This window comes from Periplaneta americana, chromosome 6 (assembly GCF_040183065.1).
Source record: "Periplaneta americana isolate PAMFEO1 chromosome 6, P.americana_PAMFEO1_priV1, whole genome shotgun sequence".
Lineage (NCBI taxonomy): Eukaryota > Metazoa > Arthropoda > Insecta > Blattodea > Blattidae > Periplaneta > Periplaneta americana.
The window spans coordinates 96,657,984-96,714,181 of NC_091122.1; the positions used below are offsets into that span (position 1 = coordinate 96,657,984).

At 37.1% G+C, this 56,198-nt stretch overlaps 1 protein-coding gene across 4 annotated transcripts; it reads left to right on the forward strand.

Annotated features, from left to right (window-relative positions):
* Nucleotides 1-5,954: 5,954 nt before the first annotated feature.
* LOC138701518 (lysozyme-like) lies at nt 5,955-51,345 on the forward strand. 4 transcript variants are annotated; one of them, XR_011332612.1, is made up of 6 exons: nt 5,955-6,112; nt 19,327-19,503; nt 23,809-23,882; nt 26,381-26,519; nt 50,005-50,177; nt 50,526-51,326. XR_011332612.1 is itself a non-coding variant. In XM_069828492.1 (5 exons), exons 1-5 carry the CDS (start codon nt 6,058-6,060, stop codon nt 50,007-50,009), a joined length of 450 nt encoding a protein of 149 aa, XP_069684593.1. In that variant the 5' UTR covers nt 5,955-6,057; the 3' UTR covers nt 50,010-51,345. The 4 variants fall into 4 exon arrangements, 3 of the variants coding, with proteins under 3 accessions (XP_069684593.1, XP_069684590.1, XP_069684592.1); XM_069828492.1 differs by having other exon boundaries at nt 50,005-51,345; XM_069828489.1 differs by lacking the exons at nt 50,005-50,177; nt 50,526-51,326 and adding an exon at nt 42,179-43,001.
* The last annotated feature ends 4,853 nt before the right edge of the window (nt 51,346-56,198 follow it).

A 56,198-nucleotide genomic window follows, 5' to 3' on the forward strand; every position in this document is an offset into this window, starting at 1 on the left:
CATCTTATACACAGTGGGTCAGTAATAAGTCCCATCCTGTATAAGTTTTTCTTCAGGGCACAGTGTCCTGTAAGAAATCCTGTTGCCCAAGAGAGCTGCTTTTTGCTAAGTCTCAGCAGCTCATTCGATTTTGTCCTTGCAAGACCTTTGATAAGGGCCTTGCTGTGATTACAGCCCTTAATTGAGTTCCAGTAACTAATATGTCGTCTGTGAGCCCAATCCCTGATGACCTGCTTAATTGGTCTTGAAGATAGTCCCAACACAGGTTCTGGTCCTATAAACGGGGTCTCAGCTCCATCTTTAGCAGCCTCATCCGCCCTCTCGTTTCCGTGAATCCCTGCATGTCCTGGTACCCACCTCAGATGAACCGAGTTAGTGTTTGCCAGTGTCATGAGGGTATTCCGGCACTCCAGTACCAGTTTCGACTTAACCAAAGGCGATTCAATCGCCTTTAGTGCCGCCTGGCTATCAGAAAGTATAAGGATGTGTCTACCTGAATAGCCCCTCCTAATACTTTCCCTTACACTGGCTAAGATAGCAAAGACCTCAGCCTGAAAGATAGTGGCGTATTGACCTAGGCTAAAAGAAAGTCTGGTACCATTGCCAAACAATCCAGTCCCGGTTCCTGATTTGGTTTTGGAGCCATCAGAACACCTTTGTCTGACGGCAAATTCTGTGAATTCCTTAAGGCATGGTTATAAATGTTGATTATCATGTACACTTAGCGGAAAAAAGAATAATTAAAAAAAATGAGATCTGTAGTTATACTGTTACTATTATTTATACATTAAAGGTTTAACATCATTATTAATAATGTTTACATACCATTAATTATTTTTTTATATAAGGGCCACAATTTCTAAGTTCCAGAGACATACATTGCGCATGCCGGTCTCGTCAACGCCATAGTTCACTAGGTAACACATAATTAAACCATTTAAATGTGCTGTATTTTGTTTAAGAGGCTAAAATATGTAATAAAATCAAATGGCGGGTTGATTCTAGATACATCAGGGCCCTTGAAGAGTGAAATAATAATAAAATTGATAAATACAAAATCGACCGGAGCGAATATGAACAGGAAAACCGTGTATTATGCCAAATTGATATAAACAGTTGCAGTAGCGTAAGTTGTTACGGCATCGGTATGTTGAATACGTTAGTACTACTAGCTGAAGTTCGAATCTCCCCCAATATTCTTTTTTTTTTATTACAAATTTGCCATCATATGTGTCTCGCAAAGCTATAATTATGTGGCGATATGTCTTAGAATATGCCCAAACTCTAATAAATAATAAACCTCCCTCTCTCTTTCAAGCAATACTGATTTCTGTTAATATAACGTTCTGTCTCGTCATTACGCTTGAAGATGGCACAGAAACAATAACTCATTGCCCTGGTTCCGACAGGACTTCGATTGGAGAAATGTCATTTTCTCCGACGAGGTAATTGTCTCCAATAGCAATGATAGTACTTCCCTAGTTTATTGTATGAATGACCACCGATACGCTTCGCGTGAGGGTCGCGTGTTGGGGTTGGATGTCATACGATGGGGCAGGACTTCTGGAACGCATCCACGGTCTGTTTGCGGCAGAAGTCTACGAACACATTTTGGCAAATTTAATGATCCCTTCGCCCGAAAACGATATCCAGAAGGAACACTTTTCTTCCAGCAAGATAATCATCCGATACACACCGCCAACCAGATTCAAAGATGGTTTACGAGGAGGAGTGATGTCGACCCAGTCGATTGGCCTCCAAATTCACCAGATATGAATCCGTTTCAAAATTTGTGGGCTGCAGTCAAAAGGATCCTACGCTCTTATTGGGCAGAACAACCACCTGTTCGGACACCTGAGGAATTGTGGGACAGAGTTCTAGATGCAAGGGAGAAGATGGCCGAGAATTTAGACCTGTTTCATAATCTTGTGGACTCCATGCCGCGCATAATGAGGGCAGATGTTGACTCAGGTGGTTTGTGGACGAGATATCAGTCCCCACCACAGCCTTGTTTTGTTAATATATTAACAAATTGTTTGTTTTTGTTAATTTAATTATTTATTTGTGTTTCATATGCGTCCGTTTTTTTAGGATGTGAAACAAGTTTTTTTTTGTTTATACAGGCCAGGTCTCACCTATTAATAGCCCACAGATGATGGGCAATAATATTTTTACAAGGCAGGCAAAAAGGAGTTTGTTAACAAATGCCATTTCACATTTAAACTAATAAATTAAGTAAAAGTTAAAAAAAATAAATAAATAATTTTACCGTACTAGGAGGCGAACTCACAACCTTTGGCACGGATATCAGACTTCTTACCACTGGGCCACACACTGCTCGTAAGATTTATTACATTATAGACGGACGACTTTCAATGAAGAGACACCACATCACTGCCTTGCAGTGGGTTACGTTTACACGAGTGAACCGCGCGATAGAACAGCATTTCTATCGACCAAGAGTCGGCCCATTCTTTTTGCCGCTAACAAGTAAACCTTCACCTGAGGTAAATAACAATAAAAATGAAACTTATATTTTTGGAATCAGCATAATAAAAATGAGTAATCCTAAAATTTCGTAACTCGACTGCAATTATCAAGTGCGATACACAGCGCAGAACACGAGATTTCAAGCAGCACGAAAACATACCTTCAACTAGCGATTACTGCATAAAAAGGAATCTGATTTGTTTTTATCCAGAAACATATGTCGCACAACAGTGACAGCTAACAAAAAATGTTGGAAACACAAATTGTCAGTACACCACCCGCACTTTATACAGGCTGATTTTGCACAAATCGTACATATTCCTTGTACATTTCGAATACAGTACTCTGTAGTGTTTTGAAAACATTGTCCACTTCTGGATCCCAATCCAGCTAACACCCAACCATACCCATGCGCCTGTTGGAATCGTGGAGAAAGAAACTGCTGGTAAACAAGCGACTGTAGTTTCAGTATATTGTTGCGTTGTTGTAATGTATCAGATGAATCATCAAAATCTACATTATGAGAAATGTGTCGAATCATATGCTTGTACATTCGAAAAAAGTACCTGTCCAAAGGTTGCAATTCATAAGTCGTATTTGGTGGTATGATTTTCACTACTAATTTTTTAAGATCATAGTCCCCTTCTTCTAACAGTTGCTTAATTGTATTTTCGTTGCAGTGGACACCATATGAGTCTAACAGCAGAAGATTGCGTGTTGCAGAATTAGGGAGGAATACTTCTCGTAAAAATTCTATCCATATTTCTTTGGTCATTTTTCCTGACGACGTCCATTTTATTACAAGGTTGTCACTATGGAAAATACGTTCCGCAACTCTTGCACTTATACCTTTCGGTTCTTGGAGAATCAGTAGTAACTTTGGCATCAGTTTTCCAGCTTTAGAAACCACCGGCATTATAGTGTAGGAATGTGTAGTTGCCCCTTTGGATTGCACGCCATACACTTTACTGGTTTCTTGACGTTCTAATGTTCTGCCGAAAGGCATTTCCTTATGGAACCCACATTCGTCGGCATTAAACACTTGATCATAATCGTACATGTCCATAAGTGGTGCGCACTCACGTCGAAGGTTTGGGTTGATTGTTCAAGGGCTGTCTTGTCGCGTACCTGACGCTTTGTTACATATGATGTTATTTTTCGGCTGACAATCTTATAATGCTTTTTAAAGCGATGCAACCAAGTAGGACTTGCGTTGAAGTATTTCTGATCTATGCCTAATAAATCACGAGCTGTTGTCAGTGCAATTCTTTTTATGTCACTTTCTTTTACAATTTTCATTCCACGACCGCCGCAGACAGAATTCCTCAAATGTTCTTCGGTGCACTTCTTTCATTTTATCCATGACTTCGTTTTGTTGTTCGACAGCTTGCTTCATTTTGTAGAGTTGACTTTCGTGTGTTAACCACTTGAATTTATGCTTCATACTGCTCCTTGACCTATGGTTAAACTTTTTCTTTTTGTTTGTCGGTACACCTGGCAGAATCCAATACTCTATTACCTTACATTTTTCTTCAAAGTCATTGACTCGGGATGTTTTGGGAGGGGACGGAGCGTATTGAGAACCGGAACTTTGTGAAGTACTTAATTCCTCTTCTGACGTAGTATTTGTTTTTTTCAGTCTCCCATTCTCGTACATGAGGCAGTCATTATCATCATTTCGTGGTTCATTTTCATCAATGTCCAGAGTATGACTTTCTTCAACTGCTTCCGATTCATAACTCTTTAATAAGTCATATATCATCAACAACTTCAAGTTCCTTCCGCGACATTTCACAGTCTGTCTCTTTATAACCCTCTTCTTTTAGTTTATCCAGAATTTTAATCACTATATTCACTGGGTTCATCTTCTTCAGCTCACCGCACATAACATTACATAATAAACTGCAAGGTACAAACTAGCTGACAGAGCGTCTATAGCAGTACTGTCTTCGCTCTCGCGTCTAGCATTGCTGCGTGGTATAGTTGTTTGCAATCTAAGTAGTCCATGTCAACTTGATCTTGATTGGTCGCGATCTCTGGTGTTCATTGCGTTCGAGTTGTAAAATTTACGTATTTTGCATTGGTTTTAATGCTTAATCGAATGGTAATAAAGTTAAAGTTAAACCTGAAGGTTTACTTGTAAGTGTACAATGTGCAGTATGAATCTTAGTCAAAACTTCTTAAACTTCAGAGTAGTCAGTGATACTAATAGCTACGTATGTTTTTGGGAGAAATTTGTAGAATAGTGTTTTTATATATTGGAGTCTGTTTGTTGATTTTGATACAAATTCAGCCATTTTGTCTGTAATATCTAGTTCTTTCTTTAATTGTCTGGTCTTCCATTTGTTGCTGGACTTCTAATTTGTATGTAAGTGTCAATTTGAATTCGTTTACAACGTCTATTAATTGAAAGCTGTTAGGCTGAGCGGTGTAGAATAACCCATTTAACGTTGCATGGAAAGATTCACAACTGTTTGTCGTTCTTTCTGTCGTAGCTACGAATTCGACCCATAATTCTGGCAGGAAAGCAGCTTCTATACCTGCATAGTTCGGACCGAATTAGTACTGTACTTTCCTGAACCCCGGACCGAATTAGTACTGTATATTTCAGGTATGTATGTGATGGGACCGAAGTAGTATGTACCCTTAGAAAGCGCCTCAGCCGATTGAGCTACGCCGGTGGCACTTCTCTTGCACGGCTTTACTGAAGTTCCCTGTAGTGGGTGATATACCGTTTTGAAAACATTCTTAAATTGTTAAGCGCAATAGGTCACAAGAAAAGCCGTCGATTCGGTCAAAAGAGAATTTATGTTTCTTCTTGTGTTGTTTAGTAGGGGTCTGATAGTTATCGAGACTGATGGATGAAATTTTCTTTATCGTGGTAATTTCTACACATGTTGTTGCATCCATAGTTAATTTATTTAAATTCTTATTTATTAAGATGCCCGCATTATACACTACGAAACCCAGAATATTTTTATATTTTTCACCATCTTCACAGCCTGTGTCCGCAATTTCGCTCCTTTTCCAATAACAAAGTCTTTTTTTCTTTCTGAGTGTTTTCTGAGACGAAGGACCGGGGTTTGAATCATTCGTTGTAAAATTTCTTTTCCTCTTCGTTGCTTGCCTCTCAAACTTCTGCACTACTTAACCACGGTCGAAAAATGAAAGACATTGTTTCAGTAGATCATTGCACTGCGCATATGAACAATGCCAGACTATAGAAACTGAGAAATTCGTCTTTTGGTTAGATACTTTTCAACATTGCATTTTTTTTTTTCCTTCACGAGGGTTTGGTCGGTACTGTTCCTTTGTCAGTCTGTGAGTGCCTTTAAGTAAATGATTGTAAGAGGGAGGCTTGTCCCGAACTATAATGAAACGGTGAATGGTGATAATGTAGTCCTCTCATGCTTTTCATGGAACCGATTATTATATACACGAACTGCGTCAGTATCGAGATTGGCCACGATTCACTTCCGCCAAGTTGCGGGTTCCAAGAACCCGCCGTGCGCTTGCGTGCACCGAGGCCAGCTGTAAGCTAGCCATCAGAGTAGCTTTGCCGCAGAGATGGTCGGCCGCGTCCTCTTCGCGCTGCTGCTGCTGACCAGTTCCGGTTTCTCTGGTAAGTTGTGGCAATGTGACGAGGTCAAGAACAAGCCGGGCAGAGTTCTGTCTTATCTCGATCGGTTGGTGATAAGACATTGAAATTCCTTTTGAGAGCGGTGTGTGAAGAACAAGAAATAATTGCTAGTATACTAAAGGCGTGTGAAAAATGGAGATTGAGTGTTTGCAATTTCAATGACACACTGAACAATGCAATTAAATAATAAAACTAAGCGTTGATAATTGTGACATAAGTGCTATTCCTAGTTGTTACTTTGTCTCTGTTCCACGTGATGCGACTGTTTGTTTCTTGTTTTATGGAAGCTGTGTCATCCGCATCTGCAATGTTTAGCAATGACAACCACATGGCCAAAAGGTTTCTGTTATTAATTCAGAGCGATGATTCAGAATAACCAGTGAGGGATGTGGGAAAAAACCAGAGGCGGTATGCTACCCCAAGATTTTTCCCTAGCATACCTCGATTTAAAAAAGGCATACCCCCTTCCTTATAACATACACATACATGATGTATACAATAAATTATTATTTCGTGCAGTCAGTAACGCGAATCTTTGAAGCTTACGCAGCACATTAAATTTCTAAATAAAATAATTTCAAGTTACTTCAGTTATTTACTAGATTATATTTTGCAATGTCCATTGAGACTTATCATTTAAAATAATGTTAAAGGTTCAAAGTGCATTACTTAATTATAAATAAAAAGTGCAACAAAAATGACACAGTCACTAAATTGGCAACAATGGCCACCACAAGCTACAGACCACAGTCTTCTATACTTGTAAGCATTCCAGGGATTGACTTATCAAATAAACGTGTCTAAATACACGTTGAATACAGTTCCTGAAGGCTGTGGTTTAGATTTACGAAGAACATGTATAAACAAATTTTTACGGATCACATTTTTTCATGACGGTATGTCATTTTTCACTAATGGTTTGTCTTCTAGCCATAGAAACCAGTGGCGGTATTCCATACCGGCACATACCGTCTCATTTCCCTCACTGAGAATAACCATATGAGACAAAACAGACACTGTGAACCAATTCTTACGTTAATATTCTTCGTATTATTGTTATTATCTGCTCTTTATTGAATTTTCTTACTTCCCATTTCTTCAATGATAATATTAAATCTCTACTCTTAATCTCGAGTCTTCGCTTCTCATTCCCTACTCTTCTACCATTTTATTTACTTGGTTATTTAACGACGCTGTATCAACTACTGGGTTATTTAGCATCGATGGAATTGGTGATAGCGATATGGTATTTGGTGAGATGAGACGAGGATTTGCTACCGATTACCTGCCATTCGCCTTATGCTACCTCCACACTCTCGCCGAGTCGACCCGATTGCCACTCGGCGAGTCACTCGGCGAGCGCAAACCGTGTTGTTGCGAGCGATGTACCCGTCCACACTCTCGCCGAGCCGAGGCGAGGCGAGACGTTCAGTTGTGACGTGTACACGATGGAAGCTACCGAATTGCCGCTGCATCAGCTCTGTATGCGCTTAGTTATTACAACTATTGGTAACATATCACATCAAAAAAGTCGGAAGCCTCGGATAAAAAAGATGGTGGATGAAGCTATACACAAAAATCAGACGAGATGAATTTGCCGATATTACATTATTTCTCATTTAGTATAATGTAACTTGTCTATGAACATTTCCAACGTGGCAACGATTTTATTATTACACAATATATCGACTCTAATGTTATCACTATATCTTAATAGGAATTTATAAATGATTAATAAAAAATGACTATTCAATTGTTTGCCAAGATAATTAAAGCCATTTAAAACTACATATTAATTTATATTGCAGGGACATGATAGAAAATATCTTTAACGAGCAATTTTTGTGAACCATCAGGAGAATTTGATAACTTCTGTATCACCAATTATTTCGAAGAAAGACACAACTGAGAAAAGCGATACCAGACAAATTGCGGCTCGCCATATTGGCAGCTAGAATAACTGAAATATATTGAACAGACAGTCGCGGAAATTTGATAAGTGGTGGTCCTCCAGCTTCGGGTTTGGGCGAAGGACTAACAACCCATCACCGTAAAAAAAAAAAAAAAAAAGAGCTTGTTGCGAAACCTCAATATAAAATTTATCTTTTGAAAAAGTGGAAAAATTCAAGTACGTTGGAGCAACAGATAAATGACACTCGAGGGGAAATTAAACGCAGAATAAATATGAGAAATGCCTGTTATTATTCAGTTGAGAAACTTCTGTCATCCAGTCTGCTCCCGAAAATGCTGAAAGTTAGAATTTAAAAAAAAAAACAGTTACTATATTACCGGTTGTTCTGTATGGTTGTGAAACTTGGACTCTCACTTTGAGAGAGGAACAGAGGTTAAGGGTCTTCGAGAATAAGGTGCTTAGTAAAATATTTGGGGCTAAGAGGGATGAAGTCACAGGAGAATGGAAAAAAGTTAAACAACGCAGAATTGCACGCATTGTATTCTTCATCTAACATAATTAGGAATACTAAATCCAGACGTTTGAGATGGGCAGGACATGTAGCACGTATGGATGAATCCAGAAAAGCATATAGAGTGTTAGTTGGAAGACCTGAGGGGAAAAGATCTTTGGGGAGGTCAAGGTGTAGATGGAGGATAATATTAAAATGGATTTGTGGCAGGTAGAATATTATGCTAGGGACTGGATTAATTATTTTCAGAATAGGGACCGATGGCGGGCTTATGTGAGGGCGGCAATGAACTTCCGGATTCCCTAAAAGTCATTTGTAAGTAAGTAATTGAGTACAAGAGTCTACACCAATGGTATTCACTAGAAATTAAAGGAGAGCCGAAAGTGGAAAATAGGAACTTGCCGAGAGCCACAATGCATTTTACAGTATTGAAGCTTAAAAAATGCGCAGATTTTTAATTATTATATAATTTGGTGTATTATTATTATTATTATTATTATTATTATTATTATTATTATTATTATTATTGCTATTATTATCATCAGCATCATCGTGATCATTATCAAATATGTATAATATATTACTGATATTTTGAAGTTAAAGAGCGGACTCTGCTATCCTTATGCAAATCATACGATACGAGCAGGTTGATTTGATGTTTTATTTCACCTGTAATCTGTTTTGAATGAGTTTGGAAATTTAGAAAATAAAGTGTCACATACAGCTACAAGACACTCCTTAACAATCACCGAATCTATAAAGAGCTTAATGTCTGCTACGTGGCACAATGCTTTTGTTGTCAATTGATTTTTATGTACAGGGAATACATTACTTTCTTTACAGATATTACGGAATTTTTAACATTTTCAGGTTCTCTATCTTTGATTGAGAATCTTTTGAGTACCTGTTACAAAAATTTGAATGCACGCTATGTCTATTAAGATAAAAACATTTATAACGCAGTATTATATCAAGACATAGTAAGACATGAGACATGACACTGCAGTACCTTCTTTAAAATGAAAACAAATGCGCGTCGTTGTTGAACACCTTCACTGGCAGTAAGGATGCAGAGTAACCAAAGATTTCCCCAGTTGCACATTATTACAGAAATTAAAAAGAAAAGGTAAAAAAATAGTAATAGCAGGCTTAATATTAATTCAATAGCCGCAATAAATCACTTTAAGAGCCGCATGCGGTCCGCGGGCCGCGTAGTGAGAACCATTGATCTGCACTTTTTGTTATTGTATCTGGGGTGACGCTCGGGTTCACCATTCGCTTCCTTTGACTCGGACACCAAAGACCGACACGGAGCGGAGCGCAGGCGAGCGCGAGTCTAGGCGAGACACGGCGAGGCGAGACAAGCGCACCGTCCACACTCTCGCGCTCGCCTTGGCTCGGCTTGACTCGGCGAGAGTGTGGAGCTAGCATTACGGTTAGGGAAAGACTCGGAAAAAACCCAACCAGGTAATCAGTCCAAGCGGGAATCGAACCCACGCCCGAGGGCAACTCAATATCAATAAGCAAACGCGCTACCGCCTGAGCTACGCCGGTGGCTTTCTTCTATCATTGCAGTATTCTTGTCCAATCTTTATTTCATTTAGAATCTCTACACTTTCGTAGCGTTCTCGAATGTTTATTTCGTTTAAATGTTTGCGTTGTATCTCTGACTGTCGCAATGGTTTATCGAATCTTTAAACTTTAAATTTGTGTCGATTTCTTACACTGTTCAGTGTTTTTGCAAATGAAAATAAAAGCTTAGTAATAATAAACTTCTCACTATATACTTACATAATTACTGCTTTAATTAATAAGACTACAGGGAAAATCCTAACAATAATCTATTTCATGTATTACATTATTATCCCAGTGTCAATTAAATGACAGCAATCGACACGTTTGCCTAGTGATCAGGAGTTGCTCTCGGTCGTGGTTCGTTTCTCGCTTCGACTGATCACATGCTTAGGTTTTATCCGAGGTGTTCCGCAACTGTAAGGCAAATGTCAGATAATTACATGGGAATACTCGACTTCATTTCGCCAAGTACTATCTCTTTATCACAAATTCCATCGACTTCAAATAACTTACCTAGTAGTTGATACAGCGCCGTTAAATAACACTAGCCTGCGAATTTCAACTTTGTGTTTGTTGCCTAAACTAAGTAATGTGAGTTTATATAATGTCGATGTGCTGAATCCGAATTTTCAATCCGTTTGCTTCTATCACGTCAGGTTTGTTTGCAAAATCACTTTAAATGTATTTTATAATTACGTGAATTTCATCACCAACTTTTTCATTTCACTTTTTTATTTCAAATTCAAAAACTATATTTAAAAGACACAACTTGCTGAAATTATGTGTAGGGTTGTTCATACATGTCACTAGAGTATTTTTGCTTTGTTTTGTCTTGTTTACGTAACTATTGGATGTATAAATGAGCACAATGTATCACACAAAAAATTACACCACTTGCTTCTTAGTTGAGAAAGTTCTCCTGTTCCTCTTTCTTTTATGTTTTTCTTCAGGTATTTCACGCTTTAACATCCAACAATAATCACCAAGCATACTGATGCTCCCGCGTCCCTGGTATCTTCTTTCGAACTCCTGCAGATCCTTGTCAAATCGTTCATCTTACCCTTAGTTGAAAAAGCCTAGATTTTCGGCGAAATAAACTAGCTGAGAAAACTGAAAATTTTGATACTCATGTTACAACCAAATTCCTTGTATGCTGCAAGCATGTTAGCCACAATGTTTCGGTAATTAGGATCCTTGTTGCCAAGAAATTTTAAAACAACTTCACACAAAAAAATCCATGCTGATTTCTCCTTTTCGTCCATACTGTTTTTAAATGCTGCACCAGACATGTACTTAAAACAGCCTCCTTCCTTATTTAAAGCTTTTACAAGCTGTTTCATTAAGCCAAGCTTGATGTGGAGAGATGGCAGCACAACTTTAGAAGAACTCACAAGGCTTTGGCGCACAACATTCTTACAACAGATTTCCAAATTTTGTCGAGGTGACCTGTCTTTCATAGTCCAGTGATCAACTCGTGCCCTACTATCCACAGGCAAAGAATGCATGGAAATTTGATAAAACCAGATTGTTGACCCAGGAACATAGTAAGAACTTTGTAATCATCACAAACTTGCCACTAGTGTTCTTATAGTCTAGTCGCAACAACAGCAGTTGCAAATTTGTGTATGATTTTTTTTAGGATCACTGAATAGGCAACGGGCACTAAACCAAAAATGTTTCCATTATGAAGGAGGAATCCTTTAAACTTCGCTTGGAAGCATCAATGAACAGTCTCCATTCACTTAGGTCATAGTTTGGAAGTCCAAGTTTTAGCATAAATTCTTTCACATTACTGCAATATACAAGAGTATCATCTTCGAGAAAAAGTATTTAAAGCCTATTTCACGTTGTCAGTACCAATAGAATGATGTTTGTTTAAGATTTTCTGGTCGCACAGGGATTGCTACATTAGGCACAAGTAAAATGGCTGACCGAACAACTGAATACACGATTTGATTTTTATGTTTAGAATCGTACCCCTTCACATCACACGAACAGAAGTAGCAGTCTTTACTATGGTTCGACTGCTCTCTCCAAACCATAGGTACTCCAAAAGATAGCAACGGTCTTTTCCAATTGATCAAATGACGAAATTCTTCAGTGAATACTCTACATACTTTGTGTGGTGCCCAAGCTTTACTTTGGTCTCCAAGTTTGATTCCAAAATAGGCATGGTATGACTTTTTGACAAAATCTGTAATATTACACCTCTGCTTAGGCAATGTGTATATCCTACATAAGTTATATAACAAAAGTGGTATGGATTATTTAGACATCCTCGATGCAACATGGTAAATACTTTCTTACTGGACTAAAAATTTTCAACATTCTACTCCACAATAAAGCTTCAAACTGATTTCGCTTCGTTTCCAGATGAAACGCAGACTAATGAAATGTGAGAGAAACTAGACGAGTTGAGTTCAGTCTCTCACCAAGGAGTGGCTGACATTTCTGTCTTTCACAAATAAAAATAATGACAAGGCTGCACGTTATTTCGCCCTAACTTCCTTATGTGCTTGCACCCCCTATCTGCTAAGAAACATCCAATGTCCTTGGTTTTCAATATAAACACCTTAAAAATATGTTAAATGCATTTGGTTTTCATATCCTAACATACTAAACCTATATATGTTAAAGTATTACAGTTTAAATAATTACGCTATAAATTGTCGTAATATATTATAAGAAAATTAAAATAACAAAAAAATGGTACGTGATAGGAACTTTTTGGCTTTGAATTTGATTTCAGCATGCTAAAAATACCCTAAAAACATTAAAACTTTGGAGGCAGGAATTTCATCGCAGACTAGTGTAATCGACCAAAAAGATAAAATTAAACTAATTTAAATAAATGAAATAAAAAATAACAAATCTTTACTCTTTTCCTTAAATGTTCGCGTCCAATTTTACTTACTGATTGTGGCGTTTCTACTCATAAATGTTCATGTCGTTTATTTACTCTATGCAGTGTTCTTGTCCAATTTATGTTCTTTTTTAATGTCAATCTCGAACTTATGTTCTTCCGTAGTATTCTTGTCAAATCTCTATTCAGTGGTAGGCTTAGTGTTCTTGTCGAATCCTTACTCTATCGTACTGTTCTTTTCGAACCCCTATTTAAATGTAGTGTTCTTATTGAATCTCTACTTAGCCGTAATGTATACTCTTAGACAAAAAAAAAATGACCGGACTCTTGAAGCGTAAATTTTTCTAAGTTCCATTGGGCTGTGCGCCTGATACACAAGACTAAAATCAGAGTAGCAAGGACGAAACCAGCGAGATCCAAGAACATACTCTTATATCGGCAAACAACGGTTTGAACTCGTGTGTGTGTGTGTGTGTGTGTGTGTGTGTGCGTGCGTGCGTGCGTGCGTGCGTGCGTGCGTGCGTGCGTGTCATAGCTCCGTGGTAAAACTCTGACTTCACACGCAGAAAACCCGGGCTCGTATCCGCCTTCGTATAAGTAGGCCTATATATATTTGTTTCGTTTTATTTTTTTCTCTAGCTGGAAACGAATGATACATTTATTAACGTGCACAGGAGTTGGGATTAGTTGCCAAATTAAACAAAAACGTTCATTAATATCGGAAGCTTCTTCCTAATTACCCTTGAATTAAAACAGATGCTCAGTTCTTGGATCTTCTCCCTTCTCCATAAGGAGTATTGTTCAATTACTGAAATTAGTATTAAGTAGTAGTAGTAGTAGTAGTAGTAGTAGTAGTAGTAGTAGTAGTAGTAGTAGTAGTAATAATAATAATAATAATAATAATAATAATAATAATAATAATAAGAGTCTAATAATAGTATTGCAACAACGAGAATAATAACCATAATGCTATTCATCATTATCATCATCATCATCATCATCATCATCATCATCATCATCATTAGCCTTCAAGTGTTAGACCCCAGTGGATATCTGTTACGGTCTCTTGCCAGCGTTTCCTAGGTCGTCCTAAATTTCTTCGACCTCTTGGGGCATACGACAAAATCTGCCTGGGCCATCTAGAGCGATTCATCCTCTTGACATGCGTCTGCCACTGAAGCCTGTATTGCTGCAGATAATGGACAATAGAGTCAATCTTTAATTTCTTCAGAATATCTACGTGCCGATGATGTTCGAGAAGGGAGTATCCAGCTGTTTTTCTCATGAATCTCATTTCGGCAGTTGTTCGCCATTTATACTATTCACAGTAATACAAACACGAGAATAATAATAATAATAATAATCATCATCATCATCATCATGTTAATAGTATTGCAAAAACGAGATAAATAATGTTAAAGACAAAACCAATGCGTTCCAGATATAGGCTACACTCGTAAATAGTGCCGTTACATATTGCTTTGTAATAGCCCGGATCATAAGATTGTTCATTCCTATGTTAAAATCGGTTGCACTTTGAAGAGAACAACCGCCAGGATCGCGACACATCCGCCGTAAACGAACATGAGATGGCAGTACAGTCGCTAATGCAATTAAACTGGGAGTGCATTACTGATGACCACAGATTATTCCGCCTTGCATTTGCAGAGGAAAATGTTAATTTCGATTCAAATAAGGTAGTATTTTCAGACGAAGTTACATTTTCCTCTGACAATTACGGACGGCAAATAGTTCACCGTTCACGGGGATCCCGATATGATCCTACGCATGTGACAACTCGCTTTCGCAGTGGCCATGTATCTGTTCCATGTTGGAGCTGGATGTCCAGTGACGGTCTAGGTGTTCTATGGCGGCTCGACGGAAATCTTAATGCCCAACAATACAAGGTCTTATTGGAAAATGTTATGCTTCCCTCTGATGATATATCCTGATGATGATGATGATGATGATATCATATTTCAACAGGATAATCATCGTGTTCACACGTGTCGAGGTCATGAGATGATTTTCAGAGAGGCCATCTATCAGACAGATAGCATAACCTCCCTGTTCACTAGAGTTGAAGAAAACTGTGAACGCGATGATAAATATAATGCCATGCAATGAGTTAGATACTATAGAGAGGCTGAAGACCTCTGATAAGCGCTCCCTGCGGAGGCCAACAGTACTATGGATCGTTCCCTAAAAAACATGCGGTCTATAGTACCGCCAGCCTCCGTAAGGAGTGCTTATCAAAGGTACACTGCAACGAGTTGGTACATGTGTTATATTTTTCAGATACATCAATATTTAATTTAAACATTTCGCTATAGGTTTTGTAAAAAGCTGATTTATAAATGAAAAAGTAATAATTAAGACTTTAAAATTTCCAAAAATGTCTCATTCCCTCGGATTTAAATGAAATGTACCGTAAATCATAATATTCGTTGCTGGATAATTAAACCCTCTCAATACAGGTACCATTGCCGCAGAGAATTATAAGATAAGAAGGACTGAGCATAAGCGAAATATCTGTATTAATAAGTTTGTACCATCAAGAGTTTAGTATTTATTGTGTTTATTAGGGCCTACTCCAATTTTCTTTTTATTAATGCGTAGGGCTCTTTTTTTTAACAAAGAGGAATGTTAGCACTTGCATCACACACAATTTGTCATTATTGCTCAAAATAATGTAAGAACAGTTTTATTCTGCAAAAGCCTCTGCCTAGTTGCGAGACACGTGTGAGATCAATGTTTGTTTCAAATTATATTAGACTACACGATGTCTCCATCACGCGACAATGTTTGTTTCAAATTATATTAGACTACACGATGTCTCCATCACGCGACAATATTTGTTTCAAATTATATTAGACTACACGATGTCTCCATCACGCGAAAAGAAGTGTACCTAGCTGTGGCTCCTGTTGTTTCTGAGAACAATGTTAATCGTAAGTATCTTATCGTTTCAATAAATGTGGTGAGTTATGATCATGAGTAACTTTCTATTAGTGTCATTCTTTAATTATTATGTTGCATGCTAAGAGGTTATTTGTAGTTTTAATAATTGCAGTTTTCAAAAGTTCTCTGTGTTAATGCCAATTTCAAATGAATTTTTCTCAATAACTTAATTACTGGATATTTTTTTTTAATTTTCGCCACTACCTTTCCTATATTTTACTCCTATTAGTTACATACGTCGTCTCTCTTGAAATCACCTGGTGAGCACTGAATTACATAATTTCATATTAGGTTAGATTAGCTGTAAGGTAATTAAATTTGTGACGAAGTCAAAAAAATTATTTATTTTTCTTCTGCCGATTAAATTCATCCGTCTTTAGGTGCTTTGCTTTGGTTGCATCGAGTATAGCTTATCATTTGATATCTGGGCTATATTTAGTGAAACTAATAAAACATAGGCCTACAGCTGTTATAAAACGTAAAGTTTTGTGTGTATTTTACTTTTTACTTATTAACATAGTCTTAATATGTAACTCAATTCACAATAATACTAACTTCATTTCATCACAGTCATTTCCTACAACATCCGAGCCACGCCCTTTGTTTTGACTAACCGAACATGGCGGACCAATGTTCAATTGTCTTCAACTTTCTGAGGTCTTTGTCTCTCTATAGTATCTAACTCGTTGATGCCATATCGGCCGACCACAAAAGATGCACTCTGGAATATTATCGAGGACGCTTGGGATCGTGTATCTTCATGTCGACAGTACCTGAGACGCCTGATCGCATCCATACCCCGTAGGATGCAGGCGGTTATAGATGCGGAGGGATTACATACCCGGTGTTGAATTTTTTGTCTATTTTGATTTTTGTTTATTGGTCTCCGAGATGTATTTCTTTATTTGTTTAATACACAGAAAAGGATTATGTTTGTTTATTTCCTATCCAAGAAGGATTTCTTTTACTTAAGGTTTATTTTTGTTTACTTCTATCCGAGAAGATTTCGTTTAGTCTCTTTAAATACAAGATACAAGGGAAGGGATTCTATTATGTATCTAATTTGCCCTTTGTAAATATTTAACTTTCTGTTAAATATTTCACAATACTGGTTATTATCAGTATACAAGAAGTAAAAAATGCGAATGGAAAAAACTAAGTATAGACTGAGATTCGAACTCGAAACCTTTCGAATACAAAACCACAATGCTACCGACTGCGCTATGCGAGAGAGAGAGAGAGAGAGAGAGAAGAGAGAGAGAGAGAGAGAGAGAGAGAGAGAGAGAGAGAGGAGAGAGAGAGAGAGAGAGAGAGAGAGAGGAGAGAGAGAGAGAGAGAGAGAGAGAGAGAGAGAGAGAGAGAGAGAGAGAGAGAGAGAGAGAGAGGAGAGAGAGAGAGAGAGAGAGAGAGAGAGAGAGAGAGAGAGAGAGAGAGAGAGAGAGAGGAGAGAGAGAGAGAGAGAGAGAGAGAGAGAGAGACGATGAATCTTCCCTTTAAGAAGCATGTTACATAATCATCGTATAGTAGTGACAGTGGAGTGTTGGAAACATTTATTTTACGACAGAAGAAATTCGTCCGCGTGTATAACATGCTCTGGCGAATCCACCCGAAGTCTTCCGAATCGGACATAGAATCTGGAGCCCGGTCATTTTTTTTGTCTAAGAGTGTACTTGTCGAATCTCTAGTTATCCGTAGTGTTCAAATCGAATTTCTACTCAGCCGTAGTGTTCTTGACGAATTTTTATTCATCCGCAATGTTTTCGTCGAATCTCTATTCAGCCTCAATGTTCTTGACGCATCTCTACTTAGTAGTAATGTTTTTACGAATCTCTACTTTTTTTTGTTGAATTTCTACTCAGACGTAATATTCTTGTCGAATCTACTTAGCTATAGTATTCTTGTCGAATTTCCACTCAGCCGTAGTGTTTTTTTTCGAAATCTACTCAGTCGTAATGTTTCTGTCGAATGTCTTTTCGACTGTAGTGTTCTTGTCGAATCTGTACTCAATTGTAGTGTTCTTGTCGGACCTTTTTTCAGCTGTAATTTTCTCGTCGAATCTACTCAGTCATAGTGTTCTCGTCTAATCTCTATTCAGCCATAGTGTTCTCGTCGAATCTCTATTCGACCGTAGTGTTCTTGCCGAATCTGTACCCAGTCTTAGTGTTCTTGCCGACTTCCTACTCTGTGGTAGTGTTCTTGTAGAATCTCTACTCCGTCGTATTATTATTTTCTAATCTGTATACCAGTCATAGTGTTCTTGTCGAATCTATTCAGTCGTAGTATTCTTGTCGAATCTCTGCTCAGTCATAGCGTTCTTGTCGAATCTATTCATACGTAGTGTTGTCGAATCTCTACTTAGCCCTAGTGTTCGTGACGAATCTCTACTGTTGTTATTTTTTCCTCTCTCTATCATAGACCCATCTACTGTGGATGTAGATTGTGCTCCTGCTTAGCTTCAGCTAGAAATGACAGACTGATAGTGTGATAATGACCTGAATGTGATATACGTACTGTATAAAAGCAGGAAAAAGTCTGTGTGATTTTTATTCACATTTTCCATTAGTCAAATTTCTCAGGCTTCATCAGCAGCTTTCGACAGACTGTGCCTGTTCGGAATCACATACATATACGAACATTGTTTTCTTTTTAATGAAAATAAGTAAATCCCACCACAGAACTAGCTAATTCATCTGACTACAATCTACAAAATGTTCTCAGTTCATGCACTACCCAGGTCATAGTGCATAATATTGAGCAATAAAGAGGCTAAAAAACCTCGTAAAATTAGCATTACAGAATATCAGGACATATTTTTACTAATGGTCATGCATTAACAAAATAAAATGTAGAAATTTAAAATACAGTATAGTATTTAGTTTTATTCAGCTTTCATTTCATCCCTAACTTATCAACCAATTGCTTTCATACATGTAAATACCAGTATTCGGCATTCACATTACTTTAAGTTTAATTTGATCAATATGAGAAACATTTATTATCACGAAAAAGCAGCCACCATCGCAAGCCTCCGCTGTGCCCGCGGCAGCGAAACACGAGCGCAGCGGGCTTCAGAGCTGCCTGAGATGACGTCACAGGGCATCGAGTTGATGATCACTGCTCTATTCTGTCGTATGTTATTATCGAGCCTGAAGTTTAGTACAGTGTTCTTGTCGAATCTTTACAGTTTCCCTTAAGAGCTTCTTACGAATTTATACCCTGTCGCAGTGTTCGCTGTCAAATTTTCACTTACTCGTTGTTACTATGTTCATATATCTCAGCTCAATGGTTTATTGTATTTGTTATGAATCTTCACATTTTACGTCGCATTACATAGAAAAATCCACTCTTTTTTGCGTTTCCATCGAATGTTACAGTGTTTGTGTCGAATCTCCACTCGGCCTGCTTCCGCTGTCTCTGCCAGGCCGCGAACGAGTGTGCCACTAACAGACCTTGCTCCAAGGGATACTGTGGTCCCTTCTCCATCTCCCGAGTATACTGGGCTGACGCCGGTAAGCACGTTCTGCCGGAGGATGACCCCAACAGGCACGGAGGTAAGTAAATGCCGGACTATTATATACGTAGTAATTTTAGTATTACTCATCATCAGCTTCCATACCTATTCTGGCCCCAGAACATTGTTAATGTAATTACAGTGAAATCGATGGAAGAAGACTGACAGTTTTCCGTGAATATGTTAAGGAAAGTTAAGCATTAAACAACACAACGTGAAACTGTCGGAAACTTCATAGCATCTAGCATTATGCTTAAGTGTCCTCTACGAATTAGCCAACGGTTCTAAAAATTGTCTTCTCAAGGACTTACGGACCTGAAAGTTATGTGGAAACATAAATTAGAAGAAAGTATAGAGCTTGTCCATCGTCAGTGGTGGAACACTTTTCGTAATGTTGGATAAAGTAATTGTCCAAATGAAGCTTTGTTCCTTATTATAATTATTCTGTAGTAATCATTATGCTGTATTGTGCATGACATTCATGTTATATATAACGCATTAAGTATGAGTTCGAATACATATCAGTGGTGTGACAAAATCTGGAACATTTAAATGGGTTTAGGATAATTTGTCACAATTTTTTCGTCATCTTACAATTAGACACTTAATTCGTAACATTCATATTAGCCACAGATTCCTATTCATTTGTCACAAGTGATTTATTGGTAACAATTTGAATTGGTCACAGGTGATTCATTGGTCACAATTTAGTTGGTGAATTCCTATTGAATTAATTAACAATACTTTAGTTAGTCACATAGTAAATTTCCTTTTGTTTTACTGTAAATTTCCCGCTATATTATGACCCGAAGTCTGGAGATATTCCAGAATCCTCTTACAAATAACTTTCCTGTACCGTCCTGCGTTTCTACATAAATTTTAAACTGTTTATTGAGATAAATGAGTCCATTATCGTACCTATCTTTAAGAAGGGGGACAAGACTAACTGTAATAACTTTCGAGGAATATCACTTTTGTTGACGTCGTACAAAATTTTGTCCAATACTCTTTTGAGAAGATTAACTCCATATGTAGATGAAATTATTGGGGATCATCAATGTGGTTTTAGGCGTAATAGATCAACTATTGACCAGATACTTTGTATTCGACAGATAATGGAGAAAAATGGGAGTATAAGGGTACAGTGCATCAGTTATTCATAGATTTCAAAAAGGCATATGACTCGGTTAAGAGAGAAATTTTATATGATATTCTTATTGAATTTGGTATTCCCAAGAAACTAGTTCGATTAATTAAAATGGGTCTCAGTGAAACGTACAGCAGAGTTCGTATAGGTCAGTTTCTGTCAGATGCGTTTCCAATTCACTGTGGGCTATCACCTTTACTTTTTAACTTTGCTCTAGAGTATGCCATTAGGAAAGTCCAGGATAACAGAGAGGATTTGGAATTGAACAAGTTACATCAGCTGCTTGTCTATGCGGATGACGTGAATATGTTAGGAGAAAATCCACAAACGATTAGGGAAAACACGGGAATTTTACTGGAAGCAAGTAAAGAGATAGGTTTGGAAGTAAATCCCGAAAAGACAAAGTATATGATTATGTCTCGTGACCAGAATATTGTACGAAATGGAAATATAAAAATTGGAAATTTATCTTTTGAAGAGGTGGAGAAGTTCAAATATCTGGAAGCAACAGTAACAAATATAAATGATACCCGGGAGGAAATTAAACACAGAATAAATATGGGAAATGTCTGTTATTATTCGGTTGAGAAACTTTTATCATCCAGTCTGCTGTCGAAAAATCTGAAAGTTAGAATTTGTAAAACAGTTATATTACCGGTTGTTTTGTATGGTTGTGAAACCTGGACTCTCACTTTGAGAGAGGAACAGAGACTACGGGTGTTTGAGAATAAGATTCTTAGGAAAATATTTGGGGCTAAGAGGGATGAAGTTACAGGAGAATGGAGAAAGTTACACAACACAGAATTGCACGCATTGTATTCTTCACCTGACATAATTAGGAACATTAAATCCAGACGTTTGAGATGGGCAGGGCATGTAGCACGTATGGGCGAATCCAGAAATGCATATAGAGTGTTAGTTGGGAGGCCGGAGGGAAAAAGACCTTTAGGGAGGCCGAGACGTAGATGGGAAGATAATATTAAAATGGATTTGAGGGAGTTGGGATATGATGATAGAGAATGGATTAATTTTGCCCAGGATAGGGACCAATGGCGGGCTTATGTGAGGGCGGCAATGAACCTCCGGGTTCCTTAAAAGCCAGTAAGTAAGTAAGTAAATGATTCCTGAGATTACATTTGCGACTTTTGCAGAAAAGTAATTTTTAGATAAACATATAAAAAGTATTTTAGGTCTATATTCATAATAGCTAAGTAAAATAGATGAATGAACTGAAGAAGGCAAAAGTGTGAAGTAGTTGAATGAAGTGAAGCAGATTTAAGTTTTGGAGTAGCTGAATGAAATAAAGAAGTTACAGGTGTTATAGCAGCTCTTAAAGAGGTTTAGATTTTAAGCTTAATTCTCTAAAAAATAATTTGTTATATAAATATTAAGTTTATTTTCCACTCTACTTCGATAACGACAAATTAATATTAATTCTGATAGTCTATGTCGTGCTTATACATATCTTTAAGCGGCAAAAAAAAAAGTCCTTAAAACCATCTATCACAGGCATAAATAATTTTTCTGACAAAAATATTTTAAACACATATGAATAGTCCACTGCAAGAATGATGGATGTCACTTTCTTGTCGAAAATGAACCAAGACTGTCAATGCATAGCTTAAGACATATTAGAATGTATATAGAGAGTTATATGGCATTAACGCTGATAGTAATTGTCCAGTAATGATCGGAAAATCACAGCGCTAAGCATTTCAAACTTTCAATTGCTTCTCCTGAAAAATGTATTCCAAATGACACCCATCATTCTTGCAGTGGACTCTTCATATTGTCAGTTCTCGGCTATACCATTTCACCTAGCACATGAAAAATATAATATGTGAGAAAGAAAATCGTGAGACTGTTGAATTTCATTTATAAAAAAATTGCCATTTTTTATACTTTTCAAGTAAAGTTTCATTATTTGTTTTGTTATGTTTTATCTTTCATACGCACCAATTCCAGATGGACTGACTCGTTGATAGTAGTAAATGTAAGCAAAATCCACCGAATAGTTTAGGTGAAATCTCTGTACAAAGACGGCATGCTTAAAACATTTTCTCTCTATTAGAAATGCTGAAATTTTGAAATCGAGTTTTTTGAAGCGTCGCAATGAGCGTATTCCCAATTTCAGCGCTGAGCAATCTAGTGGCATCACGGTGTTCCGAATTTCAACAATGACATCACTGATGCTCCACCGGTGTCGCACCGGTTTCATCAGCTTGCAGAGGTGATGGCAGTCTCCATCAACCGCCATCAGTGAATCTCATTGGTTCTTGTATAGGGTGGGAATTAGCAGATGAATGACATAGTGCACTGTTGTGTCATGGCTGTGTGTTCTGCTGTACTGTTTGTAATGAACACAACGTAAAAACAATATGTTAATGGCCTATAAGCGAACATGTCAACGGACCAGTTATTATTACCGGTTCAAGAAATAAATTGTTTATGCTCTCTTTTCTTTGAACGAGATGACAGTACTGAAATTTCGCAAAATCTTGCTAGCGTAGCACAGACAACAACTTGTACAGCCGCCATGTTAGCCATTGAACCTTCCAGCAGTTTTGTTCCTTTCGCTGCAGCGTGACGTCATTGATGTCCACCGGTCCGTTGAGATTCGGAATACGCTGATTACTTTCCTTCTATACTTCGTAGCTAAAATGAAACATAATATGAGGCGTCATGCGTTGGTCTAGCCAAAGACGTTATATAGTGGTCTAGCGATCAGCCATCAGCGTGAATTTGGTTAAGTACATTGAGTAGCTTAATTCTCTTTCATGTTCTAGCTGTAATGACTGCGGAGGATGATCGGGCTGACCACACGTTACCTCGTACATACCTACAGTATGTCAAATCAGTGAGACATAAATGTCAAACCTCCGCTGGGAAAAAACCTGAGTTGCTAGATTTATGGCAGGACACTTTAACATTTGAGCCCCAGCGGAGAACATTTAAGTTATAATTTTATAATTTGAAGTTTAATTTATTTGTAATTATACTTTATTTTATTTTTTAGAGTCCAACAGTATTTCTCGTATTTATTATTATTATTATTATTATTATTATTATTATTATTATTATTATTATTATTACTATTATTATTATTATTATTATTATTATTATTATTATTATTATTATTTTAAATTAGATTGAATCACGTTTCCCATTGTGTAAACTAACGTTCTTGTTCTATTCCAGCTTACGAGAGCTGTGCGAAGGACTACGACTGCTCAACCAACATAGTGGCCAAGTACATGTCAAAGTACGGTCGAGTGAGTAGAACTTTGTAGCGCCATAAAAATTCCTTGAAGTATGCGGGATAATCTATCAATGTAATTCACAGAATTATACAGCTCTTATCACGCACTCGGAAACTTACACACGAGTGCAAATGCACTTGAACCGGTGTTAGAGAAATGTCTTAAGGCAGGTCCATAATAAAGCGGGAACGGAAACGACGAGAACGAGAATGGATATATTGTTAAAATAAATATATTTAAATGTGAGCATTCACAATTAACTTTTACGTTCTCGTTCCCGAGCTCCGGCAAGCTTCTCGTTAATCGCGGGTGCTCGTGTAGAGAGGGTTAAGTCAAATTGTAAGGTATGTAAACCTCCCCTTTGGTACTGAACAAGACCCCTTTCTCACAATATATGGAGGACTGTAACTGCATCATACATGGAAGAATTACTTAACCCCTTTAACACAAGAGAAAAGTAATTGTGGATAATTCAAATCTAAACTTATTCCAGATTAGCCAATTCATACTTAACCCCCTTTACACGAGCTATATCGATAGAATTCATATTTCTGTGAATCTCAATTTCGAATTGATTCTCGTCAGGACGCACTCAAAATATATATATATTATTTATATTTACTTGAAAAGTACATGTGACAGTATTGACTTTGATTCTCAAGAAAAACTCTCCTGCAGATGTGAATTAAGTTGAAAAATCAACAACAAATTGGGAAGGAGTCGGTGACATATGCATGGCAGAAATTACTATGAACGGAAAGAAGGGTTCAAAAATATAGGTAGAAGTGGCAATGCCAACGATAATACTGCCGGTGACTTCAATTTAGACATGAGTGACGTGACCAAAGACGAAAACAAAACATTCCTAGAATTCGTAAAGAGGCAGTTCGATGAGGACTCGATGCAGACTAGGTACACTAACCACATTAGGAGGCCAGTGTTTAGATTTAATGTGTGTAAAACACCTAGATGTCAAGTGTAACTTACGTCCTTTGTAATGTATTTCTCCTATCATAGTCCATTATTGACATTTTTATGTCATAAATGACATTAGGGGCGGCCCGTCCTTATGTGCTACACTGCTACAGCACAATGATAATTTTTGTTCAAATAATGTATTTGTAATACCATAGTATTTGATCTGTCGTTTGACAATTTCCCGTGGTTATGTTCATGACGCGTTATAGAGGGTTTAGTCTTCGCTCTTCGGTACCTCAGGGGGTTCATTGTGCTACTCAGAACTCCACATGAGAATGTAGACAATTAAGGGCATGTACGAACCTGAAATCACTGCTCTGATTGGCTATTTTTACGTGGGAAAGTGCTATAGTCATCTTCAGCACGACACAGGTTGGAGATTGCAAAAGTAAAGCGTAAAGAAAGAAAGCTTGTTTGTGGAAGAACTCGTAACTATTTACAATGTATTGGTAATTCAAGTGTCCGACTGCTACTGCCATCTAGCTGTTTATTTGAGGTTCTTCCTTAATCAGCCAGCAAGCGTCGGAAAATAGAATCCCAGAAAATTGAGCCAAGGAAGTATGTATAATTCAAGATGTTACTCACCTTTTCCAGTCTTTAAGCTACCTAGATGCAACAAAATTGTTAAACAGCCAATTTGTTGACAATTTTTCGCATAATTTTCCTGAACGCGAACTTGAAGTTGCTGTCAACAGCTATACTGTACTGAACAAAAGAGTGTTAAAGATACAACTTGGAGTTTTATACGGAAGACCCGACTTCCGAACTATAGATGGAGCTGTTCAATTGTTACAATACATAGTCTCCAACAATTCACAGCATCCATTCTGTGAAGTAATGAAAAATATTTTGGTTACAATGCCAATTACCACTGCTGAGCCAGAAAGATGTTTTTCTTGCATGAAACGCATAAAAACGTTTTTAAGGAACACTATGTCCCAGGATCGTCTCACTGCTCTTGCAATACTTTCAATAGAAAAGAGTATGATGTCCAAGATGGAGGGTTTAACACCAGGGTAACTGACAAGTTCTGCAGTAGAAAGGAACGTCGATGGACTTCATATTTCGTCACTAGGCGAGTCTCAAATTAAGTGTATACAGTAGGCCAATATAGAGATTGTAGCACACTTATTATTCTGACCACCAGCCGCTACTGAATGACATTTTTATGTAAACCGTTGTTTTATTCGCAAGCACCCATGTGGTAAGGCGTATTCTATGTTGCAAATGTCCCTCTGGTACAGCCTCTCTATTTTTTTATTATGGGTTTGTTATCATAGAGCGCTATTTCTGGCTACAAGTATTTAAATTTAAACACGCGCCCTTTTAATTCGTTTGCTCTTTAACACAGTGTCAGTCACTACTTTCATATCATCATTTACTTGTCTCCATAGCCATGATGGTTTATTTATTACTTTCATGTTAAAGAGTAGAAAAATTTCATTGAACTGTTAACATTTTCGGTAAAAGCGTACAAGGATCACTCAATGTGATGTCATAGTGCTCATTTCCGAATGCATGACTTGTTGTAGGACTGCAATGGAGATGGTGTGACCAACTGCGACGACTACGTGCTAATACATTACAACGGTGGTGAAAGCTGCGAGACACCCATCGGCGACAGCGGCTTTAAGAAGCGCTACAACAAGTGCAGAGGAGCCGCAACAGCCAGTGAGTGCAACATTAAATAATGTGTGGTAAACGAAAACGTGTAGCTAAATTCGGGATATTGTCAAAATTGAACACTAATCAACATTTTGAGTGCATTCTTTAAACAGTTGCAATTACGAGGATCACCTCAAAAGTAATATCTACAGATCCACAGATCCCGAGTTAATTTCCATCACTTCCCACTAAAAGATAGGCCTATGGTTACTTATTTACTTACAAATGCCTTTTAAGGAACCCGGAGGTTCATTGCCGCCCTCAAAAAAGCCTGCCATCGGTCCCTAGCCTCAGCAAGATTAATTCAGCCTCTACCAATATGTCTCACCTCCCTCAAATCCATTTTAATATTATCTTCCCATCTACGTCTCGGCCTCTCCAAAGGTCATATTCCATCCGGCCTCCCAACTAACACTCTATATGCATTTCTGAATTCATCCATATGTGCTAAATGCCCTGCCCATCTCAAACGTCTGGATTTAATGTTCCTAATTATGTCAGGTGAAGAATAGCCTATAATGTGTGCAGTTCTACGTTGTGTAACTTTCTCTATTCTCCTGTAACTTCATCCCTCTTAGCCCCAAATATTTTCCTAAGCACCTTATTCTCAAACACCCTTAGCCTCTGTTCCTCTCTCAAATTGAGAGTTCAAGTTTCACAACCATACAGAACAACCTGTAATATAACTGTTTTATAAATTCTAACTTTCAGTTTTTTTGAGAGCAGACTGGATGATAAAAGCTTCTCAATCAAATAATAACAGACATTTATATTTGTTACTGTTGCTCCAAGATATTTGAACTTTTTCATCTTTTCAAAGGATAAATTTCCAATTTTTATATTTCCATTTCGTACTATGTTCTTGTCACAATACATAATCATAATCATATACTTTGTCTTTTCGGGATAAACTCAAATTTGAACAGAACCACTTCGAATTGTGAACTGAAATGTCGTTAGTAGGAGAGATACATTCCAATTAACAGCGGAGAAGAGGAGTGTTAGAAAATAATCAAGTAAAGACAATAAGTAGTTCTAATTTTTAATTGTCAGCATTGAGAAAATAAAAAGTCGATTTACAAGCAAATGCAAAGTCACCTCACTTTCATTACATTTCGAAGATTATGGTAATGTACCGGGCTTTTATTTGGTATGTATAATGGGTATTTAAAATTAATTGAATTACATTAAAATAAATTAAATTAAAATAATTCAAATTAAATTAAATTAACATAAATTAAATTTATTTCGCCATAATGGACGATCAGACATTTCTGACTGCATTGAAACCAATAAGTATGAACTAGCTTTCTACGAAGTAATTTAAGTTCGAAGAACTATATTTACTCCAGTCATTTAAAATAATTTTACGAATTATAAAACTAAAAGGGATTAATTTAAATTTTGATCATTAGGCTTCGTATTCCAGTTACCTAATGACTGAAGTTAAAGACACATTGGGTATATAGTACGCCGAAGACAGGTAATGCAACGGATAAGGATATAAACAAACAGGTCGTCGCTGCGCATTCGTGGAGTACAGTCAACTCCAGACATTCTGAACCTATACTAATAAACACATGCTTGAGCCGTGATGTTCATTTTCGTCGTGATCTTTGCGGTGAATAATAACGTGCATTCGTAAGATACGGAACTTGAACATATGCGGATGTCATTGGTGCATGATGTATTGTCTAATATTTTTTCGTGTTTCATTAGGATATTGCATGTCCTCACCACTGAAAACCCACTAATTCTCTATGTACTTTTCTAGAAATTGCCTAAAATGCAGATTATTTAATTTATTAATTGGGATGTTGGCACTGGACGTCATGGTAGGCTACACAAATCCATGCTAAACGTCGCTAGAGTTAATTTTCAGATTTTTATGGTACCGTTTCTTTTCGATTACGTTGAACACACTTTGTGTGCCTTTCGGTATTTCAGTGTCTTTCAGTGCACTGATTTTGTCAGTTTTACGTTCATATTGCACAATTTATATGTAATGTTGTCTATATTGACAGTGAAAATAGCCCTATTAGTTCAAATATCCTCAACTATGCTCTGCAATATTACACGCTTGAGCGTCGTATAGTCGGAGGCACCGATTTTGGCAGATGACCTCGATGACATTTCCAGTAGGCGAGCCAATATTGTTTGTGTAAGCTGCGAGAATGAGATGCGATAACATTCTGAGTCGTTCATATTTTCATAACAGCAGCTCATATCAATTATCCTTATTATGAAACACACCACGGTACAGTCCTACTCAAAGAATACCTTTAATATATGTAAATGACTTCCGTTCGCAATGATTTTACAATACGTCTCCTACATTTTCTAAATTAAATTAATTCTTAATTACAAGAAAAAAGTATTGCATTGCGCGCACACACACACACACACACACACACACACACACACACACACACACACACACACACATATATATATATATATATATATATATATATATATATATATATACACAGGGTGTTTAAAAAATACGGGGCATAATTTCAGGTATGTATTTCCCACATGTAGACAATCAAAATAGTTCATTACAACATGTGTCCGGAAATGCTTCATTTCCGAGTTATGGCCTTCACAACATTGAAATTCACCGGAACGTTTTTCTTTCCGCAGGTCGTTGCCGTAAAAGGAGACATTAAGAGTGCACTCTGACTGTTCATTCCGAGACGAAGGTTACATTCAGTGTTGTGTAGGCGTTAGACTGTGCGACATGTATTCAAATCAAGAGCTGGCAGAGATACACTTTATGTACGGTAAGGTGGACGGCAATGCTGCGCTGGCTCGTCGTTTGTACCAGGAGAGGTACCCACAGCGACAATTTCCAGATCGGAAGACATTCGTACGTCTCCATTACCGTCTGTGCGAGTATGGAAAATTTAACTCTCCTGGTTTGGGAAGGGGACGACCAAGATCTACAACTCCAGAGTACAGGAGGAGATTCTGGAGGCTGTGAACATGACTCCTTCTATCAGCACACGAAGGGTAGCGTTGCAAGTCAATGTTCCTCATACGACTGTCTGGAGACTGTTGAAAGAGTATCAATTGTATCCTTATCATTTGCAACGCGTACAGGCCCTGTCACCAGCAGATTACCCTGCACGAGTTAGGTTCTGTCAGTGGTTCTTGCAGCAGTGTGGTGTAAATCCGAACTTTCCTGCCTTAGTATTATTTACAGATGAAGCACAGTTCACACGAGATGGCATACCTAACAAATTTCCACAATCAGCATGTATGGGCGTATGAAAACCCATGTGCAACTGTTCCATCTCATCACCAGGTGCGGTTCTCCCTCAACATATATCATTGGTGATCGGTTAGTTGGACCCCATGTACTTGTAAACAGACTTACGGGGCAGGCGTACCGGTACACAAACTTCCTGGAAAACACCATACCTCATGTTTTAGAAGACACTCCACTGATCAATCGTCAACACATTCACTTCTTGCATGATGGCGCTCCTGCACACTTCAGTCGTACGGCTCGCCGGTACTTGGATCGAAGGTTTCCTGTTCGATGGATAGGTAGAGGTGGCCCAATTGCTTGGCCTCCACGCTCACCTGATCTCAACCCTCTCGATTTCTACTTGTGGGGCCATTTAAAATCATTGGTTTATTCTTCTCCGGTGCCTGATTTGGAATCCCTTCGGAATCGAATTGTGGCATGTTCTGAGGACATACGCAATACTCCTGGAGTTTGGGATCGTGTTCGCAGGTCAATGAGACATCGATGTGAGGTCTGTATTCAAGCAGGAGTTGGACATTTTGAACATCTTCTATAATGACAACGACCTGCGGAAAGAAAAACGTTCCGGTGAATTTCAATGTTGTGAAGGCCATAACTCGGAAATGAAGCATTTCCGGACACATGTTGTAATGAACTATTTTGATTGTCTACATGTGGGAAATACATACCTGAAATTGTGCCCCGTATTTTTGAAACACCCTGTATATAATCCTATCCTTATCAGATCAATATACAAGATCTGTCCAGTAATAATCTAGGGATCATCTACTGGTGGTGCGACAATTCAAGTTAATAAAATTACGATTCTTCTTAAGAATCAAAATATAATTTGGTTAACTGGGTAAAATTGCATGCTGCGGAAGTTAGATTTATATAAGACTATAATAAATAGGACTGTAATGGATATTACAAGGGCAATAATTCCTTCACACGCACATTGTGAATAGAACAGAGAAGAAAGCATTTTAAAATATTCGAAATCCTACAAAATATCGGATAAACCAATTTTCCCTGCACAAATTGCACCAATTGAAAAATATAATTACCATTCACAATAAATACTGTATTTTATGGATTCTAAAAGGTTGTTTATTATTCTAGAGGTATTTGCTGATGACTATATTAAATTCCAGGACAACATTCATTCAGAATATGTAGAAATTACATTTTGGATTTTACTAAATGTATAGGCCTACTATCAAAAGGTGTTACATACCCCCTTAAATACTGTACATGTGTTAGCTGTGCGATATCCGATGTTTAATTTTTTTTTAATATAATTCATAGTACTGAAACTGGCATATTGAATTCGCACAAATTGTATTATTCGTAATTTTCGTTTCGAAAACCCCTAAGATATCTAATTTAATTTTTCACCCATTTTTGTCCCACTCCACCACTTTAGGGACAAAGTCGGACTAAATAATACCTTATTCGTATTCTGTGATCGCAAAGATCCCCAGATATCGACTTTCATCGAGATCGGATGACATGAGATTTCTCACTCCCTTCTGCCTTTTCATCAGTACCTTAGGATATGGTATTTAAAAAATCTAAGAATGTTTAACCAATATTGTAGAGAGTAACCTTCATTTTAAATGTTACGTCTCTGGTTAAATATAGTTTAGTGAATTTTTAAAATTGTCGACTTCTTTCTCCCTCCTCTCTACTCGGAAGTAAAAAAAAAACTGAAGTTATTTCAAGGGAGTAGCCTACATGAAACTGAATTTTTTACTTTCCTTATACATTTTAGAAACAATTCTGAGAAATGAGATGAATAGTCTAACCCAATTTTATGAGTGAATCTTTATTTTAAATTTAAAGGCTGCACGTCTGCTGGTTAAAAAAAATAAATCGGTATAATTATTTTGATCATTACTGCCTCCCATTTTCCATCCCTTAATGTTCGTATTTCGTAAAACTCAGTCTTATCTATTGACTAAGGATTAACATATTTCCATATATATATATATATATATATATATATATATATATATATATATATATATATATATATATATATATATATAACAGATTATATTTCCATTTCGTACAATATTCTGGTCACGAGACATAATAATATACTTTGTCTTTTCGGGATTTACTACCAAACCTATCGCTTTATTTGCTTCAAGTAAAATTTCCGTGTTTTCCCTAATCGTTTGTGGAGTTTTTCCTAACATATTCACGTCATCCGCATAGACAAAAAGCTGATGTAACCCGTTCAATTCCAAACCCTCTCTGTTATCCTGAACTTCCCTAATGGCATATTCTAGAGCGAAGTTAAAAAGTAAAGGTGATAGTGCATCTCCTTGCTTTAGCCCGCAGTGAATTGGAAACGCATCAGATAGAAACTGGCCTATACGGACTCTGCTGTAAGTTTCACTGAGACACATTTTAATTAATCGAACAAGTTTCTTGGGAATACCAAAGACACATATAGACTACTGTAATATTTGTTTAGTTTTTGGAGGTGACTGTCCAGAGTGCACAAATACTCGGGCGTGCATGTTTACTTTTATGTCCTACCCATTCCACTGCGACAGAGATAACAGCCGATCTTGCAGCGGTGAGGACTCGCTCTCCAGTTCACAATAAGAAAATACATCTGCCAAAATCCCTGGCACGATCTATACCTAAGACATTTTATCTCTCCAATGAACCTTCAATCAGCCACACATGTAGTTACATATTTAACTAATACGATTAGTAACAGCAGTGATCGATAAGACTACTCACTATGACTGTGTCCCGGTTTTGACTTTGTAGAGGAAGAGGGCAGAGGATGCGTAACTATTTTACAGTATATATGAACGCACCTGTACCTGCGCTGTGACGCCACATATACAGAGACATCATTTTATTTTTACTAACATTTTTAATATTAACCTGTCTATACCTTTAGAGAACCGGAAACACCGCTTGCTCCCCCCTCCAAGACTGGAGTTCGATGATACTGGCGTAAAACACAAATCACTCTACTAGGTATAGGAAGGAAGAAAAGTAGTTCATCCATTTACGTAAACTAGGAAATATCGCGATTTTGAGTTTGATAATTTTCATTAGGTTTTTCTTTAATGAAAGTACAGTACTGTATTAAGAATAAGTGTTTTTACTCACGAAGTGAGTTATCCATGCGAACGTATTCATTATGCGGTGTATATTATACTGTCTACAGCACATTAGCGTACAATATAGAGAAAGAAGTTAAATTGAAAAATAATCATAATATGAATATTTAAACACGATTTTGAAAATGGTGGCCATTCATTTCGATACAGACTTCAGTTCTTTTGTGCATATTATCGCACTATAGACTATTGCATCTAATTCCAATTGCCAGTTTCGTCCTTCGTACTACTAACTCATGTTGAAATAATTCTGTACCTACTCTATAAAAGAGTACCTTACGTACTATAAATTCAATCTTCACTTCTGCCCGACCCGCACAGATAAAATTACTCAGACATGCTATCTACTGTCCGTCCAAGTGGTTATGTCGCAGGATTGTAGAAAGGGAGGAAATCACGTGACAGTTAATTACTTAACGAGGCCCTTTTATTTAAGTTAAATTAAACAGCTGTATAATATTACGTAAACGCCCAATTCCTAAGAGAAATTAATGTTTTCAGAAAAGAGCTAAGACAGCCCAGCTTTTACAGAGGGGCGAGCAGAAGCAGGTGGGGGAAATCGGGATGCGACGTAGGCAAACGGACAGTACCTGTGCGAAAATATGATTCAATATTGAAAGCTCTTTCATCACTGGAAAACGCGAACATATTTCTGGAACGTACTATACTCAGTAACTCAGTACTGCTTACTATCTGCGGTCTTGGTTCTGTGTGGAGTTGGAACTTCATTAGTAGAAGGGGTGGGAGTGAAGTACATTAAAAAACTCAGGTACAATAAAAATTGAAGTAAAAATAAAATGATGTCCTTGTACTTCGAATAAGGCAACTTCATTGCAGTTTATAGGTAGTTGAAATATGGAGCCTAGTGATCATTTCCTATATGTACGAAATTTTAATTTATTCGTAAAAAAATTGTAAATTTTCCTCGATATTTATTTCTTACACCATATCATTCCTGCTACAATGACATCTCTTCTTTTCTTTTCAGTTAACTAACGTCGGAGTGCTGCCAAATTACACGAGCTACAAAAAAGTTCCGATTACTAACAGCAGGAGTCCGAACTACTGAGCTTGTTGGATGTTTTCTGTTTGTAGTGATAGCAGTGACCTCATCTCCAGTCGGTAATATGAAGTTGGTGGGCCTATACAAGCTACCTCAACAAAGTCAGAACACCAATATGGATGTATATTTATGTTAATTAGCTATTAAATCACAAAATTGATATAGTTCGAAAGCTGATTCAGTTAAGATGACAGACGATTTAGACAAAGGATGCCATTCGGGGATGTGAAAATCACAAGGCTATAAACAATCAGGTCCGTGGATTGTGATATTTTGCGGTATATTTTTCTAACAAAGATAATAATAATAATAATAATAATAATAATAATAATAATAATTATTATTATTATTATTCTTACCTTCATTTGCCATTTATTGAATTAGTTGCTGTTCTTAATAACTGACAATATTAAAAATGTTTCCTAATATATTTAAGGCTCAATTTTGTAGTCCGATGCAGAAGATTAGCATACGAATCGGAATATTACTTTCTTCAATCGGTTATGAACTAGTAGTTTCGCATATACAGAGAGATCATTTTATTTCTACTTCAATTTTTATTGTACCTGAGTTTTTGAATGCAGGCTTCTTCACTCCCACCCACTGTACTAGTAAACTTCCGAGCTTTCTCCACACAGAACCAAGGCCGCGTATCCAGTCAAAGTCGCCTTACGGTCATAGTAAACAGTACTGAGTTAGTGATTATAGTACGTTCCAGAAATATGTTCGTGGTTTCCAGTTACGAAAGAGCTTTCAATATTGAATCATATTTTCGCACAGGTACTGTCGTCCGTTTGCCTACGTCGCATCCCGGTTTCCCCCACCCGTTTCTGTTCGCCCCTATGTAAAGGCTAGTAGCTGGACTGTCTTAGCTCTTTTCTGAAAACATTAATTTCTGTTAGGAATTGGACGTCTAAATAATATTATACAACTGTTTAAAATAACTTAAATAAAAGGGCCTCGTTAAGTAATTAATTGTCACGTGATTTCCCCCCTTTCTACGACCCTATGAAAAAACCACTTGGGCGGACAGTAGATAGCATGTCGGAGTAATTTTATCTTTTCGGATCGGGTAGAAGTGAAGATTAAATTTACAGTACGTAAGGTAGATCTACTCTTATATAGAGTAGGTACAGAATTATTTCAACATGAGTTACTATTACGAAGGACGAAACTGGTAGGCCTAATTGCAATTAGGTACAATAGTCTATAGTGTGATAATATGCACAAAAGAAGTGAAGCTTGTATCGAAATGAACGGCCACCATTTTCAAAAATGTGTTTATTTTGATTATTGATTATTTATTATTTTGATTATTTTTCAATTTAACTTCATTCTCCATATTGTACGCTAATGTGCTGTAGACAGTATAATATACACTGCATAATTAATACGTCCGAATGGATAGCTCAGTTCGTGAGTAAAAACACTTACTGTTAATACAGTACTGTATTTTGATTAAACAAAAACCTAATGAAAATTATCAAACTCAAAATCACGATATTTCCTAGTTTACGTAAATGGATGAACTACGTTTCTTCCCTCCTATACCTAGTAAAGTGATTTGTTTGTATTTTACGCAGTATCATCAAACTCCAGTCGTGGAAGGGGGTAGCAAACGGTGTTTCCGGTTCTTAACCGTTAATCCAAAAGTATAGTCAGGTTAATATTAGAAATGTTAGTAAAAATAAAGTAATGTCCCTGGTATTGTACTGCCTTAAGTGTAACAGGTTACTTTTCAGATTTATTGTGAAAAATAATTGATATTCATTTTTTATGTATGTTTAGTAGTCTGTGTTTCAATGTAATAATAGCGAGAATGTATTTTCTTTGAATAATTTCAAGGGAAAAATTGTTCCGGGGCCGGGTATCGATCCCGGGACCCCTGGTTGAACGTACCAGCGCTCTACCACTGAGCTACCCGGGAACTCCACCCGACAACGTCTCAACTTTTCCCTTTATATCCACACAACTCGCGTGGGTTGACGAAACGCCAGAGACCCACAACGAGTGCACACAATCTCTGTGTGACTTGGAATTGTGGTTTTCTGTTAACGTACGTAGAGATGGCGTTTGTTTACATCGTTTCTTATCTTGATTGAAACAGACAATAGTGTATTAAATATAAGAGTTCTAGACCATCCGTACCTTGTCCCTGTTAATTATCTACTTCAGTTATACACACATACCTTGTAAAAAAAATATTCAATTCAGCCTTCTCCTTTCAATATTTGTGGCTTAATTTAATAATTGACGGGAAGAGATATTTGGTCGTCCAACGGGTTGCAAATTCAGCCATGAAATCATAACAGGTCATAGTGTCTAACACTTGAAGGGAAGAAGAAGAAGACTTAAGACCCAGAAGTTTATCCCTTAAAATTTTACTGTCTATACCATGCGTGTCAAACTCGCTTTCCCAAGGCGCAAACGAATACGGAGGGAGTGGTTACTAGTCTTCTGACTGCTTCACGTCCTTTGCATTGACTCAACGGAACGTGACTCGTGAACGTAAACAAACAGAGCTGTTGTACTACAGTGAGGTTAGTTGGGGACGCTCGAGTTTTCTTCCTCAACTAACTTCACTGTAGTAACAGTGGCGGTTGGTACTGTGCATATACTTTGCACACTTACGGAGCTCATTTCTGAAGACATTATTAGCAAAAACTGTCACATAAACATGTGTTCTATTCTAAGTATTTTCAGAGTTACACTAATTTGAAGTTTTAAAAAAATACTTTTTTCTTTAGTTTTAAGAATAAACCAATATGACAAAATTAGAGAATGAACTATTCAGAAGTATACTTTCATTAATTGATTAGCATTCTGAAGCTAACAGTGTCGTTAATTCCATAGTTGCTTCGTACAGATTTTTTTCTTCAAATTTTAACTAAGGTCCCAGTGGGTAATAAAGCACATCGAGAAATAAGGCCCAACTTTGAAATTCGCGGATCAAGGCTAAGAGGAAGTGTGATCACTCTGTAGTCATGTTGGGGAACTAAAATAACATCTGCCTAATAATTTGAGCTCATCTTATGTTGGTAGAAATGAAGTAACAAGAAGAAAACGCGCCGAAACATTGTCTCCTCGACAAAACTATAATATTGGAAGTAAAGTTAAATGTAATAATATATTTCAATGCTCAGAATATTGAAAATGTTATTGCATGTTATGCTTGAGAGATATTTCATCGTTCCAGATACAGGTACAAAATAACTTTTACAAATCTCCATGACACAGATATAAACTCAAAATCATAGTAGGTCTGATATCGTGCAATAAGGCCCAAGCAACAACAGGTAAATAAGGCCCGGGCCTTATTTCCCGACAACTATTAAAATTTACAAGACGATTAAATAAGTTAATTATATTGTTGAATATGAACTTCCACTTCAGATTGCAATAATAATAATAATAATAATAATAATAATAATAATAATAATAATAATAAATATCTAGGGATGAAATTAAAGTAGGCTATATAAATAATTTAGGCCTAAGTACAGATTACTACTTTGTTCGCAGACATTACATTTACTCTTATGTGTTTGTGAACTACAACCATTTGATAAAACAGTCTATAGATCTTTCGAACACTACTGGGATGAAACATTGCTCAGATACTTGGATCTTCATCCTGAAAGGCTATACATAAAGAGAGATTCTCAGAAATATTTACACCTATCTGAAATAAGTGCATGACCGTACAAAATGTCGCCAATGGTTTCCGAGCCACTGGTATCTGTCTTTTTGCGCCAGATGTTATACCAGAAACAGCCTTTGCTCCAAGTTTGGTCACTAAACGTCCACTGGAACAACAGGAGTCAGTAATACCAGCAGCAAACTCATTCACAAATTACAACTGAATCATCTTTATTTGCTACTGTTTTGTCTGTGAATCAGCTGAAGCATTGGATATGAGACAGTGTGCATTATGTTCATCGTAGGTCCATGAAGTTTGTGTGGGCCTCACTGCCTCTAATAAAGAAGTTCTTGTATGCCCTAAATGTTTGGAATACTCAAATTTTTTTGTGTGACACACTGTTTCAGATTTTCAGAAGTTTATTGTCACTATTGTTTACAAATACGATTGTTCAGGTATTCCAGTTCATGTAATTGTTGCTTCTATTCATTTCACTTTATGTTATTTTGATATTAACTCTGTTTCCTAATTTGATGAGTTAATTGAAATGTATTCTCTTTGGGCTCTATTACCCTACGGCATGGGCCATATTAACAGACTACTCGGGAAATAAGGCCCAGTTGTAAAGATTTGCTAAATTTGGAATAACAGAGAAACATTTTGATATATCAGTCTGTTCTTTTTGTATTTTGTTATATAAATAAACATCTTCAGACATTACCTTATTAGTGTAATTCTAAACCAACTTCAGTAGCGGTCATAATAAAAGATCCGTTAGGTGGGCCTTAATACCCACAGGGACCTTACAAAATTACATTTGTCTTTATAAATCGCGTCATTCTTGCATACTCTTTAAGACTGTACATAAGGTTGCAAAATTGAACTGTAAAGAATCAAATTGCTAGAAGTCGTGTGATCTGTAACAACTCTTGTGATGAGCGTGCAAGAATAATGTAATTTTTAGTTAAAAATTGGAAAAAAAAATCTGTACAAAGCAACTAAGAAATTAAGGACACAATTTAAGCTTCAGACTACTAGCCCATTAATGAAAGTATTTTTCCGAATAGTTTATTCTCTATTTGTAACATTCGTTTACTCTTAAAACTAAAGAAAAAAATGTATTTTTAACAACTTCAAATTAATGTAACTCTGAAAATATTTAGAATGGGACACATGTTTATGTGGCAGTTTTTGCTCAGAATGTCCTAGAAATAAGCTCCGTAAGTGGCGGTAACATCTTGTGAATCACCCTGTATACATTTTACGGACCAACAGGTCTAATGAGAGAGACGAGGATGATGATAAATTTATTATAGTAATAAGTATGTACCAAAATAGAGGTGCAAAGTATATGCACAGTACCAGCCGCTACTGTTATTAGTAGGCCTTCAACAGCTCTGTTTACGTTCAAGCGCCCGGCCCTACCTTACGTTGAGTCAATGCAAGGGACATGAAGCAGTCAGGACACTAGTAACCACTCCCTCCGTATTCGTTCGCGCCTTGGGAGCACGAGTTTGACAGGCATGATCTATCCTATATGACCTTAAAAATAAGAAAATGTGTAAATATGCACTGATAAATGAAAATATCCTGTAACAGGAAAAATACCAAATAAATATAAGCTTACGTTTATTTGTTTGTTTCGTTTCTGGTTTTTTGTTTTGTTTTGTTTTTTTTTTCAAGTTTAAGGAAAAGTGGTTTTGTTGTCCTAAAATCTGCAAAGAATTGCAGTTTACAATCAACACTAGACTGTTGCCTCCAAAAATTGTGAAACATTTCTTTACTGTGTTATTGGAGAGCATCTTAATGACATTAATAATTATTCCACTTACAGAGAATTTGTTCTGTGATAGAAGATTTGCCTCGAAAAACGTATTGAATTTCTCACATCTGTTGATATCCACATTTTTTAAATTGTTGTTTACTTCAAAGAAAATTAACCATTTTACCAACGATGGCATGCTACTTAATGTTGACTTGTCAGCAAGAAACCTTTGTCTAGTCTTGTAGAGTTGAGATCTGCATTCCCCACTCTTCTTCCCTTCTTCAGTTCCCACAATGACAAAAATTCTCCAACAGCTTTTCGAAGCTTCAACACCAGTCATATACAAATGCCTTTAATTCTGAGCATCAGATACTGATCATCTGTGACCGATATTTTTCTTCCAATGCTTGTACCAGGTCTTCTAGAGAGAGTGCTAAGTTCTTTACACCTTAGAAAAATTCTTTGGACAGTGAAAGCATTGAGACAAGATACCCAACCACTATGCTTTGCCCATACTTCACCAAAGAAATTGCTTTGCAACTTCTTCTGGACTTGAAAACATGTTTTAAAGTGGCAGAGAAGACTAAAACACTGCAATTCCACTACACAAGAACATGAGATATAACTGTTGTTAAGAACGACAATATTAGAAAGTCATAAACTTCATTGTTCCCTAATGTTCCGTCATATGGAACGACGAAAATCGGAGTGAGACAAGTGGTCAATAGGTTTGAAGCTCACGTAGACATTTCCTCCTTCCATTTTCTCTATTAATCTATTCAAAGAATTTAATTGCTGGAAGAACAACATTTGTTATACAGAATATTCTGCAATGTATACTGGGAGTTAAGAGGGTTTGTAAAAGTAATTTACAAACAAAGTAACCCATGTGGGGGGGGGGGGGTAGAAGCTGATAAGTTTATAACACTCCACACAAAAAATAATCGAGTGTAATAATTGTAAGCTGTTGATATTTCAATGTAATTAGTTTTATTTCAGTACATTTATTGACACGATTCGGAAGGTTTTCCCTCGTTTAAATAAAATGCAGTATTTTTGACAGAAAATAGTCTTTCACTGTTTTTGTCAAAATATTAACGCTCCCGAATTTGCTGCTTGAGATTCTGAAACAGAAAATAGTCTAATAGAGCCAAATCTAGTGAATACGGTAGATAACATAACAGTTCAAACCCACATCTTACGATGTCACTTGAGTTACAAACGTATTCAAAACTGACTCCTCGTTGCTTGAGAGTCAGTTCTCCTCGCAGTCGTCTTAGGAGGTCAGAATAACATTCACAATGGAAAGTGACACCATGTTACATGTTCTACACCCTTAAAGCTGAAACCATAGCTTTCGTAGCAAATTTCTGCACTCGATTTAGCGTTTTACGTACGAGAAGTAGTTGATTATATTGTTTTAATTTATTTTTTGTTTCAGTATCGAAGTAGTGAACCCATGTTTTGTCCATAGTTATTATATAGGCCTATATCTCGCCAAGAACTTTATTTCATCTCTCTGAAAATACTAACAATTTTAAATAGAATCTCATTTCTCTCTTCTGATAAACATTCAAAGCTCTAAGGAATGACTAGCAACTAGCAAATAATAGTATACTGTAGCTACAAACTTGAAAATTTCTTTAAGCAACAGGAAAAGATAGCAGGCTGAAAATACTATTTTTCTTGAAATATATTATCTTCCGTGTTAGAATAAAAGTTCTCACTTCCCCTTGTAGTTCTGTATAGAAATGATGATGATGATGATGATGATGATGATAACTGAAATGTGGCAAAGTGAACATGCTTCAAAATTAATAACAATTATTAAAATTGGTTCAGAAGTAACAAACACTAAAGGTGCCAAATAAAACAAGAAACGATATAATGTACATAAGAGAATTTTCTTGGAGAGATTTTAATAAACGGCATCACTGATTTGACACATACTATCTCACCACACACTTGGATGCTGCAATAGCCACTGTTTTTGTTTGTTGTTAAAATATCGAGACTATTCTTCAACAGAATCCTATTTCCCACTGAACAAGCCGGTGATATTTCTCCGAGACACAAACTTATATGTAATTCCGCGACGTGTAGAGAATATTTAAAAATAAATCCGTAATAAAATCTGTTTTACAAAATTATTCCCAAACAATTAACAACTTTGATCCTATATCTACTTCATTTTAACAATGAAAACCTTCACCAATAGGAATTCATACTGTACTTTAAATACTGCAATGTACGTAGATCGGTATAAACCGACTACTATCAGGTTTGACACAATCTCATCCCGAATATTACAGTACGAAATATGTTGTAAAATAGTTAACTACTACATAAATATTACGATGTTTATTATAACAGCCTGAAAATTTAGGAAGAAATCTGAATCAATTTTCTAAGGCCTGAAATTGTGCATAATCTCGTTAGAAAATTGTACAAGACACACAAGTATATGAGGTGATATTTTTTCAGCCAAGAAACCTTAACGAATATAAAACTTTGTGTAGAACGTTCTTAGATAAAGCTGCGAATATTATTTTTTAATATAAATAATATTAGTGGTAAAGATGTCTATCGCTGTGGAGCAACGGTTAGCCTTCCTGACCGTAAAACGAGCGAGCTCAGGTTCAAATCCTGGTTGGGGCAAGTTATCTGGTTGGGGTTTTTCCAAGGTTTTCTCTCAATCACTTGAAGCGGAATCGCTGGGTAACTTTCGGTGTTGGAACTCGGACTCATTTCGCCTTCATTACCATCATTTCATTAATCATCTTCAATAGTTACAGGTTGACCAAGAGGACGACGAAAGTGATTCCAGGATCCACTTACAGATGGCATCTATCTGCGGGAGTTGCACATATCCAGAGAAGCCGCAGGGACTGCAATAAGCTGACTGCAGTTAGATCGGGGAAGTGTAGCTCCCTCGGATAGATGGCGCCTTGGTTAGTCGTGGAATCGACGACGGTGTCTCTCTCTGGTTAAGGATGTAGCAGACTCATCCACGTGAATTGCGAACAGATGCCATCGATCTGAGGAGGCCGCAGAGGAACATCACAGGGAGGCAGAGGGGCGTTCCTGTTCACGCGGACTCCGTCAGACTTTGATGCTGTGGCTGAATCGATAAGATGTTCCAGACAGTGAATCACGTTCTTGATGAGCGGTTCTCAGGACTTCAGAATCATCGCAATATAAGGAGGTTTCACAATAAGCCTAAATCTGCAGTGCTTGCCTACGGGCCCTCCTCGGAAGGAAAAAAAATTGATAATGAGTGAACTCCAAGATATTCTTTTGCGAGAATCTTATGATCTGATGCGATACAATACGGTATTATGTGATGTGATGATATGTGAAGTGAGTGATATGTGATGTGATGTGATGTGATGTGATGTGATGTGATGTGATGTGATGTGATGTGTGACATGTTGTGAGTTAGCCTACATGTGATGTGATGTAAGTGACGTGGGTGATGTTATATGAATGATGTGTAATAAGTAATGTGATATATACAATATAAGACATGATAGGATATGATTAAGATATGATAATATATTATATTATATGTGCTATTGTGCAATATAATATAGATGGTATAGTATGGTATGATATGGTATGATTTTTAATTGTTTTATTTTACGAGTCTTTATCAATTGCGATGGTTATCTGCCGTCTCAATGAAATGAAGAAAACAATGCCAGCCAAATGAGTCCAATATCAACGCCAGCAAGCAAGGTATGGTATGGTATGATATTATTTGATAATATATGATATGGTATGATATAATAATATATGGTATGGTGTGACATGGTACGGTATGGTGTGGTATGGTTAGTTTGGTATGATATATGGTATGGTATGGTTAGTTTGGTATGATATATGGTATGGTGTGGCATGGTATGGTATGGTATGGTGTGACATGGTACGGTATGCTATGGTATGATATGATATGGTATGGTTAGTTTGGTATGATATATGGTATGGTACGGTATGGTATGGTTAGTTTGGTATGATATATGGTATGGTGTGGCATGGTACGGTATGGTATGGTGTGACATGGTACGGTATGGTATGATATGATATGGTTAGTTTGGTATGATATATGGTGTGGTATGGTATGGTGTGGCATGGTACGGTATGGTATGGTATGATATATGATGACATTTGTATAACATATGATATAATACGACATGATATTTGGTATTTGATAAGATGCGATACGATACAATATTATGTTGATTAAGGTGTGATGTGATATATTATATGGTATGATAGATACGATACGTACTGTACGATATATGATATGATATGATATGATATGATATGATATGATATACGGTACGGTACTATATGATATGATATGATATGATATGATATGATATGATATGATATGATATGATATGATATATGATGTTTTATTTAACGACGCTCGCAACTGCCGAGGTTATATCAGCGTCGCCAGTGTGCCAGAATTTTGTCCCGCAGGAGTTCTTTTACATGCCAGTAAATATACTGGCATGAGCTTGTCGCATAAAAGCACATTTAAATGCCCTCGACCTAGCCCGGGATCGAACCCGCAACCTCGGGCATAGAAGGCCAGCGCTATACCAACTACGCCAACCAGGCCGACTGATATGATATGGTATGATATGATATGATATGATATATCGGTTCCGGACAATTGGCCACAGAAAATTGGTAACAGGGACAATTCGCCACAAATAGACAATTTGCCACAGATAGACAATTTGCACACTGAGGTACAAAGATGAATCTATGACTTCCAGAAGCTCTATATTGTGCGAATGGATACAGATATTAATAATTGTAAATTCCACTAAGTATGTGAATTGCTATGTACATGTAAATTTGGCTTCAAAAATGTCCTTCTAGGTTATGGTCTACAGCTCTCAAGTACCGGATGACGGTGCCTTCTCCTTGTACCGCAGGTATTCTTCAGTTATACGTGATATTCGTCTGTCCATGTCGATGTACTTCCGCTTCTTTTTGGTAGGAGAATGACCACCTTCCAATCTCTCTATGTATCTGTCGGCTATAACGTTCAGTTAGTCAATATTCCTTGGTTCGCGTGGTAGGTGCAACTTCTTGGCACGTACACAGTTTTTTTAATAGATGGTTTCTCCGGTCGAGTCACACTGGCTTCGCTTGCAACTCATTTTGAATAATGACAGACGTTGGTTCTCGGGAAGTCCCCGCCCTTGCCTTCATGTTCTCTACACATTCCTTTGCCTTAATCGTTCCTCGGTTGCAGAATGATTCTTGTGTTCAGACGGTTCTTTGACAACACTGCTTCCATCTTCTGATAACGTGACTGTTGCATTACACCCGCCACGCATGTCACAGAGCCAAACAACTCCATTCTTATTTTCTCTAAGTATCGTGTACATGTAGCCAAGATATATTAATTTGTCAGAGCCTCTTTTTGATTTTTTGAAGTGAATTTCTTCCGCCATAGTTCCGAATTAGTTTACAGCTTCTGGATTTGTCTTGTGTTATCATAGAAATATAAATTGTTGCGAATTTGAGTATTGCCTTGAATTTTAATGTGTGGCTAATTGTCTTTGATACGAATTTAAATTATATGGCGAGTTGCCTCTGTGGCCAATTTTCTGTGGTGAGTTGTCCCCAACCCATATGATATGATAATGATGTAATTCGATATATTATAGTGTGGTTTGGTGCGGTATGATGTATATGATATACGATACGATACGGTATATGTGATGTGATATATGATATGATAAAACTATGTGACATACAATATTAGACATTAATGACAAAGAATTTGTGAAGGAAACAACTATCTAGATGTGGTTCACTTTACAGCCTGAAGAACAAGAAACTATTTTATTAAATTAACGACTAATATTCTAATCTTACACACTGTATTGCAGTGATGCATTACTTTGCTAGTTTTTTTTTTTCCATAAAAATGCGAATTAAGACTTAGGCTACACTGTTCTTGCAATACTTGTGCAAATAACCTTTTATCTCAAGTACGGTAAGTCACGGCTTTTATGACAATAGGAAAGTTTATTGGCAGAACGTACCTACACTGCCTTTCATCACTATTGACTATGGTATTTAAAAACTGAACCAAGCCCACAGATAACGCGTGTAGATATTAAAACTGGAATACATACCACTTTTTCCTGGTAGAGAATGCAAGCACTTCAAACCAATCATTCTACTTTTTTTCAAGCATCACATTCTGAAATTTTTGTGTTCAAAACTATTCACAATGATGCAAACTTTGGAGACTACGAGGGTTTTTAGACACGTCGTTGTCGTCGTCGTCGTCATCATTTGTAAGATTTATTTTTCATAGGCCATTCCGTTTCCATTATTTTTAACTCTCTCCCCAACGATTTTGTCAGATCTATCCTATTCCTATTGAGTTACAGTGACTATTAGGGACGTCATACCACTTTTGACCAATAAAACGATACGAAAGGACGTGTTTCAACCAATCATAGCTGCTTATCCCTTCAACTTTATCACTTCCCTAGCATTTGTTTATTTTTATCACTCCCCTAGCATTTGTTTGTTTGTTTGTTTGTTTATCAATATTTCAAACTGCAAATTCTTTACAGTACTATAAAACATGCTTTGCGATCGCCATTTGTTTCTCGCATAGATAGTCGACTGAAAATGGTGGCTCCGTTGAAACGTTTTGGTGAATCTAACATTAGTGAAATAGCATTTTAGTAAGTCAATTAATATCTATTTTATTGTATTAGAGTACTTTATTTCTTCTAATCTGTATATGATGGACTTATGTGAGGGCGGCAATGAACCTCCGGATTCCTTAAAAGCCATAAGTAGTAATCTTTATATACTTTCTTCTGTTTTATCACCTCCCTAGCATTTGTTTCTTTGTTTTCCAACATTTTAAACTGCAGAATTCTTTACGGTACTATAAAACATGCTTTGCGATCGCCATTTCTTTACTGCATAGATAGTCAATTGAAAATGGTGGCTCCTTTCAAACGTTTTGGTGAAGCTAACATTAGTGAAATAGAATTTTAGTAGGTTAATATTTTATTGTATTAGAGTACTTTATTTCTTCTAATCGTGTAATAGTCAACTAAATCTCACTCGAGTTTTGTTTTTCTCAAAATAAATCTCTAGTGAGATTACTGTTGATAAAATTACTTTTATTTATTTTCAAGATTTAATTTAATTCACATGGTAATGTTATCTCGTTCGCTGCTATGGCTCAGTGGGAAGCGGGTGGGATTTCCAAGCAAGCTGCCCGTGGTTTAATTCCCCCATATGGACAGAGATTAATCTCCATTTCACAGGATTGAATGTTCATCCCTTGCCTTGTACTAGTCGTCTGACGTCACCGTGGTGATCTGACATCACCGGGGTGATCCTTCAGTGTCCTGACCACACAGTCTGGTAGGACATCCATGTGAGAGAGAGCCTATGTTAATATTGAAGAATAATGTATTATGCCTTAAGACGCTACCGCTCTACAGATACCAACTACTGGCTGGCAGTCACAGAACTCCCCTACAGCCTGCAGAATCCTTTTACCTTTCCACGTCCTACGAGGTACTATGAGTACAGGGGAGAGTTCATATTACATAGCACTACCACCAGCGACGAATGACCACTTACCACGGGGCCCAAAATCATTGGCGCCCCGCAGCCGACTCTGCATCGGTTGCAACGTGAAATAGAGGAAAGAAACGGAGAATGATATTGAAAGAGAGGAAATGAAGATAAGTGGATAGCGTTGGTGGAATGATAGAGGAAAACGGGAGTACTCTGAGAAAACCTACCACCAAGCATCCTCTTTGTCCACAATTTCCACTTGGACCACTTGTCATTCGAACCCAGGTTACCAGCGTGAAAGGCAAATGCTCAGGACCCGATTAAATTACTGTAGCCTACTTGTAGTTTTATAATTAAATATTCCTCTTTTGTTCAATGGGGGGGGGCCTTAACTTGCTGCTATTCGCCCCGACTCTGCGAGCATGCTCGTAGAATGATATCGCTAATGCGAGGAAACGTAGACCACAAACGTACCGAGGGTGCACCACAGGCGGTGGATCTACGGTACATTCTCAATGAATGATAATGAAGAATTGTTGGGATGTCAAAGGGAAACGGGATTACCCGGAGAAAACTACTGTGTTGCCTGCCTGGACCACGGACTTGCCCAGCGTAAGTTACAAATTCAGGCTAGATCGGGATTTGAAGACGGGGAAATACAAAAATAAATGTTATTATCTACTGAAACTACGAATTGAAGTTACCGGTAGACCCTACTGTAAGACATAATTATGTTTTACAAGTCAGACATACATATCTCTTCAAATAAGAGCCGTCCTTTAAGTCATTTATGGCACATGATTCCTATGCCTCATATACAGAGAGAGGCAGCGAAAAGTTACCGCACTACGCAGGGGACGTCGGGGAACAAATTGTCCGCAATCCATTGTTCGACTCACCGGAAAGCTATAGCAGCGCGGGCGTGCGTTCAGTTTCCTTACGGTAGGCCTAAAATTTCCTAATGTTGGGGATAGAGTGCGCGGATAGCGGGAAGCGTACGGGGTGTTTACTTGACGAGTGAAGTGTTCGTGGAGCCCACGTTATTACTAGTACATAGTGTTGCATTACTACACTTGTTATTGAAGAATATAAAATAATTTTGTGCGAGATCGTGCGTATTTGCTTGGTTTCCGCACAAAACCAACCCGCGGTAAGTCTAAAATTCCACATTCAGTATTCCCAACCGAACACACATAACAATTTCCCTCTTTTTACCGCTTAAGTGACATATTGATTTTACTGCTTTAGGCTTTTAACATATTACTTTTAGAGACGTTCAATATAGTAATAATTATAAATTGGAAACTTACCACTGCAATTTCACCTAAATTGCACTGTTAATTATTGTTTTTAAATATTTGCAAAAATTAAGTAAACTCTACAACTCCACTAAAGTTACTGCATTTCGTGATGCCTGTAACATTAAGGAAGCCGTTTGTTTTAAGTTCGCATTTATAGACTGGGGGGAAAAAAAGACAGAAGTATATCACGGCCTGCTGGAGTATAGTAAACACAGAAAATATTTTAAAGCAACAATGTTGAAGATAGATATTTTTGTTTTCCAAAATTGCCGTCATTGAACAGAAACCAAGATGGAGATTTTATTGCAACTAATTAGAAATTCCTCTTTCAGGTATGTAATAAACGATCTTCGCACAAAATAATGTACGATACACGAACGGTATGTTTTCTTTCAATTCTCGGAAATTAAAAAAGCTCAACTACGTTTCGCTTTTTCAAACTTTTCCTCGAACATGAAAACTTCAACAAACCGCTCTTGTAACGCATATTACTATTGTGTTATTTGTGTTCGCTATCAGTATGGTGACATCTACAGTAGTATTGCACAACGGATATTTCTAGTTGAGACATTTCTCCTAAAGAAGAAACCGTATGACAGAACGGTTCGTAAGTTTCTACGTCAGTTCCGTGACGATGCAACGTCTTCGAGACAATACATGACCAAGTTATTCAGAAAATGGCGAGAAACAGAGTCTATTTTAAACAAAAATAGAGAACCTCAGAGGAGAAGCAGATGTTCAAGCATGAATTGAAACCAGCCTAGTAAATCTTCACGCCGATTGGCGAAAGAGTGTGGTATCAAATACTCTCTAACATTAATACTGGAAAGTTCACGATAAGAGAGGCGAATGACTCATCAGTGCTATCTAGCGGCAGGGAATGTTGACAGTGAGGATAACGTGACACGTAGCACGGTAAACTGCATCTAACAAGAGTTTTGTACTTCAACACGTGGTGTAAGTCGTAAGGATTATTCTCATGGTTGTTCCACAGAATGTCAGGGAAAAGTGGAATTGTTTGTTCTGTGTTCTTCTGTAAAAACTACGCTTGGCAAAAAGATGCTAGATCGTTCTTCAGATTTCCAAAAGATACAGATAGGTGAGTGAGTAGTCATGTAAATACGAGTAGTCTATTACTTTTCTGCCACAGGATGATGATGATGATGATGATGATGATTATTATTATTATTATTATTATTATTATTATTATTACAGTAGACGAGATAGTAGATAACTTCTTCTGTGACCTTATCATGTGTTGTGGCTATCACCAATGGTATGGAGAAGGAAGATAATTTCTGAGATGAACTTTCGTGTCAGTAGATTCGTATAATTTTAATCATGAAACAAACTCTCTTTCTGTTAGCTCATTCTTTCCCCACTCTCACGATTCACATGACAGGTCTCGTGTCCTCACCATCATCATCATCATCATATTATTATTATTATTATTATTATTATTATTATTACTGTTATTTGTTTTTGTCTTATGTGCCATATGGGTAAATAAATGTAAAAGACAGGACCTAGACGAAACGTTTAAAACTAGAGGAACAGAGTATCTATACAAAAATCACAGAATATGTTCAGATCACTTTAGATTATCGGACTTCAATAACCCTAATTTGAAGAGTCAGGGGTAAGTAAAAATAAGGTGTAATTGTAAAAATACCGAAGTTTCAAATGAGTTATAGACCTGTTAATTTTTAATATTTTTTTAATAACAGACTGAAGAGAACAGCTATACCTTCACTGAATTTAACAGCTCCTTCTTCCGAAAATATGGGTCAAAATACGATGAAAGAACCACGAAGGTCCCCAAAGAAACGCATTAGACCTTCCATCGAGGAGGCGACAGGTTCTCCGATTCCAGACAGAAACGACGATAGTCCTCTACCAGGTACCTCATAATCAGATAGTACATTAGCAATAACATGTTCTCTGTGCTAAGTGAATCAGTTATTAAACTGCATAAAACTACTTTACTTCCATCATACCAAACACAGTTTCTTTATAGTTTCTCCATATAAAATACTGAACGTCATGACTTTTTCAAACTAAATAGACGCATATTGTGATACGTAACATAAAAATACGAATTATTGATTTTGTGAAGAAAGTGTGTGAACTCATGTTTTCTCATAAAAACTGATTTAGTTAGTTATTCGCAAAATATTATTTACCTAGTCCTAGACTTTCAAGACCTTATTAATGTTTCACTAAATTAAGTCCCTGTTTATTTTTTAAGATGCAAGAAATCCTAAAAGGTCAAAGATGGCTCAAGATCTTCAGATAAAGACACTTTGTAAGAAATTGATTGCAGCTCAAAAGTTGGTATCTAAACACAAAAAAAAATTATTTCATCTCTTTGGGCGGAAGTGAGAGCTCTGAAGACAACCAGTTCAAATATTGATTTAATCAAAATTGTTTCTAATGATGAATTCATTATGTCGCAAGTGCGCTTAAAAAGAAAGAAAAAATGGGAAGGCGGTATTACAGATGTCTCCGATTTGGATGTAACTGTTGATGACAAAAATGTACAGCATACAAATGAAGAAACCGTGTTGCAAGAAAATGCAAGGGCTTATGTTGCAGGTTGGGTGTGTAGCAGAATAAATCACGAAATTTGTCGAAGAAATTTATCTTGTAAAGAAAACCCCAACGATGACGTAACAACGCACATCGCAAATAAAAAATAACTTACTGTAAAGATTCAAAAATTGTTTTCCCTAATGATGTTTCTCTAATGCTCAGCCAATTGTGTTCTGATGTTTTCAAAGAAATTGATCATGTTATTTGTAAAACTAGAATTGGTGTAAAAAAAGAACTAGTTAAAATGGTAGTGCTCCCTGTTAACATGTCCATTTGCAGTGACTGTGCCAATGTCTTCATTGATAAATATTTCAGTGTGTTAATAAATTGTTACATGAAAAATAAAATGGACAACCATACAGCTAAAAAACAAAACAAGCGATATATGAAAGCTGCTAAACTGCTAAAGTCATGCACAACTAAATTTCATCAAATTTGAAAATATGAGAATTTATCAATTCATTTATATTCTAATAACTTTGTAATTTGTTATTAATTAAAAATGTTATGAACAAAGTGACTCTAAAGTATACTATTTATTGCTTTGCAGCTTCTTATTGAAATCAAATGCACACCTCTCCTCTCTTCCTCACGTAACCCAGCACGACGCACGGAGTGTGAGAACGTTTCAAGCCGCTAGATGGCAGCACTGTTACTTTTCGCCGCCGCTTGCAATGCTAAACAGGAAAGCTTTCCAGTATTAATGTTAGAGAGTATTTGGTGGTATTTCACAAAGGTCGGCATTATGGGGATTGAAAATACTACACTTTCATTCTTACAAAGTGTCAGTGGTTCATTAGTTAACACAACGGGATCCAGCTGCCCACGTTAATTTCTGTCGGTGGATGCTGCAATGATTGCAGTGCAATCTATCCATGATGGTACTGTCGATCCTTCTCTTTTAATTATGACGGACGAAGCTTATTTCCGTTTAAGCGGGTATGAGAATTCTCAGATGGTATTGGAACCAGTAGTATTAGTATTTATTTAGTATTAGTATTTATTTATTTAACCTGGTAGAGATAAGGCCGTCAGGCCTTCTCTGCCCCTCTACCAGGAGATTCCAACTACAATATCAACAATAAAATTACAATTAGTATTAAATTTACAATTACAATTACAAACAGTAGCGGCCCGCGGTTACAAAGATTGGCAGTTCTGCATGAAAAATAGTGTATTTAGCAAACGCATGCTGTTTATTGCACCTAAATCAGATAACGCGCGTAATTACAGCCCCTTCTCGAAGTTAACTGTGCAACCGAAATTGTACTCCAACCATCCGTGCGCTACACCTCTCCCACCTGGTACAACTAGTCACGTAGTGGAGATGTGTCCCACAAGCTTTTCTAGTTTTTTTTAAGTAAAATTAACTAAATCCTTCACTCCGGTGTTTGTCCATATTTTCTCCTCTAAATAGAATACACGGGTGGGGGAGAAAGCGTTTTCATGAGCGCAGCAAAAAACCAATCGTTTCCATTACACATTTCGGTATTAAAATGACTAGTAGGCTACATGATTTCCTAGACTTTTTGCAGAAATTTCAATATTTAAATTTTGTGTAGGACGTCGTAATTTCATAAGTTAACATGCAATTTTTCTTTTAATTTCGAAAAGGGTTGGTCGATTATTAGGTTTTCATTTCATTCATTTTTAATATAAAATATTTCCTCAGACACACTGACTAATCACATCACACTACACACAGTACTATAACACACTGGAACTGTAATGATATACAGTAGTCCAGAAGCCTGTGTGTTCTAAGGCAGGTCATAAAGAGATGAGGGTGTCGACAGTTCTGTTGTATATTCGGAGAGAGCTGCTTCGGTTGCAGCTCTAATGCAGTCTTATGGGACGGTGAAGAAAACCAGTTTTCTGCTGCCGACTATCCTACGTTGAGCTTCAGGAACTGCCGATCACAGATCCGAAAAGTACACTACAGCTAAAATTCTCGAGCAGTTCAAGGCTCCTACAGACAGTAAAATCTCGAATCGAAGGAGAATGAATTGGAAAAATAAATGAAACAATGAACTAGATTACATAAAAGCACGTTTTACATTTTTAATTTTTTCAGGTCCATTTAAATGGCGGTTCTGCAGCTCTGCAGTTCTTATTGTAGAGCCGCCCCTGAAACACTGACAATCCTCATGTAGTACATGAAACCCCTCTTCGCTATCACAAAGTCGGTGTTTGGTGTGGCATTACTGCACGAGAATCATTGGCCCTATTTTCTTTCATGATATCGTTAACTCGGAACGATATGTGAAAAACATACTACAGCCATTTTTTTAATGTTGACTGAGGAAGAAAAGCAATATGCCTACTTCCAACAGGATAACGCCAATGCCCATACAGTTCAGAATTCAATGCAGCCATTAAAAGAGGTGTTCGATGAGCAAATAATTAGTCGTGGACTTTGTCCACTTCGTTCCTCTCATTTAAGTGTCTGTGATTGTTATTTGTGGGAAACTTTAAAACAGAAAGTGTACAACAGTGGTCGTCAGCACTCGCTGAAATGGGTAAAGGGTAAGCGGAGCCGTCCCGTGTGCTCCGTCGTGCAGCAGGAAGAGGTAGAGAGCATACCACTAGCAGCTACGAATGCACCATAGTGTAATGTGTTCTCCGTGGGTAAGGGACGCTAGCCCCAGGGTGCTCTGTGCTGATAACCGCTGGTTACAAGATCAATCCACATAGGCTACTCTTGAAGCCCTGGAGAATGAAATCAGGCGAATGATATCTGAAATTTCAGAGGCGGAGATACGAGTGTTTCGGAATTTTTTAACACGATCCAACGTTTGTATCGAGAACGCTGGACATCATTTTCAACAGCTTCTTTGATGAAAGGTAAGAACTACATCAGTTTTCAACTTCATTAATTAATTCATTCGATAACTCTTAACTAATAATTTAGGCCTACCGTAATGAAACGAACGCCTGCCGGTGCTGCTACTGCTTAACAATGGGTTGCGGACAATCTGTTCCCCGACGTTCCATGCATTGTGTGATAACTTTTCGCTTTGACCCACCAGCTCAAATAAAATGAGTTCAATTCCCTGACACTTCGAACTGATCAATATACTTCTCAGTAGCCTATTTACACTCCACATACGTAGTTACAATTATTATTTTTCAGTGATCTTGTTTATTTCTACGCCCTAACGTATTACAATTTATTCGGGAAGAATGAAGTATCGTGTCACACACAAACATTAAACAAACAATTTCTAAATTGCGCTGCCTTATGTCTAAAAAAAAAGTCAACGATCACTACGGCTTATTAAGGGGCAAATTTTTACAATTTTAATCCGATTTATTTCATTTTTTAATTGTTTGTTTGACGCATTAAGAACAAGGTCTGTCAAATTGTGAGCTCAATCGGACCTTAGTTTCGGAGTTAATTTTATTTTAATCATGCAAATTGGAGATACATTCAAAATGTTCCATGCGCATTAAATTGAAATATAAGTTCATATTTTTTTACACGGTCCCTGATTCACGGGCAACATTTTAACATTGATAAATTTAAGATACCTAGTTTAGTTTGGTCACAATATATTCTTGAAAATCAGACATTTATTTATTCATATTTTTTATTTACATGGTAATTTTTAGCTCCTAATTTTTAAGATACTTAAAATGTCTCAACGTTAGATCTCAGATAATATATGCATGAACACGTACAAATAATTTGGCACAAAAAAGCACACACCGAGGCAGCCGCTGCAGTTACAAGCTGTGTGTAGTTTCGTTACAGAAGCAGTTCACTACCATGGTGGGCTGTGGCGGCTGGTGCAGGTGATCGTGATATCTAGATCTACTCCATGATTTGTATTTCAGAAAGACGCATTGGTACAATAATTACAGTAGTTTTAGACAGGCTGTAACTAAATACTCAAAGCTAAGGAGGCCTACTCCATGATTTGTATTTCAAAATTATGTATGGTGCAATAATTAGGCCTACAGTAGTTTCAGACACCTATAACTAAATACACAAAACTGAAATTCCATTATTGCCAAGCTTTGTAAATTATAATACGTTATTATTTAGTGCTGAAAACATAAATTAAACACAACCCTTTCAAGATACAACAAATATGCTTGCAGCACTTATTATACTGTTTGTTAATATTAGTTATTATTTGTCTCCATTGAAACATAGAAAGTAATCAGAGTTTACACGTGTTTATAGAATAAAGAGATTTCAAAAAAGTATTACATTCCTAAATAATCACAAAATCAAGGAAGTAATTTTATACATATAACAGAAAATGAAATAAACTTACTTCTGAACTCCTTCTGTACATTTAGACGTTTGGCATCTTGTTCTGGCTCAAGTTTGAAAACACATAAGCGTAAAACAGCCACTAAATTGTTTGATAGCCAAACAGTTTTGTTGTTCGTCATCATAGTGAAAAACTACTCGCACACACATGTGGAACCAAACATGGCTGCTAGGCGGGAGGCAAACAAGCACAGATTTGAAAATTATGACTTAGGCAGCATTACGAACAGTTCGATTCCTGATTTCGCCGAAACTCTGAGCGGCGTGCTGTTCTGCAGATTTTCAATTCTAGTTCCAAATTTTCAGGAGCTTTTATCTGCTGAAATCCAAAGGGAATGCAGAATAATCTCCATTCCTTGTCCATTGTCGCTATCTCTCCAAATCTACCAGTGAATTCTGTTAAGAGGTCTTGAAGAAATGTTTTATATTTGATAAGCTGACTTTCTTCATCGCTCTTGAAAATAGTTTCTAGTGAAGGGAAGTGGTGAATGTTGTTTATTTTCTACTTGATACTACCATTCTTAATTTACCTACAAATGCTCTCAGATGGTCGATCATATTTATGATCATGCACGTTCAGATCATTAAGGTGTATGTACAAATGTCCGTCAAAAAAAAAAAAAACGAGATCAGAAATCCATGCTGGGTCTGTTTGTTGTGGAATTTCTACACCTTCGCTTATCGTAAAAATATCTGTTTCTTCCTTGAGCATGAAAAACCTGTATAACATGGCACCCCTGCTAAGCTACCTTACTTTAGTGTAATGAATGAGATCATGCTAATCACTGTCAATGTTCTTAAGGAATTTGTGACGCGTAAGAAAGTGTAGACGAACATATAAGACACTTAGCTTTACCTTCCTTCTTAACAAAAAAAAGTACTTGTTTTCCCATTCGTCACTAAAGGGAAAATATTTAAACGGATTACACTGTGATTCACTCATGACGTGCCGCCACTCCTGTAGACGCATGCGAACCAACAACCACTCGTCTTGCAAGGCCCACGTACACTGCAGCTAGCACAGAGTTCGTTCTACCTGACTGAGTT

Bases quoted from the DNA above. Each gene is read 5' to 3' on its own strand.
- LOC138701518 (XM_069828489.1), top strand. From the start codon at position 6,058: ATGGTCGGCCGCGTCCTCTTCGCGCTGCTGCTGCTGACCAGTTCCGGT. The intron at 6,113-19,326 runs GTAAGTTGTGGC...CGAATGTTACAG, and splicing joins GACCAGTTCCGGTTTCTCTG to TGTTTGTGTCGAATCTCCAC. The intron at 19,504-23,808 runs GTAAGTAAATGC...GTTCTATTCCAG, and splicing joins TGACCCCAACAGGCACGGAG to CTTACGAGAGCTGTGCGAAG.